We start from the raw sequence: 71673 nt of genomic DNA on the forward strand, positions 1-71673 counted from the left end.
GTTCTAGTCCCCTTTATTTAATTAATCTCTTTTAGCCACCAAATTAATTCTTAATTAATTTATGACTAATATTAATTAAACTATATGATTTCTCCTTTAATATATTATTCATATAATACATTAATAAACCATAATAACTTCTCTCTCTATAAATCATCATGTCAAGTTGCTTTGGTGAAGGCAACCCAAAAGGACCATGCACAACCGGGTCAAGCACATACCAAATATAGTTACGGGATTAGACACTAATCCAACAGATTTTGGATCCAAGACCTCCTCTTCAGGCTAAGAAACTTATAGCTACTTCAACTCCTTCAAAATGCACAAAGATGAACACCAAAAGCTCTCCAAAGGCTCACACACTCAACAATGGAAGCTAAGACTCGATTTTAGGGTTTCTGGACAGTAGAGGCTGATAGGGAGGCTAACACTTGGGACTTAATTACATTATATAGGGCTTGAACCCTAGAAAATTAGGGTTTTGAGTCTGACAATGTACATTGCGCGTACGTTCATGCCTCCGCGATCCTTGTGTTCCATTTACGCCCTGCGTACACCAGGCTTACGCCCAACGTATGGCCTCGACCATCTGAATGTAAATTGTTTGGACTAGGAAAATTAGTGGGCCTTGGGGTAAGGCCCATGTAAGGGTTTGGGCCCAATTTGGAAAATTGGGCCATGTTTGGGCCTTGGATGGTTAGTTGGTTTTTGGGCCTTTTGTATTATAGGTTTGGGCCTAAGTCTTGGTCCAAACAAGGTAAGGGGTAAAATGGTCTTTTTACATAACTATGAACTGATAGTTATGGATTGGAATCCAATTATTATTTGGATGTTATTTGGTATTAATTGCTCGGGGATTCGTCGGACGCAGCCAGAGATTTAGTCGTGTGATCCATCAGTCGATGTGAGTTTCCTTACTGGGTTTAGCGGATCTAAGACACCAATGTTGGCCCTTGTTATTTATGCTAGGATGCTAGGAGTCTGCTTGACCCTTGCATGTGATATGTGTTGCTATGTATACCGGGCGGGGCTCGATGTCGGGCGAGGCCCGATGACTATATTGTATGCTATTTTTTCATGATTATTGTATGTGTTAGTATGAGTATGTGATATATATCTATGTGTATGATGAGCGGGCCCTGATGTCTGGTGGGGCCTAAGAATAACGGATATGTATATCGAGCGGGGCTCGATGTCGGGCGGGGCCCGAAGCCGAGTGGGACTCGATACCGGGCGGGGCCCAGTATGTGATTTATTATGTATGGTATGGGGTAGTTTGGGAAAATCACTAAGCTTTGTGCTTACGGTTTTCAGTTTATGTTTCAGGTACTTCCAGTTCCAAAGGGAAGGGCTCAAGATGATTGCAGAGCACACACCACCTCGTTCCGCTTTTGTGATTTACTCTGAATTGAGATGATGCTCGATACACTTATTTTATTTGGATTGTATTTATGATGTTTTTGGATTTCTGTGTTTAGTAAATTAAAAATGAAAATTTTTGGGTCTTACTTTTGGGACGTTACATTTCTTCATCTCTATTGTCGTGGTTCGCCCCCCCCCCCCCCCTCCCCAATACACTCATTAAGTTGTCAATTGCTCTTCTTAGGCTGTATCGGTGCTTGTTGGTTACCACATACAACTATGGCGATGGTGATTGGCGGCTGTATTGGAACGGATTAGGGCTGGCAATTCTCGACACGACCCGCGACACGACACGAAATAAATGGGTTTGAGTTGAGTTTTTCAACCCGCCAACCCATTTATATTTTTAACAAAAAAAATTATTTTATTTTTAAATGTATTTATGTATCAAGTATTAATATTTATAAGTATTATATAATATATACAATTGATTCATAGACCATTTGATTGTTTTGACATTTTGACTCGTGGTGGATGGCCTAAGGTCGTAAGTTGTAACCTGTAAGGCTAAGTCTGTAACATGTTTCTATGAATGTTTTTAATTTTCATTTAGATGTTTAAGACTTAAATGTCTAAAATTCGGATATGTTTGCATCAACCATCAAGAATTTATTCATGTTTAATTGTCAATTTTATTTATGGAATCTGACCCACGGACCTGTATAAATAAATGAGTTGGCAGGTCATATATGATTTATGTTCCAAACCCGCCAACCCGTGACTTGTATATTTAAATGGGCCGTGTTTGGGTTGGCATATTTTTGACCCACCAACCCGCGACACGCCAATCCGAACACGACATAATTGTCAGGCCTAGAACGGATGGTTTGCACAAGGAGAGTTTGTGGTGGGCAGGTGGGCCTATCATAAAGTTGAAAAAAAAAATATAAATCATGGTAAAATATTATCTTCTAATAAAAGACTATTCACACATGCCACATGTCATTTTCTAAGCCTTACTTTGCCACGTGTAATGTTTTGGTAACTCTATTTTGATGTTTTCCCGCCTATCTGACTATCCTCTAAAATAGGCTATATATCAATATCAATCAATTTAATTTAATGACATTTTCAATAAATCCCACAAAATCAAGAATCGGTTTATCAATCGTCTTCAACCTAATAAATCAAGATTGAAATCAACAACCATCTCCTTATTCTCTTTCTTTTCGTCTCCCGCTATGCCTTCCGATTCCGCTAATACACCCATTAATTTACTCTTTCTCCATCTCTCTGAAAACCCTAGAAATCCGACCATGTCACCACCTTCTAGAGTTTTGAGTTCCCAATCGAACCATAGCAACCTTACGACCCCATCATTGCATTAGTGTATCTTCACCATCGCAAACACACATCGTCACGACCCTACCAGGACACCCCTACCGTCGCATATGTGAAGCATCATGTACGTGTTTTCTATTTTACTTTTCCTGAATTTCAATTAAAATACTTCATACAGGGATCATAAAATTTAGAACATGAAAGGAAGTGGACTCATCCATTTCCACAACTGAGATTTATTGGTTCCACCTTAGAAAAATTTGTATTCGTGCATAAAATAGTCGTTGTGATGATTTTAAGTTTAATTTTGTGCAAACGGTTTAACCACAATCATTCATGCGTAATTCAATATCTATATATGTTATTTTAATGAGTTATATGTTATATATGTATTTTATTCATCAACAAAATTAAATCAAATTGTTTCAGGTTAAAAAGTCAAATTGATGTTGCAAAAGAACTATTTACACACGTTGGTAAAGCTGTTTTGTCATGCTTCTTGGTGGTTGTAAAATAACAATTAGGTAATTATTTATAATTACTCCATTCTTTGTGTTATTGCAGGTTTAAAAGTTGCAAGAAGGAGTGTTTTTTAAGCCTTTTTTTACAACCTCTCCCTCATTCTAACAAATTTGTATTTTAAGAGTTGAAACAATTTCATGGCCTTTGGAGGTTTTCAAGCGACCTTATGTTTATAATTAAAAGATTTTTTTTAATTGAAAAGTATATATTCCTTTTGGAAACAATAATAGATCCTTTATCCTCCCTATAATAAACAAAATCATGTTAACAATCTTTTCTAAATCGTTAGTCTTATGTATATTTTCCTAAAATGCCCTTGAAGTTGATAGCTAAAGGTCTTCTGGCTTAGCTCCTCCATTTCCCAATACCCAACACCCGCGCTTAAGCCACTCAACCATGAAGTGTCTTTGATATTTACTTTTTTATGGATCCTATGTATATAAAAAAAATTGATAAGAAATGTTAATATAGATATAATATCTTTTTAAATTTATATTGCAATTCATGAGCCGTAACTGAGCTGTAATCGGTGAAACATTACAGACAAGACAATGGCATAATTGTGATCCGACAGACATTTGCTATAATGAACCACCACTTGCCCCAAAGGTATGAATGATATCTAATTTATTGGTATTTTCATTCATTTTAATTTTCCCTCTACCAAGGTATGTTTAGAGGTATGAATGATCTACCATACACACATACACACAAAGTATATGCTTCTGTTGTATATTTGTGTGTCGCTATGACAATGTGTGTGCGTGTGAAAAAATAGGAAGAATATTTCTATTTCTTGCATTTAGGCCAATTAGGAGCTAAATCCAAGAAATAGAAATGTACTTTCCATTACATCAGTTACTTGGTGTCTTTTTGATAACTAAGATCTTATATTACTTGTACCGTGACATCCAACTAAGATGATAGAATATATGATGCTATCTATAACACCTTACATTTGAAAGTAAGATGCTATAAGTCCTAACCTATAGTTCGAAAATATGGTGGGACAAGTAACAGACTATATTGGTCTAACTGAAATAAATATACATTACTTTTATTTACTTTCATTTCATAGCATTCTACTTTTCTTTCTTTATAGCATTGTACTTTGAAAGTACAATGTTATAACTGGGTAGCTTTTTTAGATTACAATGTCCTAATAAAATAGCACTTGAAAGTACAATCCTATAATTTGGTAGATCATAAAGTATGGTGTTGTAATAGAATGAAGTACGGTTCTATGAGTTTCGTTTCTTTCGTGTGGCATCGTGCTAACATTTTGGTGTTATTTTCACTTCCTACAGGTCAAAGAGCTTCTTAAATTGTTTTAATTGTCACATGGACCCTAGAAGCCTTTTTAGTATGGTGTTGCATTTAGACCCCACATTGGCATGTGCATTGTTCTGATTGCCTTGATTTAATGAAGTTGTTCTTTCTCTGAAATGCTCATGTTTTGTCTATTGGACAACAAAGATTTATTTTTTCTTCATATTACCAGGTTAGCCTGTGTTCATTGCTGCTACATATCCTTTGCTTTGGCTTATGTTTAGTCCTTTTATTAGCGTTTAGTTGATGCAGACATGGCTTCATGGATTTTGTTGGTTGTCTTTTATATGAAACTCTTGGGTTATTGTTTAAGTATATTAATATAGTCGTTTTATTAGTGGTTATACTCAGCTTTTTTGTTACTATTTGTAGTTTATATTCCTTTTGTTATTATGTATAGTTACTTTTTGTATTTTAATATTGTTTAGTTTTATTCGTTGAAGTTGTTTTATAATTACAATACTTATTACTTATTTATGAACTATGATAAGATTTATATCATTGTAAAATGCATATTAGTTAAGTGCTAAATAATTTCTTAAACGGTTAGAAAACTGAAAATAGAGGTTATTCAAATATACCAATTTCATTAAAAGAGGCTTTTGTCAAATGCAAATGCAACGTGGTGGTGTATTTGAAGTCCACCAACTTAGCAAGTTCCTTTATTTTGATAGAATTTATGGATGGTTTAATGTTCAATAATTAGTTTTTGCAACAGATTATTAAAACAATATATTATACAATCGATAAAGTTTATGAACATAAAAATAAAGTCTCTAAGGTGTATTTACATGTATATGATTTAAATCATTTCATTAAAAAAATATATTATTGTTTATAATAATAGTATGATTGTGTAAGTGTAGTTAATATAATATTTATTTATGATATTTTAAAGATTAAAAAAAATTATTGATAATATCTATTTTGTTTATAATAGTCAATCATCCGTGTACTACACGGGTTATAACCTAATAAACATAATAAAGTTGAAAAAAAAAATGTAAAGAGGACATTTTTATCATTGCACACGTATATAATAGAGCATATTAGACTGGAACAGCTACATGGACCAAATGTAGGTCTTTTGTTCGCATACATATAAGTCACAAGGAGAAAAGAAATGTAATTACTCAAATCACTATTGTAAAGGCATCTCGAGATAAAGTGTCTATATAAAATGGTTTGTTATAAATTTTGAATAAATTCTTATTCGTATTCTAAGTTCTAACTCCACATAAACCCTTAACGCCTCGTTCCCGAGTTTAACAAAAGAAAAGAAGAGAAGAGAAAAGAAAGTTACGCGAGAAAAGAAGAGAAAGGATTTGAAAACAAAATTTTCTTTTGTGTTCCCGAGTCTGAGAGAAGTGGAAGGAAAATGAATCATTTTGTTCTTTCTTTCCAAATCCTCCCAAATCGGAAGGAAAGTTAGGAGGGAAAATGATCCTCCCATTACTCTCCACTTTCTTCCACTTCCCTCCTTTGATGAAACTCGCAACATCAATTTCTTTTATTTTTTTCTCATTTCCATCCATTTCCTTTCCTTTCTCTCCTTCGACTCGGGAACGGGGTGTTAATGCTCTGAAGAAAGTTTCAAGGTCTGGTACTCTCTCTCTCTCTCCGATGTTCATTAATGCGATTTTATTGCAACTATTTTGTACTGATTAAAGTTTGCGAAGCAGATATGGCTCGGAACGTTGATGTTACCGATGGAGGTAACGTTCGATCAACTTCTGTTTTGATTTCGTATTTAAACGTACTCAATTTCTTTTTATTCGTAATCGTATATGAAGTATGTTCTTCAAAATCAAAATCTTCTATGATTCGGCGTTACAGATTCAATTTGATTCGTTTCATTTGAAACATAAAATTGAACTGTTATTTTGATTCGTTTCATTTGAAACATAAAATTGATTCCGTTATTAATTTTCGCATAAACTTGTGCGTTTGTTGAGAGAATTGATGATTGATTGATGATTCAGCGTTTTTTTTACTCGATCGATCGCGATAGTTAATGAATTTCTGTTTTCATTTGAAACAAACAGATAAGGAATATATGCGGCTGCTCATTAATCAACACTTGAGTAGTGGTAAGAATCAATGTGATTTCAGTAGCAATTTTCACACAAATCAATGTATTACAGTGATTGATTTGATATACATCTGATCGATTCGATTGATTTGATATACATCTATTCGATTTGATTTTTTCTAATAACAGAGAAATCAGCATTTTGGCGTCCTTATTTTGACATCAATCTCAACGAGAAAAATGTAAAGCAAGCTAAATGCAAATATTGCCCAGGCCGTAAACCCTACTCGTTCAATGCTGGCGGTATATTTATATTCATATAGTTTTTTACAATTATATAGTATGCATATATCAAATTTAATCTTATTGTCTGTTACTCCAGGATCGAAGCATGTGCATCTTTTTAATGAGCATTTAGATTTGGTGACGAGAGATTACATATCAACTGCCAAGAAGATAGAAAAAAAATTTCTGACTGAAAAAATATCGAACGCTTTGGACCTACTGGAGAGGACATTTATGCCTACATCATTAAGTTTGTGGAGAAGTATGACTTGCAGGGCAGAATATTATCCTGCACATATGAGAATGCAGGAAATGGACAGCTTCTTGGTCGTCATCTCGAACAGATAAGTGCAGTTGCAGATGAGATTCCATTTATGTTTCTACCTTGCCTTGGTACATTTTTGGCGTCAAACTATGCGAAGATGTTAGAGTCACAGCCTGTGATTTTGTCAAAACTATATGTAGTATTTTCTATTCTGGATGCTCATAAGACAAGAAAAACACCGTCTGCTGTCAAGATTACTGATGTACCTAAGTTTGCGAAGAGTCTAAAGGCTATCTACCTGATGACAAAAACACTGTTAGCGGTAATAATGTTATGTTTTTTTACAAGAAGTACTTTTGTAATGCTTTTCCAGTATATATTTATATGTTTACTACTATTTCCTCAGCAATACGAGGAGATACAAGCTTTTTTGGCAGAAGTGGGATATGGAGAGAGGGGGTTATTTGACGAGGACGAGAAAAAGATTGTTCTGTTTTTTAACGAGATTTTACAAAATCTATACATGTCTAGTCAAGAACTAGAGAACACGTTTCCAACTCTAGGAACGTGTTTATTGTTGTTGGATGGTTTAAGGAGGTCGGCATCTGCATATGTTGAACAAAACGTAGTCCCAGAAAAAATCAAAGCTGCAGCTGATTCTGTACTTCAAAATTTCAAGAAATATTTTGAGACTTTTTGGGATGATTTCACATACAGAGCTGCAGTTCTAGATATTAGGGTGAAATCATTTCTACACTCAGAGATCAAGGATGATGAAAAATATAAAGAAACCATCAAAAAGTACATTACTGAGAAATATAATGTGTCCATCGAACTTGCCGCTCCCAAATCCTTTATTAGTTCAATGCAAGCACAGAAGAATGCCCAGGCCTCTAGGAGTACGACACTAGATGAGTTATCGAAATATTTAGACAATGAGAATGTGAGGCCTGAGGAAGACACAGATGCATTGAACTGGTGGAAATTGAAGCAGATTGGATATCCAGGTTTAGCAAAATTGGCGATGGATCATCTTGCAGTTCAGGGTATGTGCAAGAAAGCAGAAGAGATATTTTCTCTGGCAAAAAAGGGAAAGCAGGCATGTTTTGAAGTGGAAAGTTGGGGGGATGTGGAAGTTAACAACAACAACCAGGAAGCATAGCAACCCAGGTACGCCCTTTACTATTTTTAGATAACTACTTTGACAAGATTTTGATGCATTTATATAGTTACTTTGTATCTTTGACCTATTACAAGCATTGGATATTTGCTTGCTAGTGCTACATGCCCCACATATATGAGTTTCAAATACCAATTGGAAGATTATTCCTTGTTTGGGTAAAGATATAATTCAAAAAAAAATAATGTTTTAGTGGTGAAATCTTAAAATGTGCTGCATGTGTGTATCTTAAAGAGCTTTTTTGGAACAAAAAAAAAAAACTTTAAGGGTTAAAAAGAAAAAAAATATTCAGTAGTTAAACCGGGAAAGGAGTGTTGATGAGTGGGGGACGGTGGGTGATTATCTTGTCAGAATGGGCGACTGTGTCACTGTCACCTGCAATGGGGATGGGTTGTTACCCCTAGGTCTTGTTGAACTCGAGTCACTCAAGAGTCAAGTCCTTCTCGTACAAGAAAGAAATTAAAAAAAAAAAAACTGAAATTGTCGTTGTTTCACATAAAGATCAAAATACAATTTCAATATGAAAGTGTTAAAATTTCATGAGTCGGGGAATAATTCGTGTCATGGATGTAAAAATTAAAAAATTGCTCATTAACATATTACATATGTATGCATAGCACTTAGGAATGCAACATCACATCACAAAGTCTCTAATTGTTTATTATTCGGTATAAATGGAGAAAAAACATAAATTTAGTTGAGCGGTATAAATTTAGCAAATCATTTGTGAACAAAGAGTAAATTTATGTTTATATTTGTCCATTTATAAAATTAAAGAATATGAATTATATTTTTTTATATTATTTTTAAGTGAGCCTAAAAAGTAAGATATGATGATGCTAAAAGTTATCTTTTGATGATACAAACTACATATTAATGAACATGAAATTTTATTCATCAATTTTAACCAAGCCTATTAGATAAAACAAGATTTGTGGTGATGTTTTAACCACGATTAATGTGCGTTGCTAATACAACAAATTTTTTGATAAAATTATATATATATATATATATATATATTAGGTTATAACCCGGGGAACTAAAAACTTATAATTATTAATCAACTGTGTTCAATAAATTATTAATTAAGAGATTTATGTTTTTTTATTTATATAAAATTATAATCATTAATTCAAATAAATATATGAAAGAAATTATTTTTCAATACATATGAGCCATTTTTTATTTTTGAATTAATGAAAAAAATAATGATATTGTAATGAAATGTTAAATTGATAATAAAATTAGAACAGCCTATTAAATTAAAATTAGTATATGGCAAATCAGAAAATTAAACTTTTGAAATAAACATATATGAAAAGATATAACAAATTAAAATGAAAATTAACAAAAAAAAAAGTCTTATTACAAATAATAATAAAAGATATTATAAGATATTGGTATAGCTACTATTGGTATAGCTACTATTGGTACAGGGGCAACAATTAGGATAAAATGTAAATAATGATAAAACAAATGAGAAAACAAAACAATTGACAAATTAAAATAAAATGGATGATAACAAAATCATAAATTTTCTAACACTTCTTCGTAAATATAGTTTGGTTTATTATAAGAAAATTTTAATAGGAATGAATAAACATTAAGAGACAACATGATGTGAAAAGAAATTTTGAACACTTACGATTATGCAAAAATTTAAGATGATGTAAAAAAAACTCATCATTTTGGAGTAGTTTAATCAATATATTTGAGGTGAATAAAAATAAAAAAGAAAAAGGTATATTATCAAACTTACATTCACCTTTAATCCACACATCCACACAGCTACAACATTAAAAGGTAAGGAAGTATTTTTATATCGGTTACAGTTGCAGTTTTGATGTATTGGTTTCTACAAGAAATGGTTTAATAATTTTGATTTTTTAGCAGCTAACGGGTGATATAGACTATAGAAACATGCAATATTGTGAAATTTGGTTAGAACTTTATGTTAAAACAATAAACGTTCTTGGTTAGAATATCATGTTAAATTAATATTATGAAATTTGGTTAGAATATCATGTTAAAACAATAAACGTTCTTGTGAAATTTGAGCTATTATGGTTTGTTCGATGTCACATAAAAGTGATAAATGCAAAAATTGACAACATACTTTCACTGGTTTGTGTATTATAGCATCCTATTTCTATTTCTTTCTAATATGGCATTACCAATGTTCTAAATAACGTAAGGCGTGACTTCGTGGCAATGTCAAGCCTCAAGCTTTTTCAAGCTGTGGCGAGTCACGTCGTTTGTAAGGCGTTACTTAAGGCGGCAATTTTGTATATAATTAATAATTTTATATATTTTTTCTACTATTACTTAAGGCGAAATTTTGTTAAAGTTCGGCGTCAAGTACAAGCCTTGGAGCCCTGGCGCACCATAGCGAACTTCTTAGAACATTAGGCATTACACCTTCAAAAAATTTATTTCTTAGATTTAGTAGTTTGAAAATTTTACCCAAGTAAAAAAAAATTACTCTATGTTGTTATATTCAAATAGAATTTTTAAAATACAATGGTATACTCAAAAAGGTAAAAATGGGAGGCTATAATAAAAAATCAATGGAATTATGTTGTCATTTCTTACATATAACCTTACTTATAATGGTTCAATTGGGAAAAATCAGATATGTATTGGAATCGTTAGAGTCATTGGTTTTGGTCTACAAGGGTAGCTTGTTTAGGTAAATGGTCAATATGATGTGGATAGACACTTGCATCAACAGTAAAAAATTGTAATTAATAAGGAAATGAGTAATATTTAAAATAACAATCACTAACATGGAATAAAATCTTGAATTTACATTCGATGTTTAACATGGAATGAAATATTTTAATTACCAACCTGACAAATTCTGCTTGAATCCATGAACCAATGACCTATGAAGCTCTTACTTTTAGATGGTTGTTTGGTTTTCAAAACCTATTTCATTGGACTATAGGTTAGTAGTATCCAAATTTGAAAAAAAAAAATGGCTTAAGTACCACCATAGAGTAATGTTTCTTTTTTGCTTCATCTTGAAATGTAACAAAAAAAAGATGTCAAATAAATAACTATTTACACCAGATTTACTACTAACCTTAGATTCCACATCCCTGATTGAGTGCAATGTAACATTCTATGTCATAAAGAAGACAAAAGTTTGGTTTTGGGAATATAAACATCTCTACTAAATAAAAAATAACATATGTATTAACAAAAGATAAATTGGAATATTGGATTAATGGAACACAAGTCAATTAACCATTTCATATTTGCTCCATAATTCCACATATTGTTCGATTTAAAAACATTCCAATGATTAATTACTTCAAAAACAACCAATAAATTCCTAAACACATCTTTTTTATTTTCTTACGAGTTATTGGAATAACAAAAGAGTTATACTATTAAATCAAAAAGAAAGAGGACACAAACCTTATGCTTTCTGAAATGAAGGAAATACCAATTCTTGAAAGTCAAAGCATTTATCGAGTTTAACACATGAAGTTAGAGTTCTTAACTAAAAGATGAATCAAATTAACAATGGGGAAAGAATGTATATAATTAATTACACACATGACAATCATATGATATAATTAACTTCATGCCTTACATCAAAAACATTTACACCAATATAGGTAGAACTTGGCCAAAAACCCAAATCAAAACCTGGTGCAACTTTCCGTAAAAAGAAGATCAAAGGACGCAAATTAAAACCCTAAATAATCATCGAGCTCTCAAACATTAAAAAAAAATACAAAATAGAAGAGGCGAAGGGGCTGAATGTCGTCTTGCTTGATACATCGACTGAAATAGATTATTATATAAATAAATCCCAACTTAATTCCCGAGCAAGGGATATGCATCCAAAAAATCAGGGATTAAGTTAATAATTACCAAAAAAATCGATTACAAATTTAAGAGGATGCTGGAGAGATAACATACTTTCATTTTACTCGATGCTTGTGAGACGGTAGAGTAGGGGTGGGACAACGACGTCTAGGGTGGTTGTGGTGAGAGCCTTCCGTTCACGCTGAGGGCATATGGTATACATAGCACGAGAAGGCTCGTGGTATACGTGGACCACGACCACGACCGTGTACACCATCTCGGCCGGTCGTGGTTGGGCGTTGTGTGTACCACGAAATCAAACGGAAATTGCTATTGGTGGATTTTGTTTTTTTTTAGCAACGGCTAGTTTATTTGTAACGGATTTTGTTTTTTTTTTTTAACCATTCAAACATATTACACTTCTATAAATACCACACTTATATTAAACACTAGTTTATAATCTGTGGGAATAACGGTTATAAAATTAATTAAACTTTTATAATAAAAATTTATAATTATTAATCAATTATTTTAAATAAGTTACTTTAAATAAATTATTAATTAATAGATATATCAAAATTTTAAAGTTATTATAACTTCAAATTTAACATATAATTAGAAAATGTAAATTTGAATTTTGAAATGAGTTGTCTAATATATCTACATGACACATGACATAATATTAATGAGGAGTTGTATTATGATGACATTTGACAAAAGGAGATTAAAACTATTTATTTATTAGAATAGGGATACTCACACAATTTTTTCTTTCTTTTCTCACAAACTCACATACTTCTTTTACATTCTTTTAATATCAATGGCTCCTAAAAGGACGAATTGGTCAGAAAATGAAGAATAGAACTTAGCATGAGCATGGGTAGCGGTTTCAGAAGACCCAGTAACGCCTCATAATTTTTGGATAAAAGTTGGAAACGTTTTCCATGATTTAATGGGTTGCCAAAGTCGTAGTCTTGATGAAATATGTTTGAAGTATCGCGATATAAGAGTTAAATGTCTTGAATTCAATGGTATTTATAACTTTGTTATAAACAACGTACACGAAGACGACCCGTTTGCTATGGTCATGAACCAATATGAAGACACGAAACATACACCGTTTAAACACGTCAAAGTTTAGCGAAAATTAAGAGAGTGACCAAAATTTAGTGATTAAAAATAAGGTTTGAAAAATAGTTTAAGTTGTTTGTGGTTGCATTTTTAAGGTTTTTTATGGTTTTTTTTATTTTATGTTTTTTGTTTTAAATTAATGTAATCTTGTTTCATTGAATAAAAAACTAGTTTAAAAAAAATATGTTTTACTGTGTTTTTGAATTAAATTTAATTAAAAAAAATATGTGTTATTGTGTTTTAATGTATTTTTGAATTAAATTTAAATAAAAAAAATGAGGTAGAGTGGTATGTTAGTGGTAGGTATCCTATGTTAGTACTAGGAGAATATGGTGCTGATGTGGCACCCACCACATATATGGTATGTGGTGGGTATAACGGATGGTCTGAGAAATATTAAACGCAGAAAGATGGTAAAGAAGAGGGTGAACATAAGGCATAAACAAAAACGTCTAGGGCTTTCAGGGAGGGTTAAGCGGTGGTGGGGGGAGGTAGTTTAGAAAGAGAGACGAATGTAGCGAGAGTTTAGAGACATTTTATTTATTGATTTCTTGCTATTAGAGCATTGGGTGTGGGCAACAAGGTGCAACACCAAGTTGTGCCACCTCACATGCCACATAAGCAAATGGTGTTATAACACCAAGTGGGGAAATGGGCAACAAGATGCAACAAGATGCAATAGCAACGGTCATTAAAGCCAACGGTATAAAATCATGTTGTTTCAATTCGTCGTAACGCCCACGAGACTCGCCACGACGAGTTGCAACGAGTTAGGGGGGGGGGGGTGTTTCCCCATTAAGACCGCGTTATGGGCATCCAGGTCAGCATCTCCCGTTCTCGTTATGGCCCATACCATGTGGTCTTAAAAAGGAAAACGATTTAATTATGCAGCTGATTTTAAGGAATGTAGTTATGAATTTGATTGGAATCTGATTTGCTTACGAATATAATTTTAAGTGGGAAAAAATGATGAGAAGCTACACAAAGATGACACGTGTCCAACCAAGCTACTCTTTTATTAGAAGAGAATATATACATATAAGAGTTAATTATTAAGAACATAAATAAATATATTTTTTTCTATATATTTCAAATCAGTAATTAATTATTAGAGTATACTATTAAAATTAGAAAAAAAAGGTATCTTTTAAAAGTTACATCTAAGTTGAAGGGACTAAAATAAAAAAACATAAAGGAAATTGAAAATCTTTTGACATGGGACCGGACTGTTGTTCCCAAATCTCGATTACACGATTATATATATATATATATATATATATATATATATATATATATATATATATATATTTCATATTATAATAATAATAATAATAATAATAATATATTTAAGAATAATATAACTAATAATAATAATAACTATATTATTAATAATAATAGATTTAGTAGTATAGTACTTTATATATAATATTTCAGCTATTAAAATCGAAAAGTTGTTTAGCCTGGTGCAAATTTCGCAGTCATGTTCTGTAGTAGGCTAGGGTTCGAATCTTGTCAACGACATGTTTTTCGAACTTTTGGGATCTTTTGATTAAGGAATAAATCAAGGCCTTTTAAATAAATAATTAATTGTATTTAAAATTCACAAATTACAATGCTCACAAAAGGTTTCAGTCTTTTTACACATTTCCCCAGATTTAGGGTGTGTTTTTAGTAGTAAATGGTTGACTTAAAAAATAGGGTGTTCATAATAGGGTGTTCTTGGGTTGTGTATTTAGTAGCTACCATATAGGAGCACCCTTTTTGCAAAAGGAGTCGCCGCATCAATCAATATCAAAATCAAAATAAATGTATAGATGAACCAATAATCATTACAAAATTTACCTTTTATTTTTTAAAAATTTATGTCAATCCTTTTACTTAATTTACTTTTACTTAATTTACAAGGAGATATTATTATTAAGAATATATAATTAAAAAATATGTTTAATTTCTATAAACTATGAAATTTAACACTTTTTTGAAATAACACATAATATTTACAAAGTTTTAATTTTTATCATAAAGATAATAACAACATTTTTATTTTTAATCGTTTGGAATCTCTTGTTTGAAATTTAGTTGATATTTCACATGTAATATAATATTTATTATATTGTATTACATATTTCATGAGAAAGTGATTGTGATTAATTATAACGGTCACTGCCGGTCTTGAAAAATCAAATATCATCGAAGGCCTAGGACGAGCTAGAAAAAATGGCTCTAATCATTATTATAAGTTTTTACTTTTAAATAAAAATATATAATAAAAATATATAGGGGTGAGATCGGTTGAGAAGTCATAGTTTCCCGAGAACCCGAGAACTAAAGATGGAGCGTTAGATCCAAATTAACTCATTAAAGGCATGATCGTTATCTTACCAATCTCATTTAACTTTTAATATTATTGAAAATATTAATAAAAAGCTCTCAAATTAATATTATAAATCAAATTTTCGGAACTTTTTATAAAATAAATAATTTTCGTTTTTTTTTAATTGCAGATTTTTTTAGTTTTTTTAGAAAACATAAATTTTTGAAAAAAGCTGAAATAAAACATTTTTTTAAAAAAAAAACTGTTTAAAAAAAAACAATAAATTTTATAAACTTATTAAATTAAAAAAAAAAAACTAGAATATTAAAAAAAAAACTATAATTTTATTAACCAAAAAATTAACGTTTTAGGAGCATATATGCATATCTATATACCTTAAAAAGTATTTACCAGATTTTGCTGAATTTTAAGAGGTACAAAACCTTATGCAGTATTTACAATGAATTTATACATTACAAAGCAAGTAAATGTTATCTGGTCAAGGGTTGAAAAAATCAAACTTTATTTAAGGAATGTAGTTATGAATTTGATTGGAATCTGATTTGTTTACGAATACAATTTTAAGTGGGAAAAAATGATGAGAAGTTACACAAAGATGACATGTGTCCAACCAAGCTACTCTTTTATTAGAAGAGAATATATATATATATATATATATATATATATATATATATATATATATAAGAGTTAATTATTAAGAACATAAATAAATATTTTTTTTTTCTATATATTTCAAATCAGTAATTAATTATTAGAGTATACTATTAAAATTAGAAAAAAAAAAGGTATCTTTTAAAAGTTACATCTAAGTTGAAGGGACTAAAATAAAAAAAACATAAAGGAAATTGAAAATCTTCTGACATGGGACGTGGACTGTTGTTCCCAAATCTCGATTACACGATTTTATTCGATTTTATTCGTGTATATAGGAGCACCCTTTTTGCAAAAGGAGTCGTCGCATCAATCAATATCAAAATCAAAATAAATGTATAGATGAACCAATAATCATTACAAAATTTACCTTTTATTTTTTAAAAATTTATGTCAATCCTTTTACTTAATTTACTTTTACTTAATTTACTAGGAGGTATTATTATTAAGAATATATAATTAAAAAATATGTTTAATTTCTATAAACTATGAAATTTAACACTTTTTTGAAATAACACATAACATTTACAAATTTTTAATTTTTATCATAAAGATAATAACAACATTTTTATTTTTAATCGTTTGGAATCTCTTGTTTGAAATTTAGTTGATATTTCACATGTAATATAATATTTATTATATTGTATTACATATTTCATGAGAAAGTGATTGTGATTAATTATAACGGTCACTGTCAGTCTTGAAAAATCAAATATCATCGAAGGCCTAGGACGAGCTAGAAAAAATGGCTCTAATCATTATTATAAGTTTTTACTTTTAAATAAAAATATATAATAAAAATATATAGGGGTGAGATCGGTTAAGAAGTCATAGTTTTCCGAGAACCCGAGAACTAAAGATGGAGCGTTAGATCCAAATTAACTCATTAAAGGCATGATCGTTATCTTACCAATCTCATTTAACTTTTAGTATTATTGAAAATATTAATAAAAAGCTCTCAAATTAATATTATAAATCAAATTTTCGGAACTTTTTATAAAAAAAAATAATTTTCGTTTTTTGTTTAATTGCAGATTTTTTTAGTTTTTTTAGAAAACATAAATTTTTGAAAAAAGCTGAAATAAAACATTTTTAAAAAAACTGTTTTAAAAAAAACAATAAATTTTATAAACTTAGTAAATTTAAAAAAAAAAAGAAAAAAAAAGAAAACTAGAATATTAAAAAAAACTATAATTTTTTTAACCAAAAAATTAACGTTTTAGGAGCATATATGCATATCTATATACCTTAAAAAGCATTTACCAGATTTTGCTGAATTTTAAGAGGTACAAGACCTTATGCAGTATTTACAATGAATTTATACATTGCAAAGCAAGTAAATGTTATTTGGTCAAGGGTTGAAAAAATCAAACTTTATTTACGGCTCTTATCCTCCGATCTCGCCTAAAAATTTTCTTGTGCGCCTTCACTTATATATGGCCTCTACCGCTCTTGACTAGGTCCTCATTCCTTATCCCGCCCAACAACATCTCCACTATATCACCCTTTCTTTCGCTCGGTGACTGTTCATCTTCTTCTCCATTTATATAACCCTCCCCTTCTCTCATTTACCGTTGACTACCTTTCGCCTTCAACCAGCTGCTTCCCTCACCACCTCCACCGTATTCTTTCTCTCAGTCTCAAACCATACTCCTCTTTATCCCATTGATTTGTTGGTCTCGATCTTAGATTGGTTGGATCATACATTCTTTCTCTCAGTCTCAAACCATACTCCTCTTTATCCCATCGATTTGTTGGTCTCGATCTTAGATTGGTTGGATCATACAAACTGTGATTTAGGTATTTAATCATCACCTTCATCAACCATTGTCCCACAATCAAAACAATATCTATCATCATTTAAAGGAAACCACAACCACTCTCCTTATTCTATCTTCCCTAACCACCAACCTTCACACCACACACTTCCCTCTCCACTGGTAATCTACCTCTGGCTAACAAGCTCAAGACCCAGTCGTCGCCCCCTCTGAACCACCAACTACCATGACCTCAGATTTGTCATTGCTTCACTGCCACCACCACCACCACCATAGAAAAACCACCATCATTATTTGTTCAGCCTTCAAAAACCCACTGGTTGCTCACCTCTATCTTCTTTGTTGGAAACCCTAATCTGCCATAAAACCCACTGCCAGAGTAATATCAGTCGCCGATGTTGGAGTCGGTCAAACCGATAAATCAATTTCATTAATGTCTTCCTTGATTTATGAACCTACTGGTTCTCCTTAAAAATCCGACTTTGTAGCTCCTCGTCCTCTTCTTCATCTTCCATACACGAATCAAGCAGGTAATTGGTTTTTTACTTTTCAATTAATCCTCTTTGTCATGTTGAAATCAGCTAAAGCGTGCGCATAGGAATTGACAGCTATTTTGGGGATATTAGTTCAGATTTTGCCGTGGTTTCGTCTCTCGCATAGACACAAATGGATATCATCAGGTATGCTTTTGCATTCATATTTGCTTTTCAAACATAAAATTTATTTTGACAGCTATTTGGATTTATTATTCCATATATGAAATATCTCAGTTAGGACCAATTTTGTCAAGAATATGTGTTCATTTAGTTCAATAGTTGAATTGATTTTGTAAAGATCCTAAACTAAAAGAAAAGGATAAATCTTCCAGGTAACCACTTTGAAATGAATCTACCCTCTACAGAAGAGATGCAATAGACCGTCCATGTTTGTTTCTTCTTATATTCTTCAATATATATCCTACTTTAGCAGATTAAACTATTTTTTCTATCAATATTTGGTCTAATTCATTTTTTTTATTTTATTTTTCAGGATGAAAGATGAAATATGAAATTAGGCAAATCATTGGGTGGTACTAGAAACGTCGATACCAAATACTAAAGAGTTACTAGGAGCATAGATGGTGGCATTAAAAGAGTAGTATACAATCTCATAATGACCAAGTGAGTTTGTGCCTTCTCAATCACTTTATAGTCTTTTAAATTAAAAAAATATTTAGGTAATGATGTAGAGTGTTTATAAGATGGTAGAAATTGAGAGCAAGAATGTGAAGGTCATCTACACGAGGGTATTAGTTCTTATATATCTATAGCTTCAACTGCTATAATGGCATGTGTAAACATGCTATAAGAGGGGTTTACTTTATTTATTTATTTAATAGTTTTCTTGATTTATCCATGAAGAACTTTTGCATAGATATTGATAGTTTTTTTTTTTTTTTTTTTTTTTTGCAGGGTTGTGGTTGATATTCGTGTGTTATGCTGTTAGTGATGTTGTTCCTTTCCATGATATGGTAAAAGAGGTACACAATAAGAATCCATTTTAACCGGTACTTAGTTAAATTGATGTAAAACATTAATTATTATATATATATATATATTAAAGTTGTGGAAGAAAGGAATAGTAAAGTTGGGATACTTTGTCCAGGTTTGGTCCCTTGATTTACATATCCAGTCCCTGTACTTCTTTAATTAATTTATTCATGTCCTTTGGTTTGTGTTCCATTCATCTTCCTATTTTTTTGGCAGAATTGGTCCCTGTATTATTGTTGGAAGTTAGGAATACTAAATTTGGATGTTTTTTGGCAACTTTGCTCATTATTCTTTACCCATTTTGACACTTTTGGTCCTTGCAATCAATATTTTTACACTTTTTTGGAACCTTTTAATATTTAAAGTTTGGCTACAAAACTTTAACGGTTTGACAACTTTGATCCCTTTTCTAAAAAGTTGCTAATTCCTACCCCTTTAATTCTTTAGCCATTTTCACACTTCTGGTCCTTGCAGTCAAAACTTTTACATTTTTTGTCCGGGGCAAAGCCCGGACTTTTCATCCTTGCACTTTCTATGTCTGTCATATTTATCAATTCGGAAACAACATTGAAAGCTTCTGGCCCCCACGTAGCGGGGGTAACCTTTCTAGTGTACCTTATGTTTGGTTTACTTAACATTTTTGATATCTTTAGTCTTGGTTATTAACATGCCAACACTCACTATCATGTAAGCACTCCCCCGTGAAGTTAGATAATTTTTAACCAATAAATAAATAACCTTTGTTCACAAGTTTTGACAAATGTATTCCCAACAATTGTTTTAGGTCAATGCAGTTGTTTATAACATGCTTCATGAGTCCTGGAATGCTAGCTACCCTGTAATTGGAGGGCTATGAGATCAGCAGAGAATCAACAAAATTTACTTTAATGTTATGGACACTATACTTTTCCAAAGGGCATGCATCAAACCTCCCCAACCCAGGTACATATTAATGAATTTTAAGTATCTAAACTTTCATTCACATCATGTTTGTTGTTCAAAGTTTTCAATTTTTTCCATGATTTTAATGCTTTTCATGTAATTTGTAGAATAGAATATTAAATTTTTTATATAAAAGAGGATTTAGGACAAGAAGTTAATATTCTCATTCCATGATTATTCCAGCATGAAAGTGAAAGTGTGAAACCAAATGATACTCAACCACCAGGTTAAAACCAATAAGTAAATTTTCTTACTTCAAAAGTTAATTATGGGAGCATAATATATTTCTGGAAGGATTTTCTGTCTTAAATCCATCAAAGATTGCTCAAGTAACTTTCTTATTAAACCACTATATTTATTTTTAGGAAAATGCAAGAAATACTAATGTAGTTTCTGATATTTTTTAATATTACATCATTGTACTTTCTTCTATGTTTGTTAAAAAGTCTTTTATAGTAGTGAACTGTTGAATCAAAAAAAATTTCAATGGGCAAATAGTGTTATGATGAGAAAAAAAGGACATCACAAAAAAGTAAATTATTTTATGTTCATCTACAAACATAAATAACCAACAGTGGTGCTTACAGTTTCAATTTTGGTTTCAGGTACCTCTTCGTCCAAGGGGAAGGAGTCGGCGGTGTAGCAGCGCATCACACACACACACACATGATTTCCACATGGAGTTTCTGGGAATGTACTCTGATTTTCATAACTCTTGATATTGTGATTTTGAAACATGACGTTATGGTTTCTATAAGTTGATGTAACCTTGACAATGTTTTGGTACACTATTTCATGAGGTACTTAATTTAAAAATGAAATTTTTGGCCTTGAAAATTGGGATGTTACACCTAATATCAAGAAAACCCTAACTTTGGAGTTGGTCGGGACCCGCGTTAAAAACTATTAATTAAAACTAAAATAATACTTAATAATTCTCCATAATTAAATTGATACAATATCAGACTTAATGGATTAATTCCTAGAATCGAGGAGCTTTATTGTGGGCAATAATCGGGCGTGTAATTGGGCTGTTGACTGGATTATTATTTCACCCGAAAACAAATAAGTCAAACCTTAATCAATCATACCCTTAGGTGATTAAGTCCTTAATGGGTTAAGTGTTCTTACTTAACCCTAATCGTCATTTCATGTGAAACCCTAATCGTCATTTCATGTGAGGTAGTCACTGTTACAAGTGACTATGACCTGTGATCGGGTATGGACTCAAGTATCTTCCTGTAGGTGATTGGAAGTGAGTTGAAGCTGGTAGAGTCCTTCATTGCAACAGTGGTTTCTGCACGCACATCGAGGTGAGTTTCGCCTCACTGTACCCGTGGGTCGAAGGCACCAATGCCGGCCCACTAGTATTGATTATTTGTTAGTAAAGGGATGCTCTAGGGATTATATATAGTCATGTAGGATAGAATGAGGAATCTTGATCTAAGATCTCTTACCTGTTCCTTATTTGGTTGTGGTTTTAGAGTAGGATCACCTGTCCGGGTGACTATCTCACCTCTGAGTATATACGGTTATGCATTCCTTAGATTGTTGATATTTAGTATGTTGTTATGCTGTAGTGATCTATTAGATCTGTGTTCTGGTATTGAGTATGTTGTTATGCTGTAGTGATCTGCTAGATCTGTTTTCTGGTATTAAGTATGCTGATATGCTGTAGTGATCAGTTAGATCTGTCTCCTGGTATGGAGTCTGTTGCTTTGTGGTAATAACTTGTAGAACTGTATGTTATCCGTTTTTGTTGGTTATCATCTATGGAGTGCCCTTAGGGACTGTCGGTGGTTATGTAGGATAACCTGAGGACTCTTGGTCTAGGTTCTCTTGCTTGTTCCTTGTTTGGTTGTGGTTGTAGAGTAGGACTATCTGTTCGGGTGGCTATCTCACCTCTGGTTACTTATGGTTACACATTCTATGGGGTTAGCTGGTATCGGGATTGTATGTGGTGAGAGGATTAGTAGGCAGTAGTGAGTTGTATGATTGTTGTTGTCTGTATTATGTGCCTACTTGATCATGATTGTTTATATGTCGACATATTGTGTTTGGTTGGGTTGAGGCGGTCCTGCTTTGTGCGGTAAGCTAAAATACCCGGTGTGGGCCGGCTGTTAGCCGTAGGCACGGAGGCTCGGGAGGAGCGGTAGGGTTGAGGCGGTAGGCCAACAAACCCTGGGTATTCCAACCCGATGGTTGATTGGACCCGACATATTGGTATTCCAGCCTGAGGCTGATTGGGCCAATATGCTTATGATACGTGGGTATTCCATCCTGAGGATGACTGGACCCATCGTGGACATGCCTAGTATTCCAGCCCGAGGCTAATTGGTCCAGGCATGAGTATTTGTGTTTATGCTTGTTTTGCATGGGGTATTATTGGGGAACCTCACTAAGCTTTGTGCTTACAGTTTTGTTTATGGTTTCAGGTTCTTCAGATGATCAGAGTGGCAAGGTGAAGGCGTAACCGTACACATCCTTGGTTTTATAACAGATTGGATCTTGGGAAACTCTGGTTTTCAAACACTATTTTTGTAAACATTTTATTAGTAAAAGGATCTTTTTGAAAAGCTTAAATTTGTTGAAATTTCCGGGTCGTTACAAGTGCTTTGCCAGAAAAAATGGAGAACAAAAGAGGGAGTGAGATTCGGCGAGTCAACATTTTTATGAGAGAGAGAGGCCATACGTTTTTTTTATATGAATGTGATGCCAAATTTAGGGTTTTATCTATTCAAATATGAATAAATGGGCTGTAATTAGCTTTTGGGCTAAAATAATAGGCTGTAATTAGCAACAAAATATTATCCAAAATTTGATGATTCCCCGTTTACTCAATTTTCAAAACTAAATTCTAGTTTGAAAATAAAAGGTTGAATTATTTTTTAATTACATACCATGCAAATCAATTTTTTAATATGAGTTTTATGGTTAAAAAAACACCGTGGAGTATAATTAGTTAATATGGTAAGCATAATTAGTTTATATGGCAAGCATTTACGATATCAGTTTTTAATTATTTTTTTTTAATCAGTTTTTAATTAGATTTTTAATCAGTTTTTTATTAATTTTTTTTGTTTTATTTCAATTCTGCAGGAAAAAATGGCTAATATTTCGGATTTTTCTACCGATGAAGTATAATTTCTAATCTTATATTTATATGTGTATATTTATTTGATATATTTATCGTTTTTTAACATTAATTTTTTCTCTTAATTTTTAGGTTTCTAGATCTCTTGAAGATTTGAAGAATTTGGTACAAAATATTACGCGTTCTCAAGGTTATGTTACAGTCACTAAACGATCGAAGACAACTACTTTTGGATTCAAATCTGAAAGTATTTCTTTGTTGTGATCGTAGTGGTATATCCAGAAGTAAAAATGCGGAAACAAAAAAAATTAATTGTCCATTCGAATTGATAGCAAAGTATTTGAAGGCACAAGATGGTTGGAAGTTAAAGGTCGTACGTCATGATCACAATCACGAACCATTAATGTATATGGAGGGTCATTCATTTGCAATGCGATTGTCGGATAAAGAGACTCGTTTGGTCCATGATTTGACAGAGCCGAATGTTAAACCACTAGATATTTTGTCAACAATAAAGCAGCAAAATGAAAATAACGTGTCTTCACTGAAAACTATATACAATTGTCGCCATAATTTTACAATATCTCAACGAGAAGGTAGAAGCCCGATACAAAATTTCATGCACATTTTGCATACTAAAGGGTATAATTATGATTATCGTTTAAACGAGAGCACTAACGAGTTAGAGGAGTAGTTTTTTATGCACCCAACATCGTTACAATGTGGCAAGCATTTCTGTATGTGGTGTTGATGAATGCTACATACAAAACAAACAAGTATAATCTTCTTTTTCTGAAGATTTTTTGAGTCACTTCTACGAGACTGGCGTTTTCCATATCCTTCACATTCATGCATAGTGAAAAAACAAGCAACTACAGGTGGGCATTGACTTGATTGAAATTGACGATTAACGATTCTTTCTGTTCTCGTGTCATTGTCACCGATAAAGATTTGGCGTTGATGAAGGCGTGCAAAGATGTTTTTTCACAAAGTAATCATTTACTTTGTAGGTGACATATATTCAACGATATAACAAAAGCATTGTAGGAAACGCATCAAATCAGATAAGACTTGGGGTTCTCTTCATCAAATGTGGAAGAAATTAGTCGAATCTTCGACACCGAGTGCATACATGCAAGTGTATGCAGACCTTCAATCGTTATTGTCCAAAGATCCAGGTATCATTAATATATATATATATATATATATATATATATATCTTAAACTCTTAATTTCTTTAATAATTATTATTCATTCAATCATACTAATTTGATTTTTCTTCACATTTTAGTTGTTTTTGGGTATTTTTTACAATACTTGGTTGGAGAAGTATCCCGACAAATTTGTATAATTGTGGACCGACAAAAGTACCAATTTTGGAAATTTAACAACAAATAAATTTGAGAGCTAGCGCTAAGCTAAAAAACACCTATCATCTCGAAAACGTGATTTGGATAAATTCATATATGTTATTGAAACAGTTGTACAATCACAAGACACAACTATCATAGAGAGTTTCACAAGGAGCATAATCATTTGTAAACCAAAGTTTAAGGATGAGATATTCAATTCACTACGACATCATGTTTCAGAGCATGCTTTGGATAAAATCGTAGAAGAGCTTCATTGGTTAAAAGGATTTGTACCAACTCCTGACAATTGTGGCTGTCAAGTACGGGCATGTTTTGGTTTACCATGCGCTCACAAAGTTGCGATGTATGTCGATGCAGGTATGTCAAATGTATTGTATTAAATTGACAAGTTTTATATGTATAATCACTTTATAACATTTTGACTTTTTTACTATAGGTTCACCTATTCCGTTGGATTCAATTGGTATTTTTTGGAGAACGCTTGATTTTAAGTTTTGTGTATTTGTGGATTATGGAAATCTTAATGTTGATGATCATATGCAAAGGTGGAAGGAAAAATTCAACAATCAACCAGATCATGTCAAATACAGTTATATAAGAAAGATGGAAGAGATAATCGATCCTTCAAAAATTATGATCAATGAACCTTCGGTTAAGAAAAATAACCGTGGACGCCCAAAAGTGAAGCGTGGTCACCATCAAAGTCAAGCTCCTCACCGATACAGTTGTTAAGACTTGAATCAGTAACCACCTAGGTATAATTCATCATTCTTCGACTTGAACGATGAACCGACTAGGCATAGTTCATCATTCTTCGACTTGAACGATGAACCGACTAGGCATAATGCATCATTCTTCGACTTGAACGATGAACCGACTAGGCATAATTCATCATTCTTTGACTTGAACGATGAACCAGCTAGACATAGTTCATTCTTCATGGGCATGAAAGAGGAACTAATAGGCCAATGTTCGTACCAGTTTGAGTTGAATGAGGAACCAACATGCCAATGGTCGTACCAGTTTGACTTGAAAGAGGAAGCACCGATGAAACATAGTTCATTGTTGAAGGAAATTCCATCAATATTTCATCCATACATCACGCGTATACAAAATGTAATGGGTGATGGAAATTGTGGTTTTCGATCGGTAGTCGTTTGTCTCGGGTATGATGAAAATGAGTGGCTTTTCATTCGCCAACAATTGTATGACGAGTTATTGAATTCATAGGAAGACTATTCTAGAGTTTTCATTGGATGCGATGGAGCACTTGATTCATTGTCTTTCTTCATGACGGATAGGACAACACCACCAGAACACTATATGCTTATGCCTGAGAAAGGTATCCAGATAGCCAACAGGTTTGGTGTGATTGTCCAATTTTTGACCACAGTGGGCCCTGTAACATTTTCCCTTTATGGAGGGGTCATAGTGAGTTTCAAAATCATCGTGTCCTTACATTTGCACTTGTATACACAAATCACTATGTGATAGTAAAGTTAGAAGGAGAGTACCCGATGCATCCTATTTCAACATTATGGATCCGCCACAAAGACCCGTCCGCAGCCGAATGACAAACTATGTATAAGTCGCGTCTAGAATTTTATAAGCGACTCAGACCTACAGAAAGATCTTTTATGACTATAGATGATTAGTTGTTGTTTATTTTTGTCTCGAATTTTTGTTATGTAATATTTAAAAAAAATGATGAAGATTTGTTCGAATTTTATTTTTTTATAATATTATTTATAATATCAATGATATTAGGTTGTTGAAATTTTGTTTATATTTTATTTTTTTATAATATTATTTATGTTATTATATTATAAAAACTATATTATTGTTGTTTTTTTATCTTAATAAAAAAATAAATATAAAATTATTAATATTAATTAAGTTGGTAAAAAATGTAATTATTAAATAATAACAATTTATTGATTAGGTAATAATGAACTATTAATAAAAGTTGGTCAAATAATAATTATATTGTGATGATGATTTAAAAAGTAAAGTCAATAATATTTAATGAAAAATTAAATATCATTTTATCTTTTGTTCCTACAAATCATTCTATCTAATTAAATAGTGACATGTGTAACATTTAATGTTCATTTAATGATATTTTAATATAATAATATGACACATTTAATCATTTAATTGGGTAGAAAGATTTGTAGGAATAAAAGTAGAAGAATATTTAATTTTTCATAATTATATGATAATAATTTATCATCATCCACCTAAAAAGTAAAGATAATATATAGGTTCCACTAGGGGTGAGCGCGGTGCGGTTCGATGCGGTTATTAGCCAAAACCTCACCACTAACCGCAAATGCGGTTAATTCATTTTCAAAACCGCTTGGTGCAGTTAATTTTGCGGTGTGGTTAGACGGTTTTTTTTGCGGTGCGGTTTTGTTTTTTTTGTGTTGCGGTTATTAACCGCATGGATTTGGTGCGGTTATTTTGTGTGGTTTTTAACCAAAGTTTAGAGCTCAAACGGTTTTAAGAGTTCAAACATATTACTTGTAATAATAAAAAACCATAAGGTATAAGACAATTAACTTAAACCACAAATAACTAATATTTTAAAAACGTCAAATCAATAGTAATTAACAATAAATATCTTAAAATTGTCTAATTTCACAATTTTTCAAAGTTAAACATAACAAAACCAACACTTTTGTCTTCTAATATTTTATCCATCTTTCATCCATAAAACTTGTCTTATTTTTAATATTTAATATATTAATAATTAATAAAAAAATTGTATATAATATATGCGGTGCGGTGCGGTTTTTTTGCGGTTTTTGAAAACTAATAACCGCACCGCACCGCAAGTTTGTGGTGTTTGGAAAACAGAAAATCTCACCATCGATTTTTATTGCGGTTACGGTTTATACGGTTAATTTTAATTGCGGTGCGATTTTTGTTCGCCCTAGGTTCCACCTAAAAAGTAAAACTAATATATAAGATGGTGTGGTAGATTGGTGTGAATATATAGGTTGGTGTGTGTTTTTGACCCAAATAGCAACACCCATTTAATACGCAGGTTACCCGTTAAAGGGTTTTAGCCACAAATTAGTCCCATAACAACAGCAGCATTCCTTCTCTGAAATTCTGGACAGGTGTTCTTTGTATCGGTGTTTGGTAACGCAAGCAAGTATGTCGAGTCGAGAAGGCTCGCCGGAGCTTCAGTGCGTCGGTGAACTAGAAATCGTGAAGGCAAAACCACCGGTTGGTTTTCTCTGCGGCTCTATCCCTGTTTCTACTGATAGATCTTTCACCGCTTTCGATTCTGCTCTCGTTCCTTCTGCCCCAGCGTAAGAAATCTGATCAGTCCTTATTGAAACCCTATTTTTTGCACATGATCAATTATAGTTGTAACGACCATTGCCAATTGTTTTCAGGGAGGGAGCGCCACGGTATCGGGTGATTCCGACCGAGACTAATCTCAAAACTTTGCCGTTTCGGCCAAATATTCCAGAAAAGGTTCTCCCGATGGTTGCCGCTCATTCTAGGACCGGTGGAGGTATAGTTTTACTTGGCTTATATGTTCAAACCTATTGATAACATTCGATACTGTTAGGATTACGATCAGCAAATAGCTTCCTACATTGAGTTCGTCAATTTAGGGTGGTTATTGGCCTGCTTCGCTACTTTGAGCACTGGAATGTGACACACAACCAATTTGAGATATTTTTAGATGCAGCTTAGGACTAGTTTTTTTGTAAAGTTTATGAGTTCAACGTGTGATCCGATCATAACTGAAGTGTCTGGACATGAATATTAATACAGTAAAACTCATGCCTCAATTCAATTCTAAATGATGCAATTCGTTAATACAAAAAGAAGGTTCAAGTGGTTGTATGAAATTGCCTACCACATTCTTGTTCTCTCATCTTTATGTGTAGGTTATTTTGAATTAGCAATGTAAGACTTTGATCTAATATGCATATGAGTGTATGGCACATCATATAGAGGGATGATCTCTTAACTTTTCTTGCTGTGGTTGTTATTAGATTTGCCTTATGAAAGTGGCACCATTGCATCAAACCTTAGAAGGAAAGGAGAAGCCCTTGCTGTATCTGGTTTAACAGAGTACGAAGATGAAATCGATGTTATTGCTCCAGCTGACATTCTCAAGCAAATATTTAAAATCCCTTATTCCAGGGCTCGACTCTCGATTGCAGTACATCGTATTGGACAGTCTCTTGTATTAAATACAGGGTAATGGAATCACAAATTTCAGTTCCATCGAATTTCACCACAATCCGCTTATTAGTAACACTTTTTTAATAACTTCTTGTACTGCAGGCCTGATGTTGAAGAGGGAGAAAAACTGGTTAGAAGACATAAGCAGTCACAATGTGCAGAAAAGTCTTTATTTTGGAATTTTGCTATGCATTCAGTCCGGATGGAAGCATGTGATTGTCCTGCAACTCAAAATCCCGAGCCAGAGGAGCGGCTGAATTCATCATTCCTGCCTGGAAATAGAACTTCTGAGTATCCTCAAGGGAAACAAGATAGTTTTTTATGGGGAGGGAAGAAGAATCAAAGAAACAAAGATAATGATGCTGTTAAAAAGGTAACACAAGTCAAAGAAAAGTCAAGATCCTCAATGCAAGAGTCAGATATGTATAGAAGAGTGAATCGTGATGGATTCTTGAGGGTTCTTTTTTGGAAATTCAATAATTTGCGCATGTTTTTGGGGAGTGACTTGCTTATATTCAGTAATGAGAAATACGTTGCAGTGAGTTTGCACTTGTGGGATGTATCTAGACAGGTTACTCCATTGACATGGCTTGAAGCTTGGCTTGATAATGTGATGGCAAGTGTACCTGAGTTAGCCATCTGTTACCATCAAAATGGTGTTGTTCAGGGATACGAGCTGTTGAAAACGGATGATATTTTTCTTTCCAAGGGTGTATCTGAAGATGGGACTCCTGCTTTTCATCCTCATATTGTCAGACAAAATGGACATTCGGTTTTGCGGTTCCTTCAAGAAAATTGCAAGCAAGATCCTGGAGCTTATTGGGTATTTCTTGGCTCTAGTTTATCACATATTAGCTTCTTATTATGGTAATTTGCTAGTATTTTGATTGTTTTTTTGGTTATGTACAGCTGTACAAAAATGCTGGCGAGGATAACATTCAACTTTTTGATCTTTCTGTTATTCCCAAGAGTCATGCCACCAACAACTGTGATGATGACCCTACCTTTATACCTTCTTTAATTAATAGAGGGAGAAGTGATTCTTTACTCTCACTAGGGGCGCTTCTCTATCGTGTTGCTCACAGGCTTTCACTTTCTGTGGTGGGGTTTCTATTCCATCTCTCTCTCTCTCTCTCTCTCTCTCTATATATATATATATATATATATATATATATATATATATATATATATATATATATATATATATACAATAGTAAATAGAGGATTTACTTATTTCTAATACATTTTTTCTTCTGCAGTCTCCTCATAACAGGGCAAGGTGTGCAAGGTTCTTGAAGAAATGTCTTGATTTCCTTGATCAGCCAGATCAACTGGTAGGTAACACTTTTGTTTGATAAGTGTATCATCTTAAGGGGCGTTTGGTTAGTCTATTCCATGGGATTTGTCCGGAATTGGAATTCAGTTCCATTCCAATCCCACGTTTGGTTGCAAATGGGTACAGAAATGGATCTTGTCAGATGTCACAAAATCCTTTGTCATGGATTCCAACATTACATCCTAAAATCCATCAGTTTTGTTTAAAATACTCGAATATTCTCTACCCTAGAATTTTACGACTAAAGCATCTCGCCTTTCATCTGCTTTTACCTTTTTGCTTAATAATTCTACTCCATTTCCTGCCAATCAGACGCGTGACAGAATTCAATTCCTTCCAGAACATTTCACAAACCAAACTCCCCTGTGATATATGCGTAGTTAGTAATCTTCATATCCAATATCAATCAAACTAATTATTACTGCATTATAATCAACAGGTTGTACGCGCATTTGCTCATGAACAATTTGCAAGACTACTTTTGGATTACGATGAAGATCTGGATTTGACATCAGAAGTTATTGTAGTTGATGCCGAAGAAGAGTCTGATGAATGCTTCACTGGGATATCTGAATTAATAACCCAAGAAAGTTTCAATCCCAACAAAGAGGATGAAAACGTAACAAATGCACCTGAATCCACAAAACTTTTGGAGTCAAACGAGGCCGAATCAGTAGACACCATAATCCAGCCAACTTCTAACTACGAAACTGTTGAGTTATCTCCTACATCTACCCCTGTAATTCAACATAATGTTGATCTAATCTCTTCAAAGCTAGCAGCAATACACCATGTCTCTCAAGCTATCAAGTCTCTAAGATGGAATCGCCAGCTACAAGGCTCAGGAACCCATAACAGACCCGACCACAGTGCACCATTACCAATCGATTTCTCTGTTTGTGCATGTGGTGACACCGATTGCATTGAAGTTTGTGACATTCGAAAATGGCTTCCAACATCAAAACTCGATGATAAATTATGGAAACTTGTTCTTTTACTTGGAGAATCTTATCTTGCTTTAGGAGAAGCCTACATGGAAGACAGTCAACTCCAACAAGCCTTCAAAGTTGTCCGTTTAGCATGCTTAATTTACGGGTCGATGCCTCAGCATCTTGAAGACACAAGATTCATCTCCTCAATGAGTTCATTAGAGATTGATATCCACAATACGGGAAACAAAACCGAATCGATAGTCGCCCATTATCTTTTCTGGGCTAAAGCATGGACACTTGTTGGAGATCTGTATGTTGAATTACATTTAAAGAAACCCAATGAGAAACCACCTGCTCGAGAGTTAAAAGTGTCACCAGAAGTTCAAAAGGAGGTTGAAAGACTCAAGAAGAAACTCGGGAAGTTTAACCAGAGTTGCTCTTCTTGCTCATTGGTTAACTGTAGTTGCCAAAGTGATCGAGCCAGTAGCGGGAGTAGTGCGAGCAGTAGTACTGGAAACACTCGTTCATTTAGAAAACCCTCTGAAAAAACCGGATCCAAGAGCTTATCTTATTCATCTGACGTGGCAAAACCTTCCAAAGAGACTGAATCCGATTCAAAAGAGACAAAAGAGAATAATGGTGGCATTTTCAAATACCTTAACTGTTCTAACCATAAAGATTTAGACCATAATCTAACTACTGCTCTTCATTGTTATAAAGAATCCCGAAAATGTTTAGAGGGGCATTTTAGTAATTCGACCGAGTTACAATCTCTTCTCAAGAAGAAAGGATGGGTATGCAATGAATTAGGCCGAATGAGACTTGAGCGAAAGGAAATTACAAAAGCCGAACAAGCCTTTTCTGAAGCTATCAGTGTATTCAAACAAGTTTCTGATCATAATAACATTATCTTAATCAACTGTAATTTAGGCCATGGAAGAAGAGCAGCAGCTGAAGAGATTGTATCACAGATGGATCATTTAATTTTCAACAATGCTCGCAACCAGAATCTTGAAGCTGCAAAATCACAGTATTGTGAATCACTTAAATTTTATCGAGCAGCAAAGAAAGAAGTCGATAGTGTTGGTGAAGAATCCAGTGTCCTTTCTAGCAATCTTAGCAATGAAGTTTACACACAGTTTGCTCATACATATCTAAGGCTTGGAATGCTTTTAGCGAGAGAAAATACAACAGCTAAAGTTTATAAATCTAAATTGGAATTCGGGAAACATGAGATTTCAGCGAATGATGCGATTACTGAGGCTTTGTCAATGTATGAGTTATTAGGGGATTTAAGGAAACAAGAGGCTGCGTATGCATATTTTCAGCTTGCTTGTTACCATAGGGATTGTTGTTTGAGGTTATTGGAGACTGATTTGAAGAAAAGTAGTGTTTTGAAAGGTGAAAATAGTGTGGTCCAAAGAGTGAAACAGTATTCCTCAATGGCTGAGAGGAATTGGCTCAAGTCTGTGGAGTTTTATGGGCCGAAAACGCATTCTACAATGTTTCTGACCATTTTGATTGAGAGGGCAGCTTTGTTATGTAGCTTGGCTAAGTCATCTAACGCCTATCCGGTATGTTGACACCTGTATTAAGTTCCCTTTTAAGTAAAAAAGAAATAGCATGTGCCATGTGGTAGTTTATTAACTAATTTTGATGTTTTTGCAGATGTTGGAATCAGCTCTGAATACTCTTCTTGAAGGACGCCAGGTGCCTGTAGACAAAATCACATTACAAAAGGACGATTCTAATGTGTACAAAAGATATTGGAGTCAGCTACAGATGACATTAAAGAGCATGCTAGCAGTAGCTCTTCCTACTAACACAAAGAAACCTATTCCAACTTCCCAACAAAGCACCCTGCCATCTGGAGATCTCAATAAACTCAAGGACCTTTACCGGTTATCTTTAAAGGCCACCGAGTTCACTCAGCTGCAAGCCATCCACAAGTTATGGGCATCTTAAGATAAAACCAATCTCATCAGGTATTTTTGCAATTCTATGATTTTATCCATTAGGTATTGTCTACACATTACATTAGCAACACCGAAAGAAAATTGAAAAAAAAAACAGGATGATTTTCTTGAGTTAATCTTGTGTTTTATTACTGTGACTGTCTCCTAAAGCTTCTGCTAAATCAAACTTTAGAGTTCCTCGTGTCGTTCTGCTTCCAATCCCTCCATCCGCCTTTCTCATCATCGCAGCAAATTCTCCATAATCTATCCGTCCGTCCTGTCACGCAAAACCAATGTCAAATTACAACAAAAAAGACGTAAATACCCTTACCCCAATCCCCCAAATCCTAGCATGCTTACATGATCTTGATCAATTTCTTTGATCATTTCTTCCAATGGAACATCTTGTAAACCGAAATCTCTACACGCCTGTTGAAGCTCATCTTGTGTTATATACCCACTGTTGTCCTTATCAAAAAAAGAAAAAGCTGCAAGCAGGTTTTCCTCTCTTTGCATCTTGTTTAAATGCAGTGTTGCTGTTAAAAATTCAGTGTAATCAATTGTCCCACTGTTATCGGTGTCCACCGCATTCATAAGCTCCATGAGTTCAGATTCCATTACATTGTTGCCAATTCCAGCCAACCCTTCTTTCAGTTCTTTAAATGTTATCGTCCCACTATGGTCTGTATCAATCGTTTTAAATAACTGCTTTAACCCACCGATCTCCTCTTCTGAAAGCCTTCCCGCAATCACCTAGAAACATTTATAAAAAAAATATTTAAAGCTAAATGTTGGATTATTTATTAAGAAAGATGAAAAAAAACGTAAACGTACGCGTAAAGCCATCTTTTTGAGTTTGTTCATGGCGGAAAACTGTTTGAGGCGTGATACAACCGTAGAATCTAATGGGTTGTCTGGGGCAACTTGGTCATCCATGATCCATGGGTGATCTGGTTTTCAATTCAAAAGCAGTAATAACACAGTGGAGGGAGAGTGGAGTGGTAATAATTTTAATATGAGAATTTAGAACTCACTCACGTAGGACTTGATGAGCGGTTATTCTTTGCTCCGGGTTTCTATCGAGCATTGTTTTGATTAAATCTTTAGCGGTTTCGGTAATTTGTGGCCATGGTTCCGATTCGAAATCGAGTTGTCCTGTTAAAATCTTTTTAAAGATTCCCGAATCCGTCTCTGAAACCCAAATCACATAAAACATAAAACTAGTATATCATAAAAATCGGTTTCCTGGAAAAATAACTCATTGTAGTTCAATATTTTTCGGTTCGGTGTTAATGTCATTCATGTCCCGTGTAACAACCGCAATTTCAGACTAAAGTCTAACCTGCCCAAAAAGGTGGAACCCCGGATAATAATATGTAAAAAATAACCCCGGCACTCCACACATCGATTTCCGGGCCATAACGTTTATGCAAAACTTCTGGAGCAACATAATATGCACTTCCAACCAGGTCACACAGATACTCTCCTGAAATTTAGAAGATTTTATCAACCAAACGGATTTGAAATCTGTCAAAAAAAAGAAAGAAAGAAAGAAAGAAACCTGGTTTGTAGAAAATGGACAACCCGAAATCAATGGCTTTAAGCTGTGCATTCTCTTCATGACTATCGAACAAAAAATTCTCGGGTTTAAGATCACGGTGTATAACACCAAGAGAACGACAAGCCACCACCACCTCGACAACCGTCTTCATGAATTTAGCCGCCTGTCTTTCACTATACCACCCTTTGTTAACAATCCGATCAAAAAGCTCACCACCTGTACATAACTCCATCACCAAATGAACAAAAACATTGTCTTCGTAAGTGCATTTGATCCTTACAACACATGGGCTTTCAGACAAATGATGCATGATTTGAATCTCCCTCCAGACATCATCATAATCATCTCTGCATAAAAGCTTCCGTTTGGGGATGGATTTGCACGCGTAATCGATCCCGGTGGATTTTTCGGTGCAAAGGTAGGTGGTGCCGAATTGGCCATGACCGAGCTTGTTTCCTATAGTGTAATGGTCTCTCAGGTTTGGGGTTTCGTGTGGGAGGACGTTGGTGCTTGGTTTCTTCATGGATCTTGATGAATTATTTCTCGTTTTCTGAGATTTTATTCTTTTGCAATTGCAATTTGGGGAGATTGTTTGATTGATGGGTGGGATTTGGGAATGTTGGTAAAAGTGTACAAGAAAATGAATTATGATTGGACTATTGGAAAATGAATATTGTTTTTCTATGAAACGACCAAAATAAGCAGTGTTGCATAATTAGAAAGAGAAGTTGGTATATATGAAATAATATTCACAAAAACATTTAAAAAAAATCGTTGATGATTCAAGTTTTATTCACAAAATTACCGTCTTTTTTTTTTTAATGATTTTTAAAAGACAAAGTTTTGCGAAATATTCTTTTGGCCTATGATTTTCAAAAGACATCTACCATTTTACGAGATAGATGCTTATTTGTTATATTTGTTTAAAATATAGTCATTTTGGTTTATTCACTCCTTATTTTGGCTATTTTTATACCAAATCCCGAAATGTGGAATTCCCACAATCACAACTAACCCATACCATACAACCTTACACCCATTGTATAAGATATAAATCGGATACTCAATGTTCTTATAAGATCAAAAAACGCATAAGTTATAGCTGGAAGAAAACCCCCATACCACTATTGCCAAGATTGTTTATTCGAAACCACAAGAATGTTATTCCTTAACCAATTGAATTAAGCCATTCGCCAAAGGGTTATTTTACTCATTTTTGTAACTAATCCGAACAGTACATCCTTGCAATGCTTAAATTCCAAATTAAAAACAATTTTTTAGTAAATTCATTAATTAGTTCAACAAAAAATACCAATCAACTTTAGGCTATCCGCAATATATGTTGCCGAATATGACCAAATTTAGGCTGTCTGCGATATATGTTGCTGGGTATATGACCAATGTTTGGACTCCAGTCGGAGACACACACCCTTCTTTGGCTGAAATCATGCTAACATTAGAGTTTGTATATTAGCCCTAACATTTTCTCCTTGATCTTGTACGAGATCTTTAGCAAGATCAAGCATGAAGTACCATGGTGCATGTTTTTTTGTTGATGATATTGAGTTACTAGCCGAATCTAGTAATCTAGTGTTGAATTGAATGCTTGACTGGAAACATGGAGGCAAACATTAGAGAAAGAGCTATGAATCAACACTGATAATATAAAGTATCTTTGATGTAATTTAAGTGGGGAGATGAATGGAGAAGGAATAGATGTAAGTTTTTCGGAGCTATCTCTTTTCACGAATGAGAGCTTCAAATATTTGAGGCTATGATTTCTAAAGGAGGGAATGTGGAGGTAAACCTCTCACATCACATAAAAGTTGGTTGGTTAAATTGAAGAGTGACCTTGAGAGTCTTATGTTACATAAATGTATCGTTAAATCTTATGAGTAAATTTTACAGGATAGCTATTAGGTATGCAATGGTGTATGAATCTAAATGTTAGTCATCCAATAAGGACCACGAGAGGAAGATGAAAGTAGCAGAAATGATGATGTTGATGTGGATTTGGATTTACAGTACAACTTTGATTTACAGTGAAACATTCAGGTTGATGGGTAGCTTCGCCCTTTTTATGATTTTGTTTAGGGGTGGCAATCATGTATGGTTTGGGTTGGCGGGTCAGAATGCATCAATCCGTAACCCAGATAAATATTCGTGTCACGGGTTGGCAGGTTGGAAACATCAACCCGAGCACGAACCGTCTAACCCGTTTAGTTATATGGGTTTGTGGGTCAGATTCGGGTTGGCGGGTTGACCCGTGAACCTATATACCAACCCAAACATGACCCATTTATTTGGCGGTGGGTTGGTGGGTCAAAAATCTCAACTCAAACCCGTTTATTTTTGTGTGAGGTTCATGTTGTGTCGAGAATTGTCACCCCAAATTTTGTTCTCTTATCTTTATTATTTACACCCATTTTTGCGTATATGCTAGTATTGATTATTCATGTATTTTTTTTTACTATTATCTTTGACTTACTCCCATGGTTTTCCCCTTTTGCAGGTTATCGAATTCATACGCTTCTTTATGTTGCATCCATGTATATGTCATATTGCTTCTTCCTGGCTTACTTTCCCTTTGTTTGCCCCATTTATGGTAGGTATCATTTTGCTCATGTCATTATGTCAACCTCCTCCCTTATAATGGGATCCCCAAGGTCTGTGTTGCTTTAGACGAGTTTTCATTGAATGGACTTTTTAAATTGAGAATTCATTTGAAGACATAGTGACCATTTAACTACTCCCTACATCATTTTGGAGTACATTTACATTTCACTTGTGTAGTTGTTGGATGGTGCCTTTACATTTCAAGGATTAAAACTCAAATTTTAGATGTGATTGTCTATGGGTGCTCGCCACTACATCACAAGTTCTAGTCAATCTCACATTGGATTGGAGATAACACATAGCTGATGATGTATGATCAATGTGTTTTACCCATAGTATCATGACCCCGTAAGGATTTTGGTGGCTTGCTCATGACTTTACAAGTCTACGCCTAATGCGCATAACTTACCACACGGGATAAAACAGATCTTGTTTGGTTCCATTGTTTAGTGAGAGAGTGTGAGATTAATACATTAAACTCTAGATGCAGCACCTTATTTTTCTCTTATTTAGTCCATCAATTTAACCCAAATATTTATCGTTTCTCCAATTACCTTGTATTGTAAACATTATCATCACTAGTGGATATTTGAGTGGTCTGCTCCACCTATGTTTTATTATGATTTGGAATTTTTCATATAAATCTCGGTGTGCATGTCTTCATTTTTTTATTGCTTTACTTATTATTGTTAAATCTCATTATATATTTGTGATTGGATGTGTTATTTTCATACCATCAAAGCATTTGGAGATATGGATAGGTTTGCAGCTTTTCACTTTGATGTACTTTTACCTGTCTATGGTAAACTTTGTTCTCATTTTATCGACAAGTGGTATCAAACACACCAATACAACACTCCCTTTTACTACTTCAAGTAGTGAAGATGAGGTGGCTCCCAATTGCAAGAATTTGGTCGCCTCTGCTGCTATGCAATCCCATTATCTCTTTTTATCTGATTTATGATTTAGCTCATCACTTGTTAACCTTAATGACACAATTACTACTTAAACAATCTCCCTATTATTCTGATTTTTATAGTTTAGTAATCTAAATGACACAATTACTAAACTCTCTTTAACATTTTAGAACTACGAGTTTCCCTCAATAAATCAAGTAAGTTTGATATAGTTTCTGAATCATTCTCTGTGTGTCTCTTGTGCAACCACTCTTCCTGTACCCTAATCTTAACATCCCTACAATACAAATAATTTCAAAGCATTAAAAACCACAGTTATTGTAGGACAGTTTTCTATAACGAATATCATCTGGTTGTTTTCCCTTGGGCTAAATGCAAAATATAGCAACAAAGTGACATGTTGTAATCGGGAAGATTTTTCAAAGTGAAATGTTGTAAATGAAATAAATAAAAGTAGAAGACTATATTAAAAAAGTAATAAAAGTAGGTTGCTATTTCTTGCGTTTAACTTTTTCTTATGAAAATGAAATGTTACCTCCTCAAGGAAAGAACCTCATAGTTCCTTCTAAAGTGGCTAGCATACTTTGTGAGGGCATCTTGGACATAGGGCTTCCCAACAGTTCTTACAGCTGCAGCCTTAAGTAGATTTTCTAATGAACCATGTTTCTTTATAAGTTTTAAGGCAGTTTTCATGCCAAAACCAGGCACCAAATGTTGAATTCCAGGAACACCATCTGCTTCATCACCCAAAATGCATCCTGTAAACAAGAAAAAAAAAACAAGAGATTTGTGTAAAAAACGATAGAAATACCCTCTTTAAAATAGTGTAATCAATCTTTCCAATTCCATCTAAATTGGACTACTTGAATTCATGATTCAAATCATCAAATGTAGACACATTTTTTGAGACACGAGAAAGTGTATGCTATTGCTTACTAAGACTTAAATCAGAGAGTGGATCACACTTGTATTGAGCTATGTAGTGATTCAAGGTATAAAATGACCATCTTTTTAAGTCTGGAAGAGGCATAACAAGCTGCACATCTTGACATATCAATTGCTTGAAATCTTTATCAGGAGAAGCAATAGCAACACGGTATCCCATTTCCAAAACTTGTTCAACAAGTGTAGCAACAACATCATCTGCTTCCTGAGCAGGAATCTTCACAACCTGCATATCATTATCATTCATATACTTTTTAATAAAAGGAATTCAAGTAATATTTGTTAAAAGTGATGGAATTATCACAAAGGATTACTGACCGGCACATTACATTTTGTAAGGGTATCTGAAATTAGTTGATATGATCTTCTTATTGGAGCTTTTGCTGATTCCGATACCCATGGTGAAAATTTCCTTCTGTGTGCTTTATATGAAGGTAACATTTGTTTCCTATATTCATGAGCTCCTTCTCCATCAATAACCTGCAAAAAATGAAATATGTGTTACAAAGGTGAAATATGAGTAATACAAGTCTTTGTTAATATTTTTTTATTTATTTGTAATTTAGTACAAAAGGCTACTTGAGACACATTACATAAATTCAACTCCAAGACATTTTGCATACCAAACGCCCCTTATTGGTTATAGAGTACTACCATAAATTCATTATCTAGCATCCACCACAAAAGTTGGCGCTATTTGTAAGGATATGATGAAGTTTCTTAGCATCTATTGTGATAGAAAAGACGATTGTTGAATGGATAAAGTACTACAGCAGCCTAGCGAGATTCCATTAATAATGAAATGAGTTCAATATTCATAAGGGTGCATAAACTATTGCTGAAATCAACTAAAACATATGGATAAAGTACTACAGCAGCTTAGCAATCAACTGAAGATTCCAGTGCACTTCTTCTACTTCTCTGCCAGAAAAAAGAGCTATATTTGATTAGATTGCTTCCAAAAAGTCTTTCAGATACCTTAAAATCCAAAGATTTTGACTTAAATCACTGAGTTATCTAAAACGACCAAACTCTCATTGAGATAAAACAATTGGCATGTTGGGCCTAAAATTTGGCATAGAAACGTAATGGAGAGAGGCGGTGCTTACGGCAATAACAGGGTCTGTAAGGCTGACTTCGGAGAAGAAAAGGGAAATCCATTGAGCAAAAGAGTGTAAACTCGGGGTGCTACCATCATAACAGATTGGGTTCACATCCAAAAAGAACACCCTTTTCTTCTTCTTGATGATGATATTATTAACAGTATCATCATCTCCCTTTACTTCGTTTAGGTCATGCTTTGGTTGCAACAGCAGCCCACCAACTGTTCGACCTTCTGTCCGAGAAGAAGAAGCAATAAGGGCAGCACTAGGTCTGGCTCGGAGCTTCGTGCGCCTGAAAGAGGGAGCTGAGCGAAGAGTAGTCGGATTATGAACACCCATACACATACCCATCGCTATACGAGCTTCTAGGACGACCACCATCATCACATTCACCCTGCTGCACCTGCAAGTGTAACCATCTGGTCAATTGATTTGCCGAGGACTCCTAAAATAAGAAATTGGTTCATCACCGTGTACTCATCTTAAGTGATTTTTAATAAATTTATTTGGGGGTTTACTACTTTTTTTTTACAAACTAAACGATCATTAAATTATTATTATTATTTTTATTTGTAATACTATCATTAAACTTTTACAATATTACTATTATTGTTATTGATAATAAGAGTTTTTTTTAACAGATTGATAATAAGAGGTTTAGTTGGTAATATTGTAAAAAAAGGAATAAGGCACGTGGATGTTACGTAGCAAGGTAAATATCAGTAATAACTTTTTTCTTTAACAAAAAGAATACCATTAAACTTAATTTTTTGCAATTATTACTATTAAATGCAAAAACAATTAATTAAATACCATTAAAAAAATCGGCTTGTAGTTTCATTTGTTTCAAGTTTGTAGGTCTATTATTTGTGTTTAAGTGTTGAGACACGTACATTTAAAATGTATATTATTAGTCCAAAATGAATAACAAAAAAACAGTAAACATTAGTTCATTATAAATAAATAAATAAACAAAAAAACATTAATAATGTTTTTAAAGAGTAAATTGGTTAGAGTTACAATAACCAATCAAAATAATATTTTTTCTAAAACGATAAATATTGATTTAATAATAATTTATATATAAAAAAATAGTTAAATACAAAATATAAATAATAGCATTATTTTTACAAATAAAATACTGAATACATTATGTGTCATCAATTTTTAAACAACAAAGCGTAAATGGTGCGAATTTGGTGATTCGATTAAACCGATAACATTACATACACTTCATCACCAGTCCACCGGTAAGGTGGTCGTTGAGACCTCCGCCCTCTTTCGATACTCTCGAGGAACCATTTCATACATAAAAACCTCCCCTGCATTTGTTGATCCAACTCTCTGCCTTTTCTTAACAATCAATGATGGCTCAACTCCTCAACTCCTCTTTCACTCCCACCACTCGCGGCCTCCGCCGTCAATCCATACCTTCAATCACACAATCCACCTCCCGGAAATCCCAAATTCATGCCAAGATCCGAGAGATCTTCATGCCCGCATTGAGCTCCACCATGACTGAAGGAAAGATCGTCTCATGGGTCAAATCAGAAGGCGACAAGCTCAATAAAGGCGAGTCTGTTGTCGTTGTAGAATCTGATAAAGCCGATATGGATGTCGAGACATTCTACGATGGCTACTTGGCTGCCATCATGGTTGAAGAAGGCGGTATCGCCGCCGTCGGCTCCGCTATCGCCCTCCTTGCCGAAACCGAAGACGAAATCGCCCAAGCTATATCCAAAGCCAAAGAACAATCCTCTTCCTCTTCCTCATCCTCACCTGCTGCTCCTTCACCTCCTCCAGCGGAAACGACAATACCTGATTCTATCGCCGTCGCAACTGTAGTGAAGGCGGCACCGGTGAAGGCCGTGGCTTCGACACACCCGGCTTCCGATGGAGGCAAGAGGATTGTCGCGTCTCCCTATGCGAAAAAGCTTGCGAAGGAATTGAATGTTGATTTGAGTGGCGTGGTTGGTACCGGACCAATGGGCAGGATTGTGGCCAAGGATGTAGAGGCTGCCGTTGTTGCTTCTGTTGCTGTTCCCGTTGCTGCCGCGGCTGAGTCAGCTAAGCCGATTTCTGCAGCTCCAGGGGTCGAATTGGGTTCTGTTGTTCCGTTTACTACAATGCAGGGTGCTGTCAGTAGGAACATGGTTGAGAGTCTTGGAGTTCCTACCTTCAGAGTGGGATATACAATCACAACTGATGCTCTTGACGCTCTCTACAAAAAGGTAACTTTTTGAAGCTTATTAGAACTGTAAATTGCTTTAATCGATTGTTATCTTCAACATTTGATTGCTGTTCATTCTGGTTTATTTTTGAATGAATCTTTGTGCACTTGGAGTTTACATGAACCTGTTGAAAGTGCTAATTGTGGCTCTAATTACTTGTTTTCTTGATGTTTCCAAGTGTTTTACCATCATTATCTACGTGTAAATTTGTAGATCAAACCAAAGGGAGTGACCATGACAGCATTGTTAGCCAAAGCTACAGCGCTTGCATTGGCTAAACACCCTGTTGTGAATTCAAGTTGTAGAGATGGAAAGAGCTTTACATACAACAGCAATATCAACATTGCTGTTGCAGTTGCAATTGATGGTGGATTGATTACTCCCGTGCTTCAGAATGCTGATAAGGTGAACTTTTTTTTCCCCCCCATTAAGTTAGTACTTAATGGGGAAAGGTTTTTTTTTTTTTTTTTTTTTTTTTCTGACTTTCTATGTTAAGTTGTTCTTTCTGAATTAAGTCAAAAAGAATACTCATACATAGCTTACTGGATTAAGTCTTGTCCTCATGAAGTCCAGCAAGTTAAAAAAAAGCACCTTAGTTTACTTGATGGATGCTTACTTTTATGTTGTATTGTTTTTTTTTAAAGGTTGATATATATTCATTATCAAGAAAGTGGAAAGAATTAGTGGACAAGGCCAGGGCAAAACAGTTGCAACCTCAAGAGTACAGCACAGGTAAACTTTCTGATAATCAATCATTTGAAACATACATCTGTGTACTCTTATGTCCTCTATGCTTTTATAGAGTCAAATACTCTTACCCTTTCATGTTAAACAACTTCCAGATGCTTTTCTTGTGTTCCCAAGTTTTGTTATAGTATTGTGGGTTAAATATAAGAAATATAGCAGCGTATTTTCAAGTATTTGTCACAAATATTATCCTTTTTATGGTCTCATCAAATCTTGTTTAATCTGTTGCAGGTACATTTACTCTTTCCAACCTTGGAATGTTTGGAGTGGATCGCTTTGATGCCATCTTGCCACCAGGAACTGTGAGTTTCCATATTTAACCTCAAGCTCTATGGGACATTACCATATCATATGTTCTTTTAATCATGTTTTTGTGCAGGGTGCAATCATGGCTGTTGGGGCATCTGAGCCGACTGTTGTGGCCACCAAGGATGGTCGAATCGGCATGAAGAGCCAGATGCAGGTATGTTCACACAGTTACTTTTAGGCTGCATTTGCTGTACATGAGAAGGGCATTTATGTCTTTTGCACATATTGCTTACATGGGTTGGGTTTGCAGGTAAATGTTACAGCGGATCATCGTGTAATATATGGGGCGGATCTTGCACAGTTCTTGCAGACGCTAGCAAAGATCATTGAAGATCCTAAAGATTTAACATTCTAGTGCGTGTGATAGAAAAGACCTTTTCATTTCGTGCTTATTTCTTATTTAAGGTTGATCCTGTTGGGCTATTTGTTTAGACAATCGGAGAAGGTATTCATGAGTCTTGTTAAAATTTTGAAGCATGGCAATGACATTTGTTAGTAAATTTGGGTAATATTATAAGCACAGCACCAAGATGCCAAACTCTTGGTTTACTAGATTTGCAAATAACTTTTTAAACAAATATTACAACATTATTATGTTAACCTTCGCCAACACTTGCCAAATGGCATTCTAAAATCGTTCCTCACATCTATTGTTTAAACAAGTTCTACAAATGTCGCGATTTTAAATAGTTACAACCGGGAGTTCACTGATAAAGAACCTATTAGTAGTATGTTTGAACGTTAGTCATTAGAAAATTGTACATTGTATTTTTTTTTTTTTTTAGTAAAGACAATGTCTAATTAGCATCATGCCTTGGTGTAGTTAAACCAAAAGGGTGAGCGGTTTTGAGAAGAATAAGTCACTTTATTTACAAAAAGTGCGGAGATGTGTTGATGACAACAACTCCGTATTTAGTAAGTAATCTAATTACACACCAAGTATAGTTTACACAGATCCAAATAACCCACTTCGTATTAAAAAAAAGGGCTCGTATCATGTTCTATATTGCTTAAAAATACCATACCAAGTATATTGGCCATCGTCTTAGTTTCTTGCATTAAGGAGCATACGTAACACACTCCTCATTTTCGGTCTCTCTTCCGGGGAAACACTGACACAAGCTAAAGCAACCTTAAGGACTGCTAACATCTGGTCTCTAATGGCTGAGGATGTCCTATTCACACTGGAGTCAAGTACTTGGTCAAAGTTATCTTGATTTGACTTGCTTGACACCCACTTCACTAATTCAGACCCTTCACTAACCGCTGCTTTTCCTGTCAACAATTCAAGCAAAATCACACCGAAACTGTAGACATTTCCAGCTGTCGTCAACCTCATTGAGTAAGCATACTCTGAAACCCAAAAACACAATTATAGTTAGGGACTTTTGATCATCTTTCTTACACATGACGTGACATGACTGTATGAATGATAGAAAATATGCATCAAAGATACCTGGTGGGACATAACCGACAGACCCAGCAACAGCAGAAACATTGCCTGTGCTCTTTGAAGGATCAATCACTTTAGAAAGCTCGATATCTCCAATCTGAGGCTCATTTATGGACTTGAGCATAACAGATTTACTTGAAAGATCAAGGAGGATGATTTGACCCGAAGGGCATCCATGGAGAAACGCCAGACCATTAGCGACACCTATAGCTATACTGTACCGATTGCTCCAATCCAAACCACGTCCCAAACTTCCATGAAGAACATCATATAGAGTTCCATTCTCAGTGTAATCATAGAAAAGATAAACACTTTCGGTAGTCAAGGTATAGGCAAGAGGGATCATGACACTGGAATTTCTCAACTTCCCAAGAACTCGAAGCTCTTCTTGCAACCGATCATGGCTCCCAATTTGGAATATTTTGTCAACTCCATTAAGCTTCTTGATGAAATACATCATCCCTGATGGCATCACAGCCTTGTAATATGTAGAGAATCTCGTCTTCAAAACAATATTCGAGGGGTTACTCACAGCCTCCATCGCCTTGGTGAAGTCAAGATTCAATCTTTGAATGGAATTTTCAGTCAAGAAATCGCTTTTGATGACCACGGGCTCAGAGGATTGACTTTCTTCATGGTTTACCTTGTGAATTCTTCTAGAGAGTATAAGGGCCAAAATGGAAACTATCATAAGTGTAACAACAGCAGCTACGGAAGCCACAATGATACCCACTGACACAGACTTTTTTCTTTTCACGACAGAAGAGACGGGTGTCGGATTTATCAAATTATTCCCATCAGTGGACAAGTTAACATTTGAACGAAACGTAGGAATAGTTCCCGTAAGCCGATTATTGGAAAGTTCTATCAGTGTCAAGCTTTGCATATCAGTGAGGAAACTTGGAATCCCACCGGAGAATTTGTTGTTCGAAAGATCCAAGACTTCGAGGGACTGTAATCTGTTGAGAGCCCTGGGTATTCCCCCTTCAAAGTTATTCCAACTAAGATTTAGAGAAATCTGCAACTTTGTAGGCAGTGATCTGACAACACCTCCAAGATTGTTCTTCCCAAGTTGAAGCTCCAGTAAGGAATCCATGGAACTAAAGGAATCAGGAATTCCGCCAGTGAGACTGTTCGCCTGTAAGTCCAGATTAGTTAGCTTCTGTAACTTGGATAACGATGGTGGAATGGAACCATTCAGAGAATTCCAACTGATATTTAGTTTATCCAGAATCTGTAACTCACTGATTTCATCTGGGATCTCTCCGGAGATTCTGTTATGCTGAAGTTGAACAACCTCTAATCTTGTAAGATTACCCAATTCCCGAGGAAGAAAACCAACCAATTGATTATCTGATAAGTCCAACAACGACAAATTCCGAAATAACCTCAACTCAGAAGGAATCACCCCGCCTAAGTTATTATGATCAAGCTCTAAATACGTTAACGATGGCATATCATTCCCGAACGACCATGCTGGTATTTTCCCTATTAAGCTATTGTTACCGAGCCTCAATCTGACCAAAGTTGTCGATATGTTGGAAGGTATCGATCCAATTAACTTATTAGCAGACAAGTCGACAGTCTGCAAATCCTTTTGAGACAAAAGGTCCGCCGGAATTGACCCACCCATCTGATTATAACTCAGGTCTAGATTCCTGAGATACCTAGTAATTCCTTGTGGAATTACACCTGTGAATTCATTCTCATTCGCAGCAAACCTCTTTAGAGTTGTGATCATGGAAATGGACTGAGGAATTTCACCAGTCAGCTTATTGGCAGAGAGAACTAAGAGTTGCAGATTGGAGAGTTCACCAATACGAGAAGGAATGGTCCCGGTGAGATTATTGCCACCCAAATCAAGAAGAGTAAGATTCTTATAGTTGGTAATTCCGTCAGGAATATTACCTACAAAACAATTGAAGGAGAGCTGAAGCTCCTCAAGAAGAGTTGAATTGCCTAGCTTAGTAAGAATAGACCCTGTGAATTTGTTTCCGCTAAGGCTTAAACTTTTAAGCTCATTCAAACCATTCAATTGTGAATCAATAGAGGTCTCGAACGAATTACGAGAAAGGTCTAAAACCTCTAAAGAACGAAAACCCTGGAAACTGGGCAACGGCCCATTCAGATTGTTGTTGCTAAAGTTAAGGGCTTTCAAACCACCACAAGAAGAGAAGATTGGTTGTGGGATTGAGGTCAGCTGATTGCTGGAGAGATTAAGAGATTGCAATGTTTTGATATCGCAAACAAGAGAGGACCAAGAATCATCGTCGTTAGAGATTGAGAAAGAACAGAGAGAAAGCGAGGTGACGGAGGAATTGTTTGGAGCGCAGGAAACGCCCGTCCAAGAACATGGGTTTGTTGAGTCTTGCGAAGAATTCCATTTGGAATTACTGTTGTTCTGTAGCAGGTCCCGGAGTTTGTTCATGGTGGTCACCTGAGTCGATGGTAACTGACAGAAAGCATACTGAACAATGAAGAAGAAGACTGGGAGTATGTGTAGATACCTGCTCATGTTTGTGGGTGTGGGTGTTCAAAGTGTCATGAATCTTCTCAACATATATCAGCGTTTGTGCTTCGTGCGTAACGAAATAACCATATGAAGATGCTGAGTTTTTCTTATTTACATGAAAGAAAAGCAGAGAGGGTTGACCGGAAGACGACCGGAGTTGTGGAATATTTGTGAATGGCGTATGGAAAATGGCAGTGGAATGGACTAATGACTTTTCAAACCAGCCAAACCACTGTGCATGTTGCAGTCTAAAAAGTTTAGGAAGAAAGGGGCCCGTTGACCATTGACTACTATAAATGGACCCAACCGTATTAAATACGTTGTGGAAAATTTTGCCAAACCTTATTACCGTTTCATACCAACAGCTAGCGGGGTACGGTGGGATTGGGCTTTTGATCGTAAAAAGCAATGATGTAACTTTTTTCTCTTAAACTAGAAAGGTTACCCCGCTACGCGGGGTCAGAAGCTTTCAATGTTGTTTCCGAATTGATAAATATGACAGACATAGAAAGTGCAAGGATGAAAAGTCCGGGCTTTGCCCCGGAAAAAAAAATGTAAAAGTTTTGACTGCAAGGACCAGAAGTGTGAAAATGACTAAAGAATTAAAGGGGTAGGAATTAGCAACTTTTTAGAAAAGGAATCAAAGTTGTCAAACTGTTAAAGTTTTGTGGCCAAACTTTAAATATTAAAAGGTTCCAAAAAAGTGTAAAAATATTGATTGCAAGGACCAAAAGTGTCAAAATGAGTAAAGAATAATGACCAAAGTTGCCAAAAAACATCCAAATTTAGTATTCCTAACTTCCAACAATAATACATGACCAATTCTGCCAAAAAAATGGGAAGTTGAATGGAACACAAACAAAAGGACATGAATAAATTAATTAAAGAAATACAGGGACCGGATATGTAAATCAAGGGACCAAACTTGGACAAAATATCCCAAGTTTACTATTCCTTTCTTCCACAACTTTAATATATATATAATAATATGCATAGAGTATATAATTGTTTTTAGATAGTTTTCTTTAGGATTATGCTATAAGCCTTATGTTTTTTATTAGTTGTAAGACACATGTATTACATGAGTTAATTAAAAAAAAAGTTAAATATAAAGTTCAAAATATTTGAGAACTTCGAATTTATAAAAAAAATAAGAAAAATAATAAATTATTATAATGGAAAAGGTTTTTTATCTTTTAAAGTTAAACAAATAATTTAAATAAATAAAAAAAATTAATGAACTTTAATTTTGAAAATTTTGAAATTAAAAGGTAAGTTCATTAATGAAATTGATATCCATTTATTATTATATTTATTGCAATTATTACATGTGGAATTTAATAAAATAGAAAACTCATAAAATGAAATGTAGACAAATAATTAATTCAAAATAATCACAAAATGACATTTGACAAATTAAATGAGAGTGTGACAAGTGGCAAACAAACCTTCATTTATTAGAGAGGATTCACATATAGTGTCATATCAGAAAGATGCACAAGCAATTGCCTTTTTTATTAGAAATTGCCTTTTTTTTATTCTATATTACTATATTAAATTTATATAATTATAATAATATTTTAATATAATCTTATTTCATTAAAGACATAGCTGAAAATTATCCTTTTAACTAAAACGAGAGATCCAAAATTTTTATTTTGTTGTAAATTTGATCAAAAAATTTTGAAACCTTTTATAATAACATGTCACACCCCGAAACCGAAGGCGGAACCGTTCCGGGGCGGAGGACGTCATGCGTAGTATCACAACAGTTGTATCATAGCAAGCATAGTAAACACAACCAAACATTGAATACATACATGAAAAAGATTTGCATTGTCATAATACATAGTTTATACATATCAGTGTATAGCAAAAGTAAAAGACGTGAATCCAAAACGCTCCGTCTTCTCAAAAGTCGGCAAGAGTACCTGTCTATTGATGCCCTGAGAATACAAGCGGTTTTAAAATATCAGCATAAAGCTGGTGAGTTCATAAGCAGTTAATTCTGGTGAAAGAAATGTTTCCTTGATTCTTTGAAAAGTTGTTTCCCAAGAAAATCCCATATTTTCTTATGAAAGAGGTTTGATTTCCCATTAGTTATATGATAAACCACCTGTTTATGAAAGTTTGAGTTATCCCAAGAAAATCACATATTTTCTTATGAAAGATGTTTGGTTATCGATTCTGAAAGAGGAGTACAAGTATCTACCATACTTGTGTCGTTAGATGTAGTTTCCTTGAAAGACCCTGTTTATTCTCCGTAAGATGTATTAGTCTTATTACAAAAATAGAACTAATAAGTAGGTAGTGAACTAGATCCTAAGGGTATTATCAATACCCTCTAGTAATCAAATCGGTTATTACTTTGAGGTTAGTTCACTAGATTCATTATTACCAAAGTAAATCTCTGTTATCTAGGTTGCGAGTTTCATAACCATACATTAAACTGGATATGGCACGTACGGTGGCCAGTATCATTTTATGACTTTGTCACCCGTAGACCTGACGGTGTCACTGTAGCTAGCAGCAAGGTGCGGGATAGTCAGTCCCGTATAGATCTATACACAATAGTCACGCTCTCCCTCCAAGAGATTCTGGTTACAAGGGTAGTTCTACACTCACGAATCCGGTGGAGTGTTACCAAGGACGTGTCTCCAATCCTTAAACTAACAAATTTACAAGTAATAATACTGAAAACCCTGTTTATGGTTGGTATGAATCCTTTGTAAAATATCACAATTTATGACAAGATTCATAAGTCCCGTGCTTTAGTTTTGAAAACTGTTTCTACGAGTTGATTTCTAAATCGAATGGTAAAACGGTTTTCTGTGGTTGAAAGCATACTGAACATGTAATTATTTTAAACAAAATAATATATTTGAGCACAAGTTTCCTTGTACTTTTGCTTGTATTCCCCCCCTGAAAACATGAAAAACTCGGAAAAGTATAGGGGTATGAACTCACAGTTTATCGTAGGATCCGAAAGCACAATTGGTTACGAGTGTTAAGTGTCAACCGATGTTTCGAACACGAGTGGATCCTATTATCATATGATAACACATATGTGTGTTAGAATTAGGGTGTTTCATGGCTAAACATGACGGAAATCACCCTAAAGACTTGGAAATGCTTGTCGGGACCCTATATGATCAAATAAGGGAGGTGTACGGCTATTTGAGTGGGTGTGCGGTCAGGGTGTGCGGCCAGGTTGTGTGTGCGGTTGCACACAGGAGTGTGCGGCCGTACAGAGGGCGTGTACGGCCGTACACAGGAGTGTGCGGTCGTACACTCCTCATTTGTGTCCGAAATGTCGATTTTGAGGTGTTCTTGAGGTGTTCTTGTGCTAATACCAGGTTCTACTATTGAATGGAGGCTAAACTCTTCACTTTGGAGAGTTTTAGGGTGTGTGCGGCCACCTCATGAAGGTGTGCGGCCGTACAGCTTCAAAGGATGAAGAACACGAAGAACACTATGAGTTTTAGGCTTAGATTCAGGTGTCTTACCAATATAACAAGCTGAATGATGGAGTGCTTCACGTTTTTTAGGCCCTTAGAGTGTTCTTGGATGATGTTTCTAGAGAGAGAAAGTAGAGAGAGGGAGTAGGGTGCAGCCAAAAGAGGAAAAGAGTGAATGAAGGGGGGTCTCCTCCAATATATAGGGTCGGGTGTGAGGCTGGAGGGTGTGTGCGGTTGGGTGTGCGGCTGGCTGGCCGCACACGCGGGTGTGCGGCCGCACACACCTTCTTTGGTGTGTTTGGCCCGATTTTGTGATGCTACACACTTTCTAACCCTTCCTAAGACTCATATCCAAGTTATACTAAGCCTAAAACACTCATATAGACCCATAATTTCGTTATAAGATAGTAAAATGAAGGCTAACTTTGATAAAAATGAAAAAATGTACAAGTTAGAAATTTCGGGTTGTCACATAACAGATTTACCTTTTATTATTTTTCTTTTATTACATGCAGTTAAAAAACAATTAAAAATAAAACAAAAATAAAACTCATCCTACTACTTGTTTTTCTCCCTCTTAAAATGCTTATGTTAAAAGACCACCACCCCCACGGAACCACCAGCCAACATCATCGCACCACCGGTCACCACCGCTGCCAACATAATCGATCACTACCATTTCATGAACTTAAACAAAAAATTTCAGATCTGCAACTCAAACTCAAGAAATATCATATTTGTAAACTTTCACCATCTATATCTCTTCCTGATTTATACACACATATATAAAGATGAACAAGATGAAGATCTGGGAACCAACTTCAACACAAACACACACACATGACAACCAATCTCAGTTTTTCATAAACATATGAAGATCAAATCTGGCACACAAAACTCAGATTTTACAAGGTCAACATAAATTGACACATAAATACTGTAGAACACCTGAATAATCAGATTTCTAAAACAAGTATAACAATCAGATTTGTAAACCTACAAGAACACCTGATTACCTGATTTGTAAAACCATAGCCTTCTCATATACAAACTCCAGAAACTGACACTGTAACATCCTGTTATTTTCTACTTTGTAAAAATCAACAAAAGTCAAACATATCAAATTAAAGTCAAACTTATTGATTTGTTAATTTTATAATGTAAAATTAATATATTTGATACATTTAAACACTTAGTAAAGTGTTGTATAAATAAGAAGTGAAAATCCAAGAGGAACCGAGAATTCTTGCATCAGCCGAAAACCCTCGCATTCCCCTTCTTTCCTCGGACTCCAAACCAAAGGGTCGCAAACAACTTTCGGTCGCAAACGGCTTTCGGCCGCAAACCATTCAGACTGCAAACGTGCGAGACTTCTCCTAGAAGCTTTATCTCCTCGGTTTGAGTTCACAGTCGAAAATTGAAGCCTCGGTATGTGTTCTCGGCCGAGAACCCCTAAATCGACATGCTTTATACTTCCATATATATATATATATATATATATATATGCATGCAGCCGAAAATAAAGCTCATTTCTTCACACATCAGCCGAAAACTCAAGATTTTTCTCTCAACTTCAGCCGAAAACTCCCTCCTCTCTCCTCAAGAACATGCGAAACCTTTCCTCTCCTCTCAAGAACACACGAAAATCACTTGTTTCTTCATAGAATCTTGCAAGAATCATTCCTTGATCTTGTAATCAGTTCACAAACACCTTCCAATCATCTTAATTTGGGCCGAAAACTCATAAAATCATTAGTTTTCACGAAGAACGCGAAGAACACGAAGAACCCAAAAAACGCCCAAACGATATTCTAAGCATTATTGTAAGTCTTCTTACAATAATTTAGTGTTGTTAAACACTTTAAACATTTTAATAACATCTAATTTATATTTGATTTTAATATTAATATAAATTAGGATTTGGTATTGTCACGAGTTCTAACCCGGTGATCTACACAAATAGTCAGGAACTCACACAAAAGGTGAGTTCATACCCTGCATTTTTACTATTTTCACTGTTTTAGGGGGGGGGGGGGTACAAGTCCAACACAAAAATATTGTGTTTACAATCAAATGATTTCTAAATATTTCTAAAACGATTTTTAAACTACTGAAATTTTTTTAAATATTGTCAAACTCTTTTAAATGTTTTAAAAACTCTTTTTAACCTATATTTTGCCAAAATCATATTCGTATATATATATATATATATATATATATATATATATATATATATGGTTTAAAGGACTTAAGACTAATAATTCACTTTATTTCCCTTTTCCTTGTTTGGATGTGAGCTCAGGGTAGAATTATTTGTCCGAATGTCGTTTCAATTTTAATTTTATATATATATATATATATATATATATATATATATATATATATATATATATATATATAAGGTATATCAATCAGATTCATATTCCATTTGTAACATGTCGAGCAAAGGGGATACTTTCATTAATATTACATATCAAACATAACACACATATAAATTATAATATGCATAATTTATGGAACTCTTAAACTATTTTCACGAACTAGTTATACAAAGTTTAACAGATTACTCTTGTACAAATACTTTACATTTAAGAATACTAGAGAAAGATCATACTATCAGATCATCATTTGTTTTAAAATGACTTTTAATCGTTTATTATATATACGTAATCGTCAATATGCTTTTTGTGAGGCAATGTTTAGTTGCTTATTCATTTAGGCAATACAGTTAAAGTCCTGATATTATAACCACAATCTCCCGACAGAGAGCGAGACAAATGTGTATAGATCTATACAGGATTGACAATCCCGCACTCAGACTGTTAGCTACAGTTAGGCAGGCATGGCTATAAGTGACAAATGTCGTTAACAGTTCTGACGCCTACAAAGCGTCGTTTCAGGCCATCTAGTCATAGTATGGTTATAATAACTCACCAAAAATATATGAACAAATACGATTAGTATATAATTAAACCAAAGAGTACGAATACAAAGTACTGGTTTTACAATAATACGATTTACAGTATTACATTACAGTTTAGAGTTGGTGAAGCCACACATACTCACTTTTACAGGGTTTTCAAAGAGTACAATTATAGAACTTGGAGAAACATAAATAATACAGAAAACATTCTTTTTATAGTTTTATTGAATTAAAACTATATTATACTAATTTTAGTACAATAAAACTTATACAGAACGGTTTTATGGAATTAAAACTACTTTTCAGTTATATTAGAAAATATTGGATTTTTTGGAAACAATAAACATGATTACTATTTCAAGTAACAAACAGCAAACTTCTAAACATAAATACGTATGCACTCACTCAACTTAAATGTTGATACTCTATTTTCAAAACACTTGTATTCTCAGGGAACCAGTAGACAGATACATTCCCGGGATTTTAAAGAAGACGGAGCAGTATAGAGTCATGTCTTTTATCTTTTGGTTATAATACTTTTGATGTCATATATACAATGACTTGAAAACAAATGTAAAACTTATACATTATTAATGCAATGTTTGTTGTGTTTACAATCAAATGATTTCAAAATATTTCTAAAACGATTTTTAAACTACTGAAAATCTTTTAAATATTGTCAAACTCTTTTAAATGTTTTAAAAACTCTTTTTAACCTATATTTTGCCAAAATCATATTCATATATATATATATATATATATATATATATATATATATAAGGTTTAAAGGACTTAAGACTAATAATTCACTTTATTTCCCTTTTCCTTGTTTGGATGTGGGCTCAGGGTAGAATTATTTGTTCGAATGTTGTTTCAATTTTAATTATATATATATATATATAAGTTATTTCAGTCAGATTCATATTCCCTTTGTAACATGTCGAGCAAAGGGGATACTTTCATGAATATTACATATCAAACATAACACACATAAATTATAATGTGCATAATTTATGGAACTCTTAAACTATTTTCACGAACTAGTTATACAAAGTTTAACAGATTACTCTTGTACAAATACTTTACATTCAAGAATACTAGAGAAAGATCATACTATCAGATCATCATTTGTTTTAAAATGACTTTTAATCGTTTATTATATATACGTAATCGTCAATATGCTTTTTGTGAGACAATGTTTAGTTGCTTATTCATTTAGGTAATACAGTTAAAGTCATGATATTATAACCAGAATCTTCCGACAGAGAGCGAGACAAATGTGTATAGATCTATACAGTATTGACAATCCCGCATTCAGACTGTTAGCTACAGTTGGGCAGGCATGATTATAAGTGACAAATGTCGTTAACAGTTCTGACGCCTACAAAGCGTCGTTTCAGGCCATCTAGTCATAGTATGGCTATAATAACTCACCAAAAAGATATGGACAAATACGATTAGTATATAATTAAACCAAAGAGTACGAATACAAAGTACTGGTTTTACAATAATACGATTAACAGTATTACATTACAGTTTACAGTTGGTGAAGCCAGACATACTCACTTTTACAGGGTTTTCAAAGAGTACAATTATAGAACTTGGAGAAACATAAATAATACAGAAAACATTCTTTTTATAGTTTTATTGAATTAAAACTATATTATACTAATTTTAGTACAATAAAACTTATACAGAACGGTTTTATGGAATTAAAACTACTTTTTAGTTATATTAGAAAATATTGGATTTTCTAGAAACAATAAACATGATTACTATTTGAAGTAACAAACAGCAAACTTCTAAACAGAAATACGTATGCACTCACTCAACTTAAATGTTGATACTCTCTTTTCAAAACACTTGTATTCTCAGGGAACCCGTAGACAGGTACATTCCCGAGATTTTTAAGAAGACGGAGCAGTATAGAGTCATGTCTTTTATCTTTTGGTTATAATACTTTTGATGTCATATATACAATGACTTGAAAACAAATGTAAAACTTATACATTATTAATGCAATGTTTGCTGTGTTTACAATCAAATGATTTCTAAATATTTCTAAAACGATTTTTAAACTACTGAAAATCTTTTAAATATTGTCAAACTCTTTTAAATGTTTTAAACACTCTTTTTAACCTATATTTTGCCAAAATCATATTCATATATATATATATATATATATATATATATATATATATATATATATATATATATATATAAGGTTTAAAGGACTTAAGACTAATAATTCACTTTATTTCCGTTTTCCTTGTTTGGATGTGGGCTCAGGGTAGAATTATTTGTCCGAATGTCATTTCAATTATAATTATATATATATATATATATATATATATATATATATATATATATATATATATATATATATATATATATAAGTTATTTCAATCAGATTCATATTCCCTTTGTAACATGTCGAGCAAAGGGGATACTTTCATTAATATTACATATCAAACAGAACACACATATAAATTATAATATGCATAATTTATGGAACTCTTAAACTATTTTCACGAACTAGTTATACAAAGTTTAACAGATTACTATTGTACAAATACTTTACATTCAAGAATACTAGAGAAAGATCATACTATCAGATCATCATTTGTTTTAAAATGACTTTTAATCATTTATTATATATACGTAATCGTCAATATGCTTTTTGTGAGACAATGTTTAGTTGCTTATTCATTTAGGCAATACAGTTAAAGTCATGATATTATAACCAGAATCTCCCGACAGAGAGCGAGACAAATGTGTATAGATCTATACAGGATTGACAATCCCGCACTCATACTGTTAGCTACAGTTGGGCAGGCATGGCTATAAGTGACAAATGTCGTTAACAGTTCTGACGCCTACAAAGTGTCGTTTCAGGCCATCTAGTTATAGTATGGTTATAATAACTAACCAAAAAGATATGAACAAATACGATTAGTATATAATTAAACCAAAGAGTACGAATACAAAGTACTGGTTTTACAATAATACGATTTACGGTATTACATTACAGTTTACAGTTGGTGAAGCCAGGCATACTCACTTTTACAGGGTTTTCAAAGAGTATAATTATAGAACTTGGAGAAACATAAATAATACAGACAACATTCTTTTTATAGTTTTATTGAATTAAAACTATATTATACTAATTTTAGTACAATAAAACTTATACAGAACGTTTTATGGAATTAAAACTACTTTTCAGTTATATTAGAAAATATTGGATTTTCTGGAAACAATAAACATGATTACTATTTCAAGTAACAAACAGCAAACTTCTAAACATAAATACGTATGCACTCACTCAACTTAAATGTTGATACTCTCTTTTCAAAACACTTGTATTCTCAGGGAACCAGTAGACAGGTACATTCCCGGGATTTTTAAGAAGACGGAGCAGTATAGAGTCATGTCTTCTATCTTTTGGTTATAATACTTTTGATGTCATATATACAATGACTTTAAAACAAATGTAAAACTTATACATTATTAATGCAATGTTTGTTGTACTTTGATTACTATGATGCATGTGTTGTGATACTTAACATGAAGTCATCCACCCCCGGACGTTTCCGCCGCTCCGGTTTGGGGGTGTGACAGATTGGTATCAGAGCATTGTTTTTAGTGAACTCAGTATATCAATACATAAAAGATATACAATTATAAATACATAGGGGCTAAAGAGCTCTGACTACAAGTATACTTTTAAAATCTAAGTATTTTATAAGAAGTATACTAACACTCATATATACAAGAACAATATTACAATCATAACAACATAAAAGTATTTGGATGTTGGACACGACAGTTAAACCTGGATAGTTATGTAATAATATTTGGGATCAATATAGCCTGATCAACTATATTTATTTGAGATATGATCAACATGTGTTTGGGAGTGATGGTAGTGTTGCAACAAGTCTAAAACTTACCAACTCTACATATACAGAAGAACTCTAGAATAGAACATGAAATTTAAAATACTATAGGAGTATTTTAGGCACCATAATACTAAGAACTAACTATGTGAAAACCAAGGACTCTTACTGGTAGACCTATAAGTATTAAGTGTATATATTACGGTTATATATAATTAAGGTTTTATAGACTTAGAATGTGTGGTTTAGCTTTACTTCCTTTTCCTTGTTTGGATGTGGGGGTAGAGTAGGATCATTTATTCGAAGGTCTAATTGACCCAATTTATATATAATTAGTATACACTTTGTGGTTATAGAGGGACCCAATATGAGTCATACCATAAAGAATACATTAACTGTTAACTGTAAATTTTCTTATATAGAAACTTGAAAGTATTTACTCGTCTTAACTAAATCTATTAAATATCTCTTACACCCCTATTTCTCGTATAGATAAGATGGTTGGATTTCATCTACCGGGAGACACGTACTTTCCTAATCAAGGAAACAATGGTTGAATTGAAGAAGACTTCGAAGAAGATTCTGACTCAGATTCTGAAGTCTATAATCCACCTCAAATTGCTCAACATCCCAATCCCCATCAGAACTTCCAAGGTCCGACACTGCAGTGGGCAGTGAACTTAGATAGGTGGAGTCATGAGCAGGGTCAGGACCGTCCTTACAATGGAGACCAAATTTTCTACAACCTTGACGAAGGAAGCTCAGCAGACAGAGCCCTTCCTGTGTTAGTTCATCGAGTTGCGCATAACGATGAACAAGGAAGAGTTACCATCGATCGAGTCATACTGATTGATGCTACCACTAGAGTCAATACAGTTCGCTTACACCACGTGATTGAAAACCATGGAACAACTAGGAATCATACCGAAGCCTTGTGAAGAGAACTGGCTGCAAACCGAATTGAAATCGAAGAACGCCAAGCGACACTAGAAAGGTGTATGTTTGCAGTAGAACGCCAGTTGGCTAAATCCAAGGCTGAATCTAATAGGAAATCAAACAACACTCCTCGCGAGTAGAGCATACTCTACTCACTCTTTTGAATATAGTATATAGTTTAAGTTTATATATATACACTAGTGATGTTTTCATGTACATACTATGACCTCGAAATTTCACTTTCGATAGGTCGGTATGTTGTCAAAGTTTTCCGGTAAGTTTGTATATTGTAGACCTACTTCAAGGTCAAAATTTCCGAACTCTGTATATCTAATATACCAATGAAAATTGACAAGCATCTTATTTCTTTTGAAAATCACTATCCAATTTCATGTTATCACTTTGCAAGTTATTCCTTGTGGTAGACTTCTATATAAACTCCTTTCAGAATACATGCTGAACTAATGTAATTAGTTTAAATACATCTGATTTATAATCATTATTGATGTCTTATTACCTTTTTATCTTTTAACTTTTAAAGCAAAGGATGCCTCCAAGAAGAAATCCAAGGCGTATCAATGTTAATACAGCTCCAACACCACCTCCACCTCCTCCGCCGCCACCTCCATAGTTTGACGTTGCTATGTTTCAGGCAGCGGTCACTGCAGCTGTGGCAGCCGCCATGTCACACATAAATACGACTGGTACCAGTGGATCTGGGAGTGGTGCTCATCCCTTAAATCATGGTGAAAGTCATGGACACCCACGGGAGTATTCTTATAAGGACTTCACAAATGCCAAACCTAGGACCTTTAATGGGACTAGGGGAGTCATGGCTCTGACTCAATGGATAGACAAACTTGAAGCAGTGTTTGAAATCTGCTCGTGCCGTGAAAGTAGCAAGGTGAAATATGTTGCCTGCACTTTTTCCGACCGAGCTCTTACATGGTGGAACGGCCATGTAAAGTCATTAACCCTTGTAGTGGCTAATTCCATGAGTTGGGAAAATCTGAAATCGTTAATAATGCAAGAGTACTGCCCTAGAGGTGAAGTACAAAAGCTCGAACAAGAGCTTTGGGGTCTTACCATGACTGGTACAGACATAGTATCTTATACCAATAGGTTCAGCGTTCTGGCAATCCTATGTCCTGGAATGGTTCCTCTGGAAAGCAAGAAAATCGAAAGGTGTATCTGGGGACTCTCACCTCAGATCCAAGGGAGTGTGTTAGCTTCAAAGCCTGTAACATTTGATAGTGCCAAACAACTGGCATATTCTCTAGTAGATCATGGAGTTCATCAGGGCTTCATGACTGCTGCTCCAGAACAACCCAAATCAAACAAAAACAACAACAATAGCAAGAAAATCCATGGAACAAAAGGAAGGGTCAATCTTCCCAAGAGCCTTCCAAGAAACAACAAATAGTGGCAGTCCATGCTGCTACTGTTCTTGCTGCCATTCCTGCTACTTCTACACCAGCAAAGCAGTATGCTGGTAAATTACCGAAGTGCAACAAGTGTAATTTACATCACAATGGAAATTGCCGTGAGATGCAATGTAGAAACTGCAACAAAAAGGGCACACAACCCGATTCTGTAGATTACCTCCGCAACCGATCTCTCAAGTTTCTGGCATTGGAGTAAGTCGGGCATGTTATGAATGCGGTGAAACTGGACACTTCAAAAAGGATTGTCCAAAGCCGAAGAATGCCGGTGGTGTGGGAAGAATACCGGCTATTGGTCATGAAGAAGCCGTGGCAGATCCTACTGTGGTCACGTGTACGTTTCTTCTCAACAATTCATATGCATGCATCTATTTGATAGTGGTGCAGAGAAGAGCTTCGTGAGCCATAAATTCGAACACCTACTTAAAAAAAATTCTCAACCACTAAAAGATACCTTCACTGTAGAAATGGCCAACGAGAAAACCGAGTGCACTAACAATATATACATAGGATGTACCGTTACTCTAACTAACTTTTCCTTCCCAATCAACCTAATGTCGGTTTCCATAAAACGTTTCGACGTCATCATTGGTATGGATTGGTTGAGTCCTAATCGCGCCGACATCCTATGTTAAGAGAAAGCCATTCGCCTTAATCTGCCCAGTAACAAAACTCTTATCATTTACGACGACAAATCTGGTGCGAACCTACAAATCATCTCCTGTATCAAGGCGCAAAAGTATCTTCGTAAGGAGTATTGCGCTTTTCTAGCTCACGTGGTAGACAATAATCAAGAAGTGAAAGACTTCGAGAGCATTCCCGAAGTCTGTAATTTCCCCAAAATTTTCCCAGATGATCTTCCAGGAGTCCCTCCTGAAAGACAAGTCGAATTCAGAATCGACTTAATTACTGGAGCTACCCCCGTAGCCAAATCACCTTATCGTCTTGCACCAGCAGAAATGCACGAACTATCCAGCCAGCTGAACGAACTCCTTAGCAAAGGATTCATTAGACCAAGCTTCTCACCTTAGGGAGCACCGGTCTTATTCGTGAAGAATAATGATGGATCTTTCCGCATGTGCATAGACTATCGCAAGCTAAACTAACTTACCATCAAAAACCGATACCCTCTACCGCGGATAGACAACTTGTTCGACCAAATTCAAGGAGCAATCTACTTCTCAAAGATTGACTTAAGATCCGGGTATCACCGGTTACGAGTTTTAGAGGAAGATGTTCCCAAAACAACCTTTCGAACTCGTTATGGTCACTACAAGTTTGTAGTGATGACTTTCGGATTAACGAATGCACCTGAAATGTTCATGGACTTGATGAACAGAGTGTACCGTCCTTACCTGGACAAATTCGTAATAGTCTTCGTAGACGATATCCTTATTTACTCACGAAGTGAGGAGGAGCATAGCCAACATCCCCGACAAGTTTTACAAACATTGAGAGCAGAGAAGCTATATGCGAAGTTCTCAAAGTGTGAATTTTGGATTAGGAAAGTAGGTTTCCTAGGTCACGTGATTAGTGAAGAGGAATACACGTGGACCCATCCAAAATAAAGGCAATCGAGAACTGGTCAGCACCCAAAACGCCTACGAAAATCCGTCAATTCTTAGGCCTTGCTGGCTACTATCGCAGATTCATTCAGAATTTCTCCCGAATTGCTAAGCCACTCACCACCCTGACTCAAAAGGGTGCGAATTTTAATTGGGGAGAGAAACAAGAAACAACGTTCCAAACGCTAAAGCGAGCCTTGTGCAACGCACCTATTTTGTCACTACCAGAAGGGACAGAAGACTCCGTAGTGTACTGCGATGCGTCTAACAAAGGGCTTGGCTGTGTTCTTATGCAGCGAGGAAAGGTCATATCCTATGCCTCGAGACAGCTTAAGACACACGAGGTCAACTATACGACTCATGACCTCGAACTGGGAGCAGTGATATTTGCTCTGAAGATTTGGAGACACTATCTATATGGCACAAAATGTACAATATTCACGGATCATAAAAGTCTCAACATATCTTCGATCAGAAAGATCTGAACATGAGACAACGACGTTGGGTGGAGCTACTAAATGATTACGAATGCGAAATTCGTTATCACCCTGGTAAAGCCAATGTGGTAGCTGATGCCCTTAGCAGAAAAGAATACTCGGGACGTCGAGTAAAGTCGTTGACCATGACTATCCATTCACATCTGTCAACAAAGAACAAAAAGGCTCAACTTGAGGCCTTGAAACCCGAAAACATGGCAGGTTAAACTTTAATAGGAATGGACAAAAACTTCAATATCAAAGGTGATGGAGCCTGATACTTCATGAACCGGATCTGGACACCAAACTTCGGTGGTTACAGAGAGGTTGTCATGAACGAAGCATATAAGACGCGATACTTCATTCACCCAGGTTCAGACAAGATGTATCTGGACCTTAAGAAACTTTATTGGTGACCAAACATGAAGGCTGAGATTGCTACCTTTGTGGGAAAGTGTCTTACTTGTGCCAAAGTCAAGGTAGAGTACCAAAAGCCTTCAGGTCTACTACAACAACCGGAAATCCCCGAATGGAAGTGGGAGCGGATTACGATGGATTTCATAACTAAGTTACCCAAGACAACGGGTGGTCATGATACCATTTGGGTAATCGTAGATAGATTAACCAAATCTGCACACTTCTTACCAATTAAGGAAACTGACAAGATGGAGAAGCTAACTAGAATATACATCAGAGAGATAGTTAGACTGCACGGTGTACCGATATCTATTATCTCTGACCGAGATAGTAGATTCACTTCTCATTTGTGGCAGTCACTACAGAAATCTCTGGGAACTAGGTTGGACATGAGTACAGCCTACCATCCACAGACCGACGGACAGAGTGAGAGAACGATTCAAACGTTAGAAGACATGCTGAGAGCGTGTGTGATCGACTTTGGTAAAGCGTGGGATACCCACTTACCACTAGTCGAGTTCTCGTACAATAACAGTTATCATACTAGCATTAAATTTGTTCCATCCGAAGCTCTCTACGGTCGCAAGTGCAGATCACCTCTGTGCTGGGCTGAAGTGGGTGACACGCAACTGGCTAGAGGTCAAATTCCTGAAAGTACTCTAACTGGTCCGGAGATCATTCGAGAAACTACTGAGAAGATAGTACAGATCAGATAACGACTTAAAGCTTCCAGAGATAAACAGAAAAGCTACGCTGACAAAAGAAGAAAACCCTTGGAATTCCAGGTTGGTGACTGTGTCATGTTGAAGGTCTCACCCTAGAAGGGCATGATACGCTTTGGAAAGCGTGGAAAACTCAATCCAAGGTACATCGGACCATTCAAGATTCTTGCTAGAATCGGTCCAGTAGCTTACAAACTCAAACTACCTCAAGAACTCTGTAACATACATCCTATCTTTCACGTGTCTAACCTAAAGAAATGCTTATCTGACGAGACTCTTGTTATCCCACTCGATGAAATCGAGATAAACGAGAGCCTCAACTTCGTGGAAGAACCATTAGAAATCCTAGATAGGGAAGTAAAGAGAACAAAACAAAGTCGTATCCCAATAGTGAAGGTTCGCTGGAATGCAAAACGGGGACCTGAATTCACTTGGGAGCGGGAGGATCAAATGAAACAGAAGTATCCAAATCTCTTTCCTTAGTCTTACTGTATCTTTATAGTCTTAATTTCGGGACGAAATTCCCTCTAACGGGGGGATAATGTAACATCCTGTTATTTTCTACTTTGTAAAAGTCAACAAAAGTCAACTCAAGTCAAACATATCAAATTAAAGTCAAACCTATTGATTTGTTAATTTCATAATGTAAAATTAATATATTTGATACATTTAAACACTTGGTAAAGTGTTGTGTAAATAAGAAGTGAAAATCCAAGATGAACCGAGAATTCTCGCATCATCCGAAAACCCTCGCATTCCCCTTCTTTCCTCGGACCGCAAACCGAAGGGTCGCAAACAGCTTTCGGTCGCAAACGGCTTTTGGCCGCAAACCATTCGGACCGCAAACATGCGAGACTTCTCTTAGAAGCTTTATCTCCTCGGTTTGAGTTCACATTCGAAAACCGAAGCCTCAGTATGTGTTCTCGGTCGAGAACCCCTAAACCGACATGCTTTATACTTCCATATATATATATATATATATATATATATATATATATGCAGCTGAAAATAAAGCTCATTTCATCACACATCAGCCGAAAACTCAAGATTTTTCTCTCAACTTCAGCCGAAAACTCCCTCCTCTCTCCTCAAGAACGTGAAAAGTCTTCCTTCTCCTCTCAAGAACACATAAAAATCACTTGTTTCTTCATAGAATCTTGCAAGAATCATTCCTTGATCTTGTAATCAGTTCACAAACACCTTCCAATCATCTTAATTTGGGCCGAAAACTCATAAAATCATTAGTTTTCACGAAGAACACGAAGAACCCGAAAAATGCCCAAACGATATTCTAAGCATTATTGTAAGTCTTCTTACGATAATTTAGTGTTGTTAAACACTTTAAACATTAGTATAACAACTAATTTATATTTGATTTTAATATTAATATAAATTAGGATTTGGTATTGTCACGAGTTCTAACCCGGTGATCTACACAAATAGTAAGGAACTCACACAAAAGGTGAGTTCATACCCCTGCATTTTTACTATTTTTCACTGTTTTAGGGGGGATATGTAACACCCTGTTTATTTAATAAATAAATAGACGAATTAATAAATGAATAATTGCCCTAAAAGCGGAATAGTGTAGCAAGGAGTTAGTTTTGGGGGTTAAAAAGTTATAATTGAAAGTTTAGAGGGTTAAATGGTAAATTTCAGACTCAATTTGTAAAGAGTGTTGAAGGCTGGGGTTAAAAGGGTAACATATGGACTTTGTTTGAGAATAATTTGTAAATAAGGGGTTGAATGGTAACTGTTGGACTTAAAATGAAAGGAATTAATGGAGGAGGGGTGTAATGGGTAATTATGGGAGCTATTTCGAAATTATTTCTCGAAGGAGGGGCCATAGTTGCCATTATGGGAGTGAGGTTGGTTGGAGCCGGGTATAAAACACTCTCGTAACCCTAACCCTAGAGCCATGCTATCCAGCCGCCACCCTCTCCATCTTCAACCTCCGGCTGCCATCTCCCTGTTGTGCTCGACCCACCGGTGTCTCTGTCGACTACGAAGATATGAACGACGTAGCGGCTTTCGGGAGGAACCGCCAAGATCAAGAGATGCTGTCAAACCCTAGCCGCCGCCATCGGTTGAAGACTGCCACATCGTCCGCTGTTGCATCCACTGCCGGAGAAGAGTAAGGACCGACGGAGGGGGGCGCTGAGGCCATTTGGTGAAGCCTGAGGTGTTGGAGCGCCGTTGTTGTCGTTGAAAAACCCTCCCCTCTCTGGTTCGTTGGTGCAATGCCGCCCTTAACCACCGTCATGGCCGTAAGGGTTACCGTTGCCGTCACAGCGCACCACCGGATGGGTGGTCGCGTCCGGATTTCCAAACAAGGATTACTGGTGTCGTTGTTGTTTGATTGAGAAATGAAAGAAGCCAATGCCACCATCGTGAGGTGGTGGCTGCCATCATAAAATCATTGCTGCCACCGCCACTAACATCCCAAGACCGTCGTTGTTACCACCTTGAGCCACCAGGTGGGTGGCTGGAGTGTTATATTCAGTCGGAAGTATATGTGTGTGTGTGTTTGTCAAGCCGGAAAGTCGAGTACGTCCACCACCACCACCGTGAGGTGGTGGCTGCCGCCACGTGTCACCCTCGGCCACCACTAGGTGGCTATGTGTGTGTGTGTTCACCTTTTAGTGTGTGTTTATTTTTGGGTTGTAAAATGTAATTAGAAGAAGAATAATGAAATGAAAACTCAAACCACCACCGTAGGATGGTGGCTGCCGCCACCGGCCGCCGTGTCGGGTGGCGGTGTGCTTGCCTTGTTGAGTTTGATTCGTTTGGGATGCTTGAAACCCTAATGGGCCCAATGAAGCCCTATTGGGCATAGTGAAACCCTAATGGGCCTGTTGAAAACCCTAACGGGTCTATTGGACCCTAGTGAACTTAAAAAGCCCAAGCATGAGACTAATGGGCTTAATGAACCCTAATGGATCTAAGGATTTAGCTATTGGGCCTATTGGGCTAAGATGGGTTGGAAACCCTAATTAGGGTTTGGAAAACCCTAATGCCATGAAACCCTAAATTGGGATTTATCGAGACACTCACGGGAATTATTTAATAACTTGAAATATTAAATAATAATCATTGGCAGAAATTAATCTAAGCAATATTGGACTTAATGGATTAAGTCCTTAGTGGATTAAGTCCTTAGTGGGTTAAGTCCTTAATGGGTTAAGTGAGAAACACTTAACCCTAATCGTCATTTTATGTGAAACCCTAATTTCACTTGGGTTTATTATTGGGCCTTTCGATTGGGCCTTGATTGGATTATTAATGGGCCATCCAAGAATAATCATAAGGACTAGAATAATGTAAGGGGCCTTGGGTAATGCCCATGTAAGGGGTTTGGGCCTAATTTGGAAAATTGGGCCATATATGGGCCACAGTTTGGGCCTTAATGATTATATGATGTTGGGCCTTAGAATAAGACCATATATAGGCTTGGGCCTAATTTGGAAAATTGGGCCACATGTTGGGCTTTGACTCATAGTTGACTTTTGGGCCTTTGGATTGGGCCTTGGGTTTGAATAAAGCTAAGTTAGGGGTAAAGTATTAATTACCCCAAGTATGTACATATGGTTATGTGTCGGAACCCAATTATTAATTGGGTGTTATTTTGATGTTGACAGTTCGGGAATCTGTCATCTAGCAGTTGGGGTTGAGTCTGCGGGACTTCAGGAGTGTGGGGTTGTGTCTACGGGACTTCAGCAGTGTGAGGTAAGTTACCTTCCAGTAGTGGTGGGTCTACGGCCACAATGCCGACCCACTAGTAGGAGTTGTATGTTAGATGATTGTCTTTGTGATATTCATCTAGGTTTGCTACTACCTGATATGTTTATGTGCTAGCATGATATGTTATATGTGATAGTGGTAGTAGGAGGGGAATAGTCCCCATGTTCGGTTGTTAGGACCGAAGGGTAGGTCGGGCACCCCAGATATGTCTGAAAGTATGTTTATGCTATGATATTATGTGGTAGTAGTAGGAGGTGAAATAGTCCTCGTATCTCGGTCGTAAGGACCGAAGGGTAGGTCGGGCACCCCAGATATGCCTGACAATATGATTATGTTATGATATGTGTGGTAGTAGTAGTAGGGGGTGAAATAGTCCCCGGAGTTCGGTTGTTAGGACCGAAGGGTAGGTCAGCACCCCGGAATGGCTTGACACGGGTATGTCAGCACCCCAGAATGGCTTGACACGGGTAGGTCGGCACCCCAGAATGGCCGGACAGGGTAGGTCGGGCACCCCGGAATTGTCCGACAGTATGTATGCTATGTGATTATATGGTATGTGGTATGATGGGGGAACTCACTAAGCTTCGCGCTTACGGTTTACAGATTTAGTTTCGGGTACTCGTTTTCAAAGGAAAGGAGTCGGCTTGATCGCAGCGCATCACACTATGTTTTCTGCACATGAGATCTTTGGGATTACACTCTGATATGGTTTTATGATAATATGTTTTGATTATTGACACTTTGGTTTTGACATGAGATATTAATATGAATTTTTTTTATGCTGATGGTTTTATATAATAACTTAATTAAAACGAAATTTTTGGTCTTGAATTTTGGGATGTTACAAGTTGGTATCAGAGCGTTGGTTTGAGGGATTCGGGTACACTCTCGGGTGTGTCTGAACTCAAACTAAGGACTTGGTATGAAAATTTTCAAAAGTAAAAATCATTTTATAAAAGAGGTTTGAAAAGAGAAAAGGACTTTGAAAAGAACAAGGTGTGTGATGCGTGCAATCAGCCGAGTTCAAGTAAGTTTTCCCCAAGATACCCATACATGTTATGATATGATTATGAGAACTGCATGCTAGATTAGGGATAAGGATCTAGGAAGGATGCCTTATATGCCTATTGTATGTGCTTGTAGACTTGCATGCTAGTACTGATCAGTCAGTGATTGGATAGCCCTTTTAGGTTATGCCTGATTGTATGAGCCTTTGAATTGCATGTACAGATTCCTGATTAGATGATAGAAAGGTTTGATTGGATTATGATGGTTAGCTTTTCCATTGTTTGAATGTTGTTTGCTTTGTGCTTTGTGGGACTCTTTGTGATGTGAGTTAGCTATTAAGTGAATATGCTAAGTCACATGGGACACATGTCGGGTAATATCAGAGTGATGGACTTGACCCTATTGTGCAACTATTGTCTGAGCCCAACCGTTCTAGGGATGGGTCTCTTACTCGAAGGATTACCTGATCTCTGTTGCATGTGGCTATATTCATAAGGTAACTAGTTGACATTACTGGGAATCTTTCAGCAGCTGAGGACTGGGTGAGTTCGGGAACCTAGGAAAGCCTAGGATATGTTTCAGTGGGTTAGTAGTGAGGTTCAGTGAGACTTGGGTGTACCAGTTTGAGGAAGTGACTTGGAGGATTCGGGAGGATTGTTGAGGAAAGTATGGATAGGTGTGGAAGGTAGTATTGGGCCCGTACTACTAAAAGCACAGGATCCATACTCGAATCGGTGAGAGTCTTGAAGAATCTGAGAAGCTTCGGGGAGAAGTTTGTGACTCGGTTTGGGGACAGAGGATGTTCCAGTGTTGTAGCTTGGCCATTGGCAAGTGAGCTAGCGAGCGTGACATGAAATATATGATTTCCAAGAAGTTGCAGATGCGAGATCGATTTGGAGCACCCTGGAAGGAGAGGTTCGTGCCAGGTGTGTATAGTAAAGGGTCCCAGGAAGAGACCCATGACTTCTAATCATCGGGTGAAAGGCCAGCAGGGCCGGAGTCCGTGCAACGGGTACGAGAAAGTGCACGAGGGAGTTTGTCACTCCAAGGGTTTAGGCTGCTACAGGTGTGGCAGGGTTGATCATGACAGTTGAGGGTTATCAGTATTCCTCCAGATGTTGCGGGTATGTCGTCTTCTACTGCTATTAGGTGGATGTTGGGAATATGTATCCCTTTGGAATTGTGAGTGAATTTGGATAAGTCAGATCTCGGGTCGGTTTTCTGTTAGTGTTTGGGTTATCAAGGATCATATATGCCATCCTGCATGCCGAAAATTCCTTGATGAACCCACAGAGGGACGCATATTACGGAATGAGTTCCGCGTAGACCGTTATCAATCTGGATCTTTGTCGGGATCTGTGCAGGAGTATTATTTAGAGGATACTCGGTCAGGGTTAGAGCGATAGTTCTTCAGTGAAGTCAGCGTTCAGTGGTTCTATGATGGTTCAGGTATGGTCGATGGCTGTCTACGGAAGAACTTTGGAGTTCAAGGAACCACCGCTGCCAGGAAGGTATTGGTAGCAGGAAGATGATAGTGTCAGATGCAGGCATCAGATGCACATGTGGTTGGTCATTGGATGTTTAAGAGAATTGTATTTTCACATGAGTTGTGTTCGGTTAGTGTTCAGTGGTGCTGCAAGATTGGAAGTGGGAATGCGGACTTGTTTGACAGAGTGAAGATTAAGGCCTCTAGTTGTCAGCATCGTAAGTGGATTGAGATGTCAAACTGGACCAGATTTCAAGAGTACTCATCAAGATTCCGAGGATGCGCAATCTCAAGGTTTAACCGGTGATTGATCGCTAGCATTAGTAAGCACAGGTTGCCATCAGTGGGATATTAGAAAGCGAGAAGGACTGGGAATCCTTCAATCAGCACGAGCCGTGAAGACTTAGTCGAATCTAAGTGGGGGAGTTACTTTTTGTAAAGTTCTCCAAATGTGAGTTCTGGTTGTGCGAGGTGCAATCTCTTGGGCACCTTGTCAACCAGAAGGGGTATTCTAGTCGAACCGGCCAAGATAGAGGCCTTGATGAAGTAGGAGATTCCGAGGTCTCCAACTGAGATTCGTAGTTTCCTGGGTCTAGCGGGTTATTACCGGAGATTGATACGGTACTTCTCCGAGATTGAGGTTCCTTTGACCCGACTGAACAAGAAGTCAGTGGCCTTTCATTGGGGGCCTGAGCAGCAGACAGCCTTCAAGAGTCTCAGACAGTAGGTTTCGGGAACCAGGGTATAGCTCCAGTTAGGACTCAAGTTCAGTCGAGTGTTAGGTCGAGTGCGTGTTCGACCCGGTACGGAAAGTGTTTGTAAGTCTGCGGGTGTAGCCGTAGCATTCACTAGCAGCAGATAGTGTGTGGGGTGTTGCAAGTCTGCGGGTGTAGCCGTAGCATTCACCAGGTTGGCAGATAGTGTTAGAGTGTTGTAAGTCTGCGGGTGTAGCCGTAGCATTCAATAGCAGCCAGATAGTGTTAGAGTGTTGTAAGTCTGCGGGTGTAGCCGTAGCATTCACTAGCAGTCAGATAGTATTAAAGTGTTGTAAGTCTGCGGGTGTAGCCGTAGCATTCACTAGCAACTAGATAGTAAAAGAGTGTTGTAAGTCTGCGGGTGTAGCCGTAGCATTCACTAGCAGTCAGATAGTATTAAAGTGTTGTAAGTCTGCGGGTGTAGCCGTAGCATTCACTAGCAACTAGATAGTAAAAGAGTGTTGTAAGTCTGCGGGTGTAGCCGTAGCATTCGCTAGGTTGGTAGATAGCATGAGTGCGTTGTTAGGACGCGGAAGGAACAATAGTACCCACCAGTTCGGGTGCAGCAGTGAGGATATGGAAATCCACAGATTGGATTTCGGAGTTACCCAAATGGATTAGATCTGGTTAAGCCAATGATGAGACTGTAGAGACGCCACTACAGTTATGGGATCAGGGAAGCAATGGACTGCTTAAGGACGTGTGAGATAAGGCTTTCATTGTTCAGGTAGAAATCACTTTTAGTCTTGGATTTGATGATGACAGGATTCGACGCATGGACCCAATCGGTTAGATCAGAAAGTTGTTAGAGTCGCAGTGGAATGATAACTAGTGACAACTAGTTCCAGAGAAGGATTACGTTCAGTAGTCGTGTGAGGCGACTAAGTAGGGAGTCCTTTGGCTCCGCAGCCGGGCCGGAACCCAATATTTCAGATGATTGGCGAACGAGTTGGGACCAGGCAGGTCTCGGTAGATTTCGGAAAGCAGCCAAGAGGCAACATACTGCTTCAGGCAGTTCAGTGTTCGGGCAGTTTCAGTGTTTGGGCAGCGT

At 35.7% G+C, this 71673-nt stretch overlaps 6 protein-coding genes across 12 annotated transcripts; 3 read left to right on the forward strand and 3 right to left on the reverse strand.

Annotated features, from left to right (window-relative positions):
- Positions 1–6061: 6061 nt before the first annotated feature.
- Positions 6062–21338, forward strand: LOC145126543 (uncharacterized). Of its 4 annotated transcripts, XR_013716424.1 has the most exons (12): positions 6062–6152; positions 6237–6269; positions 6600–6644; positions 6776–6889; positions 6969–7458; positions 7543–8306; positions 18612–18710; positions 18899–18954; positions 19060–19190; positions 19482–19549; positions 20344–20501; positions 21107–21338. XR_013716424.1 is itself a non-coding variant. In XM_079062708.1 (7 exons), exons 5-6 carry the CDS (start codon positions 7246–7248, stop codon positions 8296–8298), a joined length of 969 nt encoding a protein of 322 aa, XP_078918834.1. In that variant the 5' UTR covers positions 6062–6152; positions 6237–6269; positions 6600–6644; positions 6776–6889; positions 6969–7245; the 3' UTR covers positions 8299–8306; positions 12970–13448. The 4 variants fall into 4 exon arrangements, 2 of the variants coding, with proteins under 2 accessions (XP_078918834.1, XP_078918509.1); XR_013716426.1 differs by lacking the exon at positions 18899–18954; XM_079062708.1 differs by lacking the exons at positions 18612–18710; positions 18899–18954; positions 19060–19190; ... (1 more) ...; positions 20344–20501; positions 21107–21338 and adding an exon at positions 12970–13448.
- Positions 21339–28035: 6697 nt separating this feature from the next.
- Positions 28036–38200, forward strand: LOC145127935 (erythroid differentiation factor-like protein). Of its 4 annotated transcripts, none has more exons than XM_079063152.1 (9): positions 28036–28288; positions 28376–28497; positions 28988–29195; positions 29283–30003; positions 30090–30281; positions 30440–30514; positions 30956–33022; positions 33117–33433; positions 37477–38200. In XM_079063152.1, the coding sequence occupies exons 1-8, from the start codon at positions 28131–28133 to the stop codon at positions 33411–33413; spliced, it is 3840 nt and encodes a 1279-aa protein (XP_078919278.1). In that variant the 5' UTR covers positions 28036–28130; the 3' UTR covers positions 33414–33433; positions 37477–38200. The 4 variants fall into 4 exon arrangements, with proteins under 4 accessions (XP_078919278.1, XP_078920342.1, XP_078920974.1 ...); XM_079064216.1 differs by having other exon boundaries at positions 37574–38200; XM_079064848.1 differs by lacking the exon at positions 37477–38200 and adding an exon at positions 36873–37455.
- Positions 33425–35487, reverse strand: CDPK2 (calcium-dependent protein kinase 2). The gene is made up of 6 exons (XM_079065884.1): positions 34965–35487; positions 34746–34889; positions 34442–34594; positions 34238–34353; positions 33764–34156; positions 33425–33680 (listed from the first exon to the last, which is right to left on the reverse strand). Exons 1-6 carry the CDS (start codon positions 35485–35487, stop codon positions 33537–33539), a joined length of 1473 nt encoding a protein of 490 aa, XP_078922010.1. The 3' UTR covers positions 33425–33536.
- Positions 38201–38380: 180 nt separating the features above from the next.
- On the reverse strand, positions 38381–41011 carry LOC145132165 (5'-3' exonuclease family protein). Its single transcript, XM_079067172.1, has 5 exons — positions 40552–41011; positions 39761–39922; positions 39434–39668; positions 39033–39255; positions 38381–38774 (listed from the first exon to the last, which is right to left on the reverse strand). Exons 1-5 carry the CDS (start codon positions 40927–40929, stop codon positions 38645–38647), a joined length of 1128 nt encoding a protein of 375 aa, XP_078923298.1. The 5' UTR covers positions 40930–41011; the 3' UTR covers positions 38381–38644.
- Positions 41012–41732: 721 nt separating this feature from the next.
- On the forward strand, positions 41733–44397 carry EMB3003 (2-oxoacid dehydrogenases acyltransferase family protein). Its single transcript, XM_079066390.1, has 6 exons — positions 41733–42776; positions 42990–43181; positions 43421–43508; positions 43755–43825; positions 43903–43986; positions 44083–44397. The coding sequence occupies exons 1-6, from the start codon at positions 41910–41912 to the stop codon at positions 44185–44187; spliced, it is 1407 nt and encodes a 468-aa protein (XP_078922516.1). The 5' UTR covers positions 41733–41909; the 3' UTR covers positions 44188–44397.
- Positions 44398–44676: 279 nt separating this feature from the next.
- LOC145130391 (leucine-rich repeat transmembrane protein kinase family protein) lies at positions 44677–48023 on the reverse strand. The gene is made up of 2 exons (XM_079065370.1): positions 45289–48023; positions 44677–45185 (listed from the first exon to the last, which is right to left on the reverse strand). Exons 1-2 carry the CDS (start codon positions 47798–47800, stop codon positions 44878–44880), a joined length of 2820 nt encoding a protein of 939 aa, XP_078921496.1. The 5' UTR covers positions 47801–48023; the 3' UTR covers positions 44677–44877.
- Positions 48024–71673: the final 23650 nt, after the last annotated feature.

The sequence above is a fragment of the Lactuca virosa genome, chromosome 1, assembly GCF_052849685.1.
Source record: "Lactuca virosa cultivar CGN04683 chromosome 1, Lactuca_virosa_CGN04683_v6, whole genome shotgun sequence".
In the NCBI taxonomy this organism is placed as follows: domain Eukaryota; kingdom Viridiplantae; phylum Streptophyta; class Magnoliopsida; order Asterales; family Asteraceae; genus Lactuca; species Lactuca virosa.

Coding starts and splice junctions, on each gene's coding strand:
- LOC145126543 (XM_079062708.1), top strand. CDS start 7,246: ATGTTTCTACCTTGCCTTGGTACATTTTTGGCGTCAAACTATGCGAAG. Junction 7,459..7,542: donor TGACAAAAACACTGTTAGCG/GTAATAATGTTA, acceptor CTATTTCCTCAG/CAATACGAGGAGATACAAGC.
- LOC145127935 (XM_079063152.1), top strand. CDS start 28,131: ATGTCGAGTCGAGAAGGCTCGCCGGAGCTTCAGTGCGTCGGTGAACTA. Junction 30,515..30,955: donor TTGATCAGCCAGATCAACTG/GTAGGTAACACT, acceptor TATAATCAACAG/GTTGTACGCGCATTTGCTCA. Junction 33,023..33,116: donor AGTCATCTAACGCCTATCCG/GTATGTTGACAC, acceptor ATGTTTTTGCAG/ATGTTGGAATCAGCTCTGAA.
- CDPK2 (XM_079065884.1), bottom strand. CDS start 35,487: ATGAAGAAACCAAGCACCAACGTCCTCCCACACGAAACCCCAAACCTG. Junction 34,595..34,745: donor GGTTCCACCTTTTTGGGCAG/GTTAGACTTTAG, acceptor TTTGGGTTTCAG/AGACGGATTCGGGAATCTTT. Junction 34,157..34,237: donor TCAAAAAGATGGCTTTACGC/GTACGTTTACGT, acceptor AAATGTTTCTAG/GTGATTGCGGGAAGGCTTTC.
- LOC145132165 (XM_079067172.1), bottom strand. CDS start 40,929: ATGATGGTGGTCGTCCTAGAAGCTCGTATAGCGATGGGTATGTGTATG. Junction 39,923..40,551: donor TTACAGACCCTGTTATTGCC/GTAAGCACCGCC, acceptor CATTTTTTGCAG/GTTATTGATGGAGAAGGAGC. Junction 39,669..39,760: donor TTACAAAATGTAATGTGCCG/GTCAGTAATCCT, acceptor AATGATATGCAG/GTTGTGAAGATTCCTGCTCA.
- EMB3003 (XM_079066390.1), top strand. CDS start 41,910: ATGATGGCTCAACTCCTCAACTCCTCTTTCACTCCCACCACTCGCGGC. Junction 43,826..43,902: donor CCATCTTGCCACCAGGAACT/GTGAGTTTCCAT, acceptor GTTTTTGTGCAG/GGTGCAATCATGGCTGTTGG. Junction 43,987..44,082: donor GCATGAAGAGCCAGATGCAG/GTATGTTCACAC, acceptor TTGGGTTTGCAG/GTAAATGTTACAGCGGATCA.
- LOC145130391 (XM_079065370.1), bottom strand. CDS start 47,800: ATGAGCAGGTATCTACACATACTCCCAGTCTTCTTCTTCATTGTTCAG. Junction 45,186..45,288: donor TGTCGGTTATGTCCCACCAG/GTATCTTTGATG, acceptor TTTGGGTTTCAG/AGTATGCTTACTCAATGAGG.